This window comes from Rhineura floridana, chromosome 15, assembly GCF_030035675.1.
Source record: "Rhineura floridana isolate rRhiFlo1 chromosome 15, rRhiFlo1.hap2, whole genome shotgun sequence".
NCBI lineage: Eukaryota > Metazoa > Chordata > Lepidosauria > Squamata > Rhineuridae > Rhineura > Rhineura floridana.
This window is the reverse complement of record NC_084494.1, coordinates 10,168,329-10,240,417: the sequence shown is the minus strand read 5'-3', so window position 1 is coordinate 10,240,417 and position 72,089 is coordinate 10,168,329. Positions and strand designations below refer to the sequence as shown.

Sequence of the window (72,089 nt, the reverse complement as noted above, 5' to 3'; positions counted from 1 at the left end):
CTGCAAAAAACACAGCAGCACACGTGGAAAGCCATGGAGTGATGACACTTCCCTGCTGGGAGACCTCAGGTACCTCACCAGTTCCTCCTCAGCAGTGTCCACTGCTGACTTCTTGCCCTGGGGCAGAAAGTTAAAGAAGTCATCTTCTAAGTCATCTCCTTCCTGGTCTTTATCTGAAGACTGATCACTGTCCTCATTAAGTACACCATCTTTATTTCAGCTTTCAACAAGGCTTCCATTGTGTATCTAAGAAAGAGAGAGGATATGTTAACACATATATGTTAGGAAACCATCATCTGCTCTTCATTTCCTGATGCTTGTCATGTCCCCTGGTTCAGGGTCCAGCCTGAGCCTGTGGATGATGACATGGAAGGTGACCAAGTCACCACACTCATGGGGCAGCACAGCAGACCCTTAAGGATTACCTGCAGCAACCCAAGGTTGTGATGAGGAGCCCCAGGAAGAAAAGGTCCAGCCCCTGCCTACCACCTTAAGCCCTCTGATGCCTCCCTTGAGACAACATCTCCCTTGGAGTAATCCACCCAAAGGGCTTCCCTAATGTTCTTACTTGTTGGTATGGGTGGTGGCCTGACCCGATTCCAGCCAATCTAGTTTGAAGCAAGGGTGTAGGCAGGCTGCCAGAAGAAGCCTCTTGTCCTCCCAGATAGCTGCAAACTGCTTTCTTAGGGCTTCGCGCACACCTCTCAGCAGCTGAAAACAGTATGTGTACGTCTCAGGTTTCTTTTCCAGTCCTTCTAACTTGCGGTCCAGATTGCAGAGCGTTGGTAGCAAATACCGCATGAACATGCCGTTCTCCCGTTGCAGGATATCTAGGGACTGGGCTAGTGGCTCCATAATCTCTGTGTATTCCTGTACCACTTCAATCTCAGCAGCTGTGATCCTGGACAAGGAGCAGCGGTCCATTATGGCATGCATTTTTAGTGTCACAGTTGACAGGAGCTCATGTAGTTGCTTCAACGCATCAAAGGTGGAATTCCACCTGGTCTTATTCGGTACCTTCAGATACACACCACATTGCGCATGGATATACTCAGCAATCTGGGCTGACTGGTTCTGCTTGGACCACAACCTGCTGCACTTTCCCATCAAGGAACGAAACTGTTTCTTGAAAGGACCAAGAAGACTACTTTTGGAGGAGTCAGAAAGCATGGCCTCTATGTCTTGTGTTGCCACAAGGTTGAGGGTGTGGCTAGCACATCTCTGGTGTGGTGGTAAAACAAAATCCTCTCCTGAGTCTGCAGCTTCTTCCTCTGCCTCAGGTCCTGTGTCCAGGATCTCACAGATAGGCACAAACTCCACCTCAGCCTCCTCCTCCTCCTGGTTATCACCATCATCGTCACTGGTGCCTGCAGCTTCCACTGGTTCTTTGGCCATGAAAACTCTGAACGCTTTCACAAAGTTGGAGCCATTGTCTGTAGTAGTGCACATAACTTTGTTGTGGATCCTGTACTGCACATGTACATCATGCAGTGCTTTTGAAAGGACATCGTATGTATGGCGCCCCTTCAGATGCTTACAAGCCAAGGCCCCGACCTCACGTTTCAGGGTAGTTGGGTTGATCCAGTGGGCTGTTACCCCAAAGTAACTCTTCTTGCCATTGGTCCAACAATCTGCAGTGGTTGCTATATATGCCACAGCACCCATTCGGTTTGCAAGAGTTTCTCTCATGTGGCATGCTCTCTTCTCAATTCTGTCTCTCAGAGTCTTGGCACGTATGATGGTGAGATCTTTGGGGAGTCCAATACGAACCAGATTAATGAATGATGGTTTGTCCACAGTCTGAAGTGGTAATGTCTCCTCTACAATGAAATCAATGATTCTCCTGTCGAGATTGCTCTGGGTGACAGGCTCCCTGCCAGATCCCCACCTCTCAAGGGTTGTCTGCTGCTGCTTCAGCATTTTGGGAGGAGGGGTGTCATGCATTGGTTCAGGAAGGCCACGTTTCCTTGCCTTTATTGCTTCTTCAATTGCTCTCAGCTTCTCAGGGCGTGCCCTCTGAGGAACAAGAACAAAGCATGAATCCAAGAAAAAATGGAAGAGGAACTTCACAATTTAAACATAAATAGACAATGGACACTCTTTGAGGACCAGCATGACAAAGGCTTACCTCAAAATGTTTCATCATATTGGATGAGGAGGAAACAGCTGATCTCAGATTTTTGATCCTTGGAAGGCAGTAATTGCATCGTACAACAACATTTTTCCCACTCTGGCTCACAAATGTACAAGCTTTCTCAAAGCTAAACCATGGTACTTGCTGTTCTGCAGATGTGGCTGTGGGCAACTGGCACTGCTTCATGCCCTCCTCCTCCTCATGCACAGGGCCTCCTTTCTGAACCTCACTTTCTAGTTTTGCCTCCTCAGGATCAACAAGCTGTGACTCAAGTGGCTGCACTAACTGACTGCTGCTCTCAGCAGCAAAACCTGCAACAGGCGTCTCTGTAATAAACAAGAGATAATGCTCCTATATGGGTGAACTTCAGCTGTGATGTGCCCCCATCTCTTCCCCATGCTGAAAGATCCCCCAGTCAGAGTGGAAGTAAGCAGGTCGATAGTACAATTAAAAGAGATCCTATTTGCATCATTTTTGCTCACTGAATAACCCTGTCTGGGCCAGTCTAACCTACTATCTCACAGGGTTGTTGTGAGAACAAAATGATACTAGGGTTCAAATCCCCACATAGCCATGAAGCTCACTGGGTGACCTTGGGCCAGTCACTGCCTCTCAGCCTCATGAAAACCCTATTCATAGGGTCACCATAAGTTGGAATCAACTTGAAGGCGGTACATATATTTTTTATTTTGAATATGGTGATTATGATAATAAATATGCAGCATTTCAAATTAATTCTGTATGAGAAGCATTCCATGCCAAGCTTGGAAAACCAAGGATGAGGTATAAAATGTAGACAAAAATACTTTTGACAAAATGCCGTTTATCTTTTATATCTATATCTATAATTAGCAATACAGCTGAATGATGTATGTAAAGTATTTTTTCTTTCCCTTTTCTTTTTTATTAATATTTTAGTACTACTGCTAAAGTTCTGATGAAAGAATAAAACATTCATTAGCCAAATTCAAATGATTAGAACACATCACATAAATTCCACTGAAGTTGGAGTTTTTGCCATAGAAAATGAAAAAAACATATAACCTATGATAGCCCAATAGACAATCAGAACTAATATAAAACCCTATTGCTTCTCATTTGCAAATCTTGCAAGATCTAAGGTAACTCTAGATCATGTGAGTTCAGGTGACGCATGTTATGTACATTTGTATAGATATTAGCAGAGATTGTCAACAGTCTATCTCTCTCTGGGACTGGGAATCTCTCTCTTTCTCACAGAACATGAGTTTGAGAGCTGGGGGACTGAGAGGAGGAGCTGCAAGGATTCTACTTCTCACCTCATCTCTGCCAAGAACAAAAAAAATCCCCCTTAAGCCATTTATTATACGCCTAATGATTTATTATTATTATTATTATTATTATTATTATTATTATTACTGAGACAGTTTTTGTCCCACATACAATTCAGTCTTGTGATTAAACAGGACAAAAATACAAATAAAAAGAAAGATGGAGTTCAAATAAATATACAATAAAAAGCTAGCTGGCATTTTAAAAGGCAGGAGTGCTCTGTCTGGATAAATACAGCACACAGGTATGCATAGGAACAAGGGGGAGAGTTCAAAAAGGGGGGGAAGGAAGAGAAGTAGGCCAGAGCTTGGAAAAGTTACTTTTTTGAACTACAGCTCCCATCAGCCTAATCCAGTGGCCATGTTGCCTAGGGCTGATGGGAGTTGTAGTTCAATAAAGTAACTTTTCCAAGCTCTGGCCTACTTCTCTTCCTTCCCCCCCTTTTTGAACTCTCCCCCTTGTTCCTATGCATACCTAGGCAAGGAGAGGCAGTGGGGGGGCAAAACGGGCCATGGGGGGCGGGGGGGCAAAAATGCCACGGGGGGGCAGAAGGGGCCACGGGGACACACACACACACAAAATCATCGTCACTCACCTCCACAGCTCTTCACCATTCTGCTGCTGCCTTCCTTGCCCTGGCTTTTTCCTCCAGCGTCCATTTTGTCCTCTCAGATGCCAGCAGGCCCTGCCTATTCACCTCTTCCCTCATGCCTCCTAACACAGATCACGAGGGAAGAGACAGTCTGCGCAGAGGTCCAATCAGTGTGAGGCACATGTCTTGTGTTAACCAATCACAGCCAGGAGCTGACTTCCCCTTGTTCCCGCCCCCAAGTAACATCCAACCTAACGTGGAAACGTTAAAATTGCAGCTGAAAAGTAGGGAAATTACTAGTCGTTCCGTTACTTGCCAAATGTAATGGAATTACCCACTCGTTATTTAAAATTGTAACTAATTACAAGTAACTCGTTAAAAATAACGAATTACTTCCAAGCTCTGTGTGTAACAAATCTACTTCCCTAAATATTGGACTTTTTGAAATAATGAAAACTGATGGGAAAATGCTTTGGAAAGTGTGGGATAATGCTTGCTTTGATACAACATCATCAAAACTCCCTCCAAACATACCAGGATGAATGATCAATAAACAGGTCATCTGGAAGCACCCTGAGAGGAACTCAGTAATGAAAAGCTGCCCCCACTCCTTTGCAGGAAGAGAAACTCACATTGGAGGAATTTTAAAAGGCGAATGCCCCAGCTTGAATCAGGTTGATGTTGTTATGTGCCTTCAAGTCATTACTACTTATGGCGACCCTATGAATTAGTGACCTCCAGCAGCATCTGTCATGAACCACCCTGTTCAGATCTTGTAAGTTCAGGTCTGTGGCTTCCTTTATGGAATCAATCCATCTCTTGTTTGGCCTTCCTCTTTTTTTTTACTCCCTTCTGTTTTCCCCAGCATTATTGTCTTTTTTAGTGAATCAGGTCTTCTCATTATGTGTCCAAAGTATGATAACCTTAGTTTTAGCATTTTAGCTTCTAGTGATAGTTCTGGTTTAATTTTTTCTAACACCCAATTATTTGTCTTTTTCGCAGTCCATGGTATCTGCAAAGCTCTCCTCCAACACCACATTTCAAATGAGTTGATTTTTCTCCTATCCGCTTCTTTTGCTGTCCAACTTTCACATCCATACATGGAGATTGGGAATACCATGGTCTAACTGATCCTGACTCTAGTGTTCAGTGATACATCTTTGCATTTGAGGACCTTTTCTAGTTCTCTCATAGCTGCCCTCCCCAGTCCTAGCCTTCTTCTGATTTCTTGACTATTGTCTCCATTTTGGTTAATGACTGTGCCAAGGTATTGATGTGCAATGTCCTCGTTGTCAACTTTAAAGTTACATAAATCTTCTGTTGTCATTACTTTGGTCTTCTCAATGTTCAGCTGTAGTCCTGCTTTTGTGCTTTCCTCTTGAACTTTCATCAGCATTCAAATCATTACTGGTTTCTGTTAGTAGTATGGTATCATCTACATATCTTAAATTATTGATATTTTCCCCTCCAATTTTCACACCTCCTTCATCTTGGTCCAACCCAGCTTTCCATATGATATGTTCTGCATATAGATTAAACCGATAGGGTGATAAAATACACCTCTGTCTTACACCCTTTCCAATAGAACCAATTGGTTTCTCCATATTCTATCCTTACAGTAGCTTCTTGTCCAGAGTATAGGTTGTGCATCAGGACAATCAGATGCTGTGGCACCCCCATTTCTTTTAAAGCATTCCATAGTTTTTCATGATCTATTCTACACAATCAAAGGCTTTGCTGTAATCTATAAAGCACAGGGTGATTTCCTTCTGAAATTCCTTGGTCCGTTCCATTATCCAATGTATGTTTGTGATATGATCTCTGGTACCTCTTCCCTTTCTAAATGCAGCTTGGATGTCTGGCATTTCTCACTCCATATATGGTAAAAGCCTTTGTTGTAGAATCTTGAGCATTACTTTACTTGCACTGGACATTAAGGCAATAGTTCAATAATTACTGCATTCCCTGGGATCCCCTTTCTTTGGAATTGGGATGTATATTAAACTCTTCCAGTCTGTGGGCCATTGTTTAGTTTATTGTTTAATAAATAGACTAAGGATGAAATTCTTACCCCACTTTCCTTGGAGTAAGCCCCACTGAATTCAACAGGACTTACCTCTGAATAGACATAGTTAAGATTGTGCTGTGAAGCTGCAACCCTATACACACTTACTTTGGAGTAAATGCCATTGATCTTACTTCATATTGATCTTAATGGCACTTACTTCTAAGTGGGCACATGGCATGTGTCAAGGTGTGATGGAATACAAAGGAGCCAGGCCCTTGTAGTGGAATGTCTTCCCTTCATTGTTTTTTCTGTACAAGTTGCAAGTTGGATCCTTGGGTAAGGTCAGAGCAACTTTTAATTAGCCCTTGTTATGGTGCTTCCAAGTCCTCAAGTACTTTTGATGCAATCCTCACAACAACCCCATAAGACAAATCAGCATTATTACCCACCTACTCCAGGGATGGGGAACCTTTGGCCCTACAGATTTTGCTGGACTTGCTTGGCTTGCCCAAGTCTGCCTAGGGAGTTTGTGACACCAGCCAGATGTAGACTGGGGACTTCTTGATACATAGCTCAGTACTTGAACCTAGCTGCCTCATCAACGCCCAGTTCTGGATTGTTATGAGGTATCAAATATTGGGAATTTTTAATCTTTGATTCATCTCAGTGAACCAGAGTTTGAAAAGGCCTGCAACAGCAAAGATTCCTGGGAAACAGCCCCTCTGTGACCTCTGAGTACATATCTTGCAATGCCTGAAGGTATAGACTTCCTGACTCATGGAAATTTGGGATTTGTCACCCAGTAAGAATAGGTGCTCCTTTCAAACAAAGGAAATGTTTATGATAATCTAGGCCATCACGAGGAAACAGAATAGCTCCTTTCAAACTAGGAGGTGTTGTGCATTTCTAAGCCTCTGGAGAAGACAGGATAAACTCCTGTCAATCAAAGAAACTGTTTTACACAAGGATTATGATAATCTTAACCTTGAGGAATCATCAGGAATCTACAGCAGGAGATCACACCTATCATCCGGGAACTTATCAGGAAATGAGTGGGTTCCCACCTTCCTGATCACATTTACATTGGGTTTACTTTGGGGTCAGTTTTAGTTAGGAAAAGGTATAAAACATGAGGAGTGAGAAGGGGAGTTCAGTTCCTCTTCTGGGGGGCTGCGACAACTGCTTTTCTTATCAACGCACGCTAGCATCTTTGGGACAATTTCAGAGCTATGGATTTGGGTGAGAACTTTCAGATCTGGCGCTGGTTACAAAGGGTGGAGCTTTTGCTGATTGGGCTAGATACGAAAGTCTCTCTCTCTCAGCTTTAGGCTTGCAGCAACTCTCCAGGAAAGGTATATGCAACTATCTGGGCCTTTTTCTTTCCTTTTTTCTTTCTTTCTGTGTGGATGAGCTCAATGTGAAAGTGTTTATAGGGCTAGTCTCTTTGCTTTAGTCTATCCAGTGTTGCTGAATGAATGAATGAATAATAGTTAGAAAACTACTCATTGTTAACTGCAATTGTAAACTGCAATATTTTTCCTTGTTCCTTCTCTTAATAAAACCACTCTTTATTTTACTTGCAGTGTATGTGTTATTGAGTTAAGGGTAAAATTATACATGTTCTGGGGGTGACGTGCGGGTAACTCCAGCAAAAGATCCTGCTGCTCTTTTGGGGAATTTGGACTTCTAGTGAGCTCTGCTCATGAGGAAGTTCAAGGTTCCTTTGTAACAGGATTTACAGAAGGATAGCCTAGGAATCCAAACATAAAAACATAAGAACATAAGAAGAGCCTGCTGGATCAGGCCAGTGGCCCATCTAGTCCAGCATCCTGTTCTCACAGTGGCCAACCAGGTGCCTGGGGGAAGCCTGCAAGCAGGACCCGAGTGCAAGAACACTCTCCCCTCCTGAGGCTTCCGGCAACTGGTTTTCAGAAGCATGCTGCCTCTGACTAGGGTGGCAGAGCACAGCCATCATGGCTAGTAGCCATTGATAGCCCTGTCCTCCATGAATTTGTCTAATCTTCTTTTAAAGCCATCCAAGCTGGTGGCCATTACTGCATCTTGTGGGAGCAAATTCCATAGTTTAACTATGTGCTGAGTAAAGAAGTACTTCCTTTTGTCTGTCCTGAATCTTCCAACATTCAGCTGCTTTGAATGTCCACGAGTTCTAGTATTATGAGAGAGGGAGAAGAACTTTTCTCTATCCACTTTCTCAATGCCATGCATAATTTTATACACTTCTATCATGTCTCCTCTGACCCGCCTTTTCTCTAAACTAAAAAGCCCCAAATGCTGCAACCTTTCCTCGTAAGGGAGTCGCTCTATCCCCTTGATCATTCTGGTTGCCCTCTTCTGAACCTTTTCCAACTCTATAATATCCTTTTTGAGATGAGGCGACCAGAACTGTACACAGTATTCCAAATGCGGCCGCACCATAGATTTATACAACGGCATTATGATATCGGCTGTTTTATTTTCAATACCTTTCCTAATTATCCCTAGCATGGAATTTGCCTTTTTCACAGCTGCCGCACACTGGGTCGACATTTTCATCGTGCTGTCCACTACAACCCCGAGGTCTCTCTCCTGGTCAGTCACCGCCAGTTCAGACCCCATGAGCGTATATGTGAAATTAAGATTTTTTGCTCCAATATGCATAATTTTACACTTGTTTATATTGAATTGCATTTGCCATTTTTCCGCCCATTCACTCAGTTTGGAGAGATCTTTTTGGAGCTCTTCGCAATCCCTTTTTGTTTTAACAACCCTGAACAATTTAGTGTCGTCAGCAAACTTGGTCACTTCACTGCTCACTCCTAATTCTAGGTCATTAATGAAGAAGTTGAAAAGTACAGGTCCCAATACCGATCCTTGAGGGACTCCACTTTCTACAGCCCTCCATTGGGAGAACTGTCCGTTTATTCCTACTCTCTGCTTTCTGCTTCTTAACTAATTCCTTATCCACAAGAGGACCTCTCCTCTTATTCCATGACTGCTAAGCTTCCTCAGAAGTCTTTGGTGAGGTACCTTGTCAAAAGCTTTTTGAAAGTCTAAGTACACTATGTCCACTGGATCACCTCTATCTATATGCTTGTTGACACTCTCAAAGAATTCTAATAGGTTACTGAGACAGGACTTTCCCTTGCAGAAGCCATGCTGGCTCTGCTTCAGCAAGGCTTGTTCTTCTATGTGCTTAGTTAATCTAGCTTTAATAATACTTTCTACCAGTTTTCCAGGGACAGAAGTTAAGCTAAGTGGCCTGTAATTTCCGGGATCCCCTCTGGATCCCTTTTTGAATATTGGCATTACATTTGCCACTTTCCAGTCCTCAGACATGGAGGAGGACCCGAGGGACAAGTTACATATCTTAGTTAGCAGATCAGGAATTTCACATCTGAGTTCTTTGAGAACTCTCGGGTGGATGCCATCCGGGCCCGGTGATTTGTCAGTTTTTATATTGTCCATTAAGCCTAGAACTTCCTCTCTCGTTACCACTATTTGTCTCAGTTCCTCAGAATCCCTTCCTGCAAATGTTAGTTCAGGTTCAGGGATCTGCCCTATATCTGCCCTATGTGAAGACAGATGCAAAGAATTCATTTAGCTTCTCTGCAATCTCCTTATCATTCTTTAGTACACCTTTGACTCCCTTATCATCCAAGGGTCCAATCGCCTCCCTAGATGGTCTCCTGCTTTGAATGTATTTATAGCATTTTTTGTTGTTCGTTTTTATGTTCTTAGCAATGTGCTCCTCAAATTCTTTTTTAGCATCCCTTATTGTCTTCTTGCATTTCTTTTGCCAGAGTTTGTGTTCCTTTTTATTTTCTTCATTCAGACAAGACTTCCATTTTCTGAAGGAAGACTTTTTGCCTCTAAGAGCTTCCTTGACTTTGCTCGTTAACCATTCTGGCATCTTCTTGGCCCTGGTGGTACCTTTTCTGATCTGCGGTATGCACTCCAGTTGAGCTTCTAATATAGTGTTTTTAAACAACTTCCAAGCATTTTCGAGTGATGTGACCCTCTGGACTTTGTTTTTCAGCTTTCTTTTTACCAATCCCCTCATTTTTGTGAAGTTTCCTCTTTTGAAGTCAAATGTGACCGTGTTGGATTTTCTTGGCAATTGGCCATTTACATGTATGTTTAATTTAATAGCACTGAGGTCACTGCTCCCAATCGGTTCAACAACACTTACATCTCGCACCAGGTCCCTGTCCCCACTGAGGATTAAGTCCAGGGTTGCCGTCCCTCTGGTCGGTTCCATGACCAACTGGTCTAGGGAATAGTCATTTATCGCTGCCAACTAGGGTTGGAAAGATCTGTCAGTTTCATTTCTCCCACTTTGTCATTTTTCCAGTCTTAAATTCAGTTTTCCACATTCTGCAGCAATTTGCAATTTTTTTTAAAAAAAATCCTCATAAAATACTCCAGCATTTTAGTACTAATTTCTCCTACTTAACACATTTTTGTCTACGTTTTTGCAAGCAATTTCTCCTAATGTAATGCATTTTTGTATGCTGTTTTCAAGAAGATATTCCTTTTTAATGGTGCTTTTTTTCTAATGTATGCATTTTTAAATAAACAGTTTAGATAACTGCACTGCAAAATTTGGATAAGTTAGAATGGTTCTCATATTGTTTCAAAGTGCGAAATTGACAGATTCAGCTTTAAATGCAAACTGGATCAAATTTCTCTCCCCTCCCAATTCATAGCTCAAGTTCTTCAGCCGGGATGCTCTAATTATTCCCAGTTCTGGATTTCCAGAAGGCCAGTCTAGGAACCCAAACATAAGCATCACTGCCAACATTGGATGTCATATTTTATTTATTTATTATTATTTATTTATTTAATTTGTATCCCACCCTTCCTCCCAGCAGGAGCCCAGGGCAGCAAACAAAGCGCTAAAAACACTTTAAAACATCATAAAAACAGATCTTAAAATACATTAAAACAAAACAGCATTAAAAACATTTTAAAAAAACAATCTTAAAAAAGGGTTAAAAACATTATTAAAAACATATTAAACAATTCTGACACAGATGCAGACTGGGATAGGTCTCAGCTTAAAAGGCTTGTTGGAAGAGGAAAGTCATAACAGCCAAAAGCTACTGGCTTGTGGTGGGGATATGTTTTGGGGTGTGCTTCCTTCAGTACATTTATCAAAATCTAAGCATTGCTTGTTTTCCCCCAGGAATGACAAGCTTTGTTACATACCTGGCCAGAGGTAGCAGAGCACCCCTGCTGTGTTCTGAACAGACTATTAACCTCCAAGGGTATTAACTCCTTAACTTGCAGCTGGCAAGGAAGTGAGGAAGAACTAATGCAAAAGCCCCTCAGCATCCAACCAAGGTATTGGGGGTGAGGTTTGGGAGCAAGTGGGGGCAATAAGAGCTTCCCAGGTGAGGCACATCCAGGGCCTTAAAGATCTCTTTATGAATCAATGAAATGGAAATCCCTTCCCCCCAAAATTTGTGTGTGCGACATGTGTAATAACACACATCTCTTTTTAAAGGCTGGTGAATAATTGATGCTGATCTTGGCTTCCTGGGGCAGGTTGGCGCTTGGTTAGATGGAATAAAAGTTTAACAATGCTTGGCAGCTGCAAAGCAGGACGTGGAGACGAGGTGTGGACTTGAAACTGTGGGGCGGTGAGTGCTGATTGTCCCTGAGCTGGCAGGAACAAGAGGCCTGGATCTCAGCTTGATGGGGCTAGGTCTTATCCTTCTATCATCTATTGATAAAATCACATTCCTGCCTCCCTTCAATCCTTTAATTCCTCTGTAGTGGGATGCAAGGCTTGCGGTTCCAAGCAAGTCTTCTAGTAGTCTGGCTAGAAGCCCTAGTTTGGGATTGCAAGCCTTGGCTACACCTGGAGGACTGCTTAGCTTCAGTGAGGATGTTGTATCACATGCCTTCACTTCAGCTACAAACAGGGCTGTGTCAAATACTGTCCATTTCAGATGTTGGGGTTGGAAATATCTATTTCAGGGGGGGTTGCATGAAATGAAAATCTTTCCTTTCTGGGCACCTCTCTTGATCCCGTTTGACGTCATTATTTCTCTGGCTGGCTGTTGTTTCAGAGATAATTTAGAATCATAGAATCGTAAAGCTGAAAGAGGCCTATATGGACATCAAGTCCAACCCCCTGCTCAAAGCAGGAATCCAAATCAAAGCATAAAGCATAATTTTACCCCTCTTTGCTGCCTCTTTCTTCTTCCGGATCAGTCAAATTGTGAATGCCAGCTAGTCAGGGATCACATGACGATCCCTGACTAGCTTACATCAGCAATGTGACTGTGCTGCTGTCTGTTCTGCATCTTGTTACCCACAGTGTGGGCAAGCTCCTCTCTTTCTTTGTGTCAGAAATGTTGCCCATCTTGCTAGGGATGATTGAGGTAGGGATGGGCTCAAAGACAGAATCCATGTTGGGCCAGCTTACTGTGAGACACTAGAGTCCATTCTGTCCTGTTTTCATGGCAGTTTTTAAGGACAAATCTGGATATATCCTTATAATCTGCACATTTTTAATGTAAACATTAAGAAATAAACAAACACTTATAATGTGGTCCAAGGGTTGTCTTTCTTCCTTTGTTGTTTTTAAAAAGTAATTTCAGTCGCCTAAGGGTGGCCAGCGAGCACATGGGGTTCCTGTTGTTACACTGAAATCAATGTAACAAATCTCACTAGGAGTGAAGGGTCCCGACAATGTGCTCTCAAGGAGAATTTTGCATATTTTACAAAAAGTTTACATATTTAATGTTCAACTCCCCCTTAGAGTCTTAAAGGGAATTGACCATAAAATATGTATAATGAATGTAAATGACATAAAATGCTCATAAAATGCATAAAATCCCCCCTGAGAGTGGTGACGGTGCATCACCAAGTCCCCTCATTCCCAGCAGGACTTGCTACATTGATTTAACTATGAATGGTTGTAGAAGCCCCATGTCTTAATGGCTACTTTTAGGCAGCTGGAATTACTGTTTAAAGAAGACAGGAAGGCAGCCGTTGAACCACCTCATACACAAATCCATAAGAGACTGGGAATCTGGCAATGCATAGATTCCTGAATGAACCACTGTCCCAATCCCTGGGGAGATTGCATCAGTTGTGTCCACTCTGGAATCACGGCTTGCCAGATTCCTCCCTCCTTCCTCCCAGCTAGTCAGGGATCCAGTATGAAACAGGATGACATCACAGTCCTTCTTCCTGGGTCTGCCTCCTGTTGCCCACAATGTGTGTGGAGAGCAGCTTCTGTCCTGCTTTGAGACAAAGTGTTGGGGAAACCGCTACTGAGAAGAGCTTGGAAGCCCAAGAAGGTCTTGGAGATCAATGCTACTCCCACCACCAGAGTGGCAAAGCAAGAGGTGGTAGGTTTAGATGTTGGGGCAGAACACAGCTTGGTTTCTGGGTGTCAGAAATGCAATCTGTCTTGCCAAGAAACCCAGATGTCTTGTGAGAGATGGGGTGTCTCTTGTGAGCATGTGTGTGTTCTTTATTTGACAGAGGAAGGAAGCTGTGGAGGACAGGCATCTGTAGCCTTGCTCCTTGAGACAAAGGCAGACAAATTTCACCCTCCTCCCATCCAGACCAGTAACTCGGGGCCATCAGAGACCAACAGCAGGGAGGGAGGGAAGGTTGGAACACTCTATTTTCAGTCCTTATTTTGGCACTTCATTCAGAAGTCCATTCTGTTTCTGCATCCATCTGATTTTTTAAAAATGCAGGAAAATTTGCATTACTTTTAACCATATTTTCCCACAAAAATGCATTTTTGTATTTTATCCTAAAATGCAAATATTTGTAGGCATTTTAACCTACTATATAAAATATTCATTTCAGCACATTTTTTTGAACTCTGTGTTAGGGATGGACCAGTAGGCCCAGAGCAGGTTATATATATATATAAAATGCCCTTTTGTGCTCCCCCCAAGCTTCTGAGGGCAGTGGAACTACCAAGAGGGCTCCTGCTGCTGATCTTAACATCTGAGAGGGTCTGTAGTGAAGCAGGCAGCCTTTCAGATATTTGGGGCCTAAATTGCGCCTTAATTTGGGCCCAGAAATGAACTGGCAACCAATGCAGCTGTTTTAAAACAGGGGTTATGTGAGTTCTGAAGGGAACCCCAGCCAGTAATCTGGCTGCTGCATTTTGGACCAGCTGAAGTTTGCATGTCTCCTTCAAGGGCAGCCTCACATAGAGCGTGTTGCAGTAATCCAATCTGGAAGTCACCAGAGCGTGGAGTACAGTGGCCAAGTCAGCTCTGTCTGAAAGGGGCCATAGTTAGAGAGCCCGCCGTAGCTGGAAAAAAGCACTCCTAGCCACTGAGGCCACCTGAGTCTGAAGTGACAATGGGGGATCCAGGAGTACCCCCAAATGATAGACCTGCTTGTTCCTGGGGAGGGCATCCCTGCCCAGAACAGGCCATCTTCCTGCTTCCCCATTCCTCATGCTTTCCCATTCCTCCTGTTCTGTCCCTCCCATTGTTTGGAAGTAAAGAACTTGGCATGCGTCTATATAAACAAAGTAACATTTATTTGACCTTTTGCATTACATGGTTTGCTACGCAAATAAAATATTTGTTCAGTGACTAAGGAGCTGATATGCCTTGCTCAGAGCGAAGGAGCCCACAGTCTTGCGAAATACCAGTCAAGTTGGTGGGTCCCGCACGGATACCCTCATTGGACTTTTTCCCAGGGATGGCAGGCAGGGCCCGTTGCCTAAATGTGGTCTGTCCGTGCTGCAGATGCCATGGAACTAGTAACAGCATGATTGACTGATTCCCCTTGTAACAGGACATATGGAGGGGGAGGAAGAAGAGGTGCTTTAACCTGTTTGAGCTTGGCTCCTCCTGCCCGGGAAGAAGCCCCGTAAATTCTAGATGTGCACTTTTGATTAGTCTGCAGCACTTTTATTTTTATTCTTGCTTTCCTTCTTATTTATGTATGAAGCTTGTTTCTTCAAGGTGCCCTGGGTGGACCACAAAAGGAAGTGGACCCATTTTATCCTGATAAGCAACCCCTGAGAGGTCGGCCAGAGTGAGAGAAAAGGAGAGTGCTTGTCCCAGAGCTTGGAAAAGTTACTTTTTTAAAACTACAACTCCCATCAGCCCAATCCACTGGCCGTGCTGGCTGGGGCTGATGGGAGTTGTAGTTTTAAAAAAGTAACTTTTCCAAGCTCTGGCTTGTCCCAAGGGTATACTGCAAGCTTCACGGCCGAGTGGGGGATTTGAACCCAGGTCTCCCTGCACTCTAACCACTGCACCGGTGGTTTTCCAGTTGGGGAGGGTGACCATAAGACTGATAAAGGTGGTTAATCCCCCAAGAAAGACAGCATGCCCATCATTCCCTTGCAATGGAGCGCTTGATAGCTGGGCTCTGCAGGACTCACTACCAATAGTCATTTGGGCACCCTAGAAAACTCCCAGGATCCCTTGTACTGTGCAGGAATGCTGAAGTGGCATGTGCATGGGAATTCCCCAAGATGCAAGCTGATGAGGAAAGGGTCCCTGGCAGAAATAATTTTTGGGGGGGGACCCCACTGACCTAGAGTAGCTGGGCTGTGTCTCTTATGATCACATTCACACCATACATGTAGATCACTATTACAACACTTCAACAGACATGGTGAATCCTGGAAACTATAGTTTGTAAAGGGTGATGGGAATGGTAGGTCTGGGGGGTCAGCACCCTTCACAAACCACAGCTCCCAGGATCCTCCGTGACTCTTGTAGCAGAATAGTAGTGCTTAAAATGTATGGTATGGATGTGACCTGTATCTCTCTGCCATCTTATAAGTCTGCTTGACCTTCCCTTCCCTTTGAACAACTTTATGTTGAGCCTGATGTATGACCTGAATCCCTCTTCTCCTGCCTGCTTCAGCAACACTTAGCTTTGAGCTCCTGGATCCGATTTGGTCCAGCCTTTGCTTTGGATGCTGTTTCTCTCCTACCTCTGATGCTTCAAGGCTTATCTCCCTGGCCCTGATCTTGCAAAGGCTGTCCCAGTTGTCCCTTCTGTGAGCTTTTCTATCCCAGATTATTTTTCGTGTGTGAAGTGTGTTTGCTCAACGTTATTGATTTATGCTTGGTATTTTTACCCTCTTTGTAGAGAAGTCCCAGCCTCTTCTTTGAAGAGCCGGCTCTCATCATTCAATGCTCGCTTTGTTTCCGATTGCTGGTGAACCCGTGCAAAACAGAAAAGAGAAAGAATTTCCTGGACAAAAGAGTGACAGGCGCACCACCCTCTTGACCTTCCTGCCAAGATAGCGAAAAATAGACTCAGGCACCAGATGATTTTACTGCTGAAAAATGGCTTTTCCTGGCCTTCAGGTTTGTGGCTAGATCCTTTTGACAGCCTTCCCCTTCCTGGGGCCCTCCAGATGTCTTGGAGTACAACTCATATCAGTCCTAGAGCCAGCATGACCAGTGGTCAGGGCTGATGGGAGTTGTACTCCAAAAGACCTGGAGGGCAATAAATCGGGGAAGGCTGTCCTTTGATAACTGGAATAGGAACTCCCAATTTTGTTCACAGGTAGGTTGGCCAGCTGCAGAAGAGGACAGGGCTTGTGTGCCTTTAATAGCTGTATGTCAGCAGGAATATCAGCAGGGGTCCCTTGTATGAGACACTACACGTTCTGAAATTCCCTCTTCTGCATAGCAATTCAAGGTGCAGGAGCCCTGTCCTATTACAGAGCTGGCCAACCTATTTTGAGGACACCAGAACATTAGGATCACTCGCTTTTCTTCCTGGCTGTGCTCCTGCTGGGAGGAAGGGCGGGATATAAATCAAATAATAAATAATAAAGTAACAGTAGCCAAATGTGCAAAAATGTGGCAAGTGATGTTTTCTCCCTGTCATGGGAAGTGAGTGGAATGAAAATCTCCCCTATGCATCAGAGCCTAGTAGGATGGCCAGACAGATGCAAAAAAAAAAAAATTAGGGCTCCTGCACCTTTAATAGTTACACGTAAGAGGGAATTTCAGCAGGTGCAGTTTGCATGGGAAGCTACACCTGCTTTAATTCTCTTTTCTACATGGTAATTAAGGATGCAGGAGACCTCTCCTCTTTTTCTATCTGATCAGCCAGGGGCTTAGAGCTGGGTGAAAAAGGACCTCTGCAATACTCTGCCCAATTTCCAGGTGGCAAAACTGGGAGGGAGGGAGGCTCATTTCACTGAATGCTTTTCTCTTGGTGGGAAGAGGAATTATCCAAGAGTTTCTCATCATCATCAATGGAAGGAGCTCAGTTTCTTCTGGGCCGGGGGGGGGGGGAGGACATGGTAGAAAATAGCCTGTAAAATGGTTCTCCTTTTCAGGAAGGGGGCCACAAAGGAAGAATGAAAAAAAATCAGTGCAATCTCTTCTGAGACGTTTCTGCTCAGCTTTGGTTAAAGGTGCAGAAAAAAAGCCTACCAAGAGTAGTATGCTTCAGATCTCTGCTGCATGCTCAGAATTATAGTGGTCGGTCGGCCTCTACAGTTTTTCCTTTAGCTTTCCATTCTACCATGTGTATTCTGGGGAATAATGAAAACAAAATATGCCTGGTATCATTAAAATTTGTTGCATTAAAAAAAAGCAAGCTACACTAAAAAAGGTTTGGGTGCTGATGTGCTTGATTGCCATGGAGGCAATTGTTCAATATTAACATGCCGGTCAGCTTTGTTTCGAACCGATACTGTGGAGTTTGTGTATTTTATATTGGAATAATAAAGTGCAGGACTCCACGAATCCATATTTTCTGCGATGGTAGATTGTAATTTACTGATAGGCAGGCTTGGAAGTGGTCACTGGTATTACCGATATTTGTTCTTAATCTAAGATTTCTAAGATTATTAAAAAATCGTGGTTGTGATCATTAGAGAAAGTGGTATATGAAATTAGATTTGTAATACGTTTTAGAATAATGTACTATTGTATTATAGTTCTGTGTGATTGCAAAGTTGGATCTTTTCCAAGCTAAAAATCAATAAAGATATTAAAAATAATCTTTGATTTCTGACTGTTCAGGGTGGATTGACTTGCCGTCGCAGATGCTTAACATCAGACAGCATCCATAGTGGGCCTATGGATGTTCACAGCTGGGGTTGGGAACATTAGGCACTGGGGCTAAATGTGGCCCTCCAAGTCTCTGTATCTGGCCCTCAGGCCTCTCTAGGCCATGACTGCCTCCTTGGCCACCCCTTTCACCAGTCCTGTTCCATGCCCCATTCAAGTGCTTTTGCCTGGCTGGAATGAGTCCTTGAATTGTGATGGTGCCACTTGCTTGCCTAAGTGGAGGTGTGTGTTTTTTGGGGGGTCCATACTGGACATTACAGGCCAGACCACAGCCCCAGGGCCCTCTCTTTGGGGGGTAGCCTCAGCTTTTGGGGGGAACCACAAGAAGCAGAGTCCATGCTTTGCATGCAAAAGATATCCCAGCATCTCCAGCATAATGACCTTCTTTTAGTAAGCCTGGGGAATATCCCTGCCTGAAACTCTGGAAAACATCTACCAGTTATACAGCATTAGGCTAAATGGAAATAATAGTCTGACTCAGTATGAGGCAGCTCCATATGGAAATTCATTTTGCCAGGCTAGTTCCTGTCTTGCCAGTAAGTTGTTAGACGGGGCAATCCACAGCAGCCTGTTGGACGGCACTCAAGTGATTTGGCATGCCCATCCCTCTTCCTCTTGCTGAGAACAGCAATTTCTCCACGGAGTGACTACTGGGCAAGCACAAGCAAGGTTGCAGGTCCAAACTTGGCAGACCCTGATAAAAATCTGCAGAGGGACCGTCGCTCAGTGGCAGAGCATCTGCTTGGCATGCAGAAGGTCCCACACCCGGCATATCGGGGAAGGTCTATGAGAGATCTTGGTCTGAAAATCATGGCGAGCTGCTGCCAGTCAAGGCAGACAGTGCCAAGTTGGATGCACTAGTGGTATAAGGCAGCTTTTAAATGTGTCTAAACCCTCTGTTAGCAGACCTTGGAAAGACAGTGGCAGCTGGTGGCTCCGTGTCAGTGGGGCGAGAGAATCCGCTCTGGGTTTTAATTTGAACTTCCAAGGAGCTGTCCAAGGTGCACTTTGGACAACTCCTTGAAAGCTCAGACTAAAAGATCAGTCTAAGACCTGGAATGGATTCCACTGCTCCACTGACATGGAATCGCCAGCTGCCACTGAGGAAAGAGATCTCTGCCTGAGACCTGGCACTGGTTAGATTAGAAGGACCAATGGCTTGAACTCCACCTAAGGCCTCTTCGTATGCTGAAGAACATCAGGTTGGTCACCCAGAATGATAGGGTGATGGACACGGAATTCACCTGATGCTGAAGGGCCCTCAGGAGTCAGAATCACTCTTGCTTTGGAGCACCAAACCAAAATGTTCATCTGGTGATGTGGATGAAAATCGGGCATAAAGAACCCTACGCACCCTTCCCTATCATTCTAACACTTTCAAGTGTTCAAGGAACTTTATATTCATTCGCTGAGTAATCTTGTTGGCCCTGAAGTCCTACCTTTATCCCCATTTTGCAGATACAGGCCTGAGGCTGAGAGAGAGAAAGGGAGAGGCTTTGTGGCAGACGTGATATTTTTGAAGTAGGCATTTTCCAGCTCACAGTCCAAGTCTGCAGTCTTAACCCTACCTACTCAGAAGTAAGTTCCACAGAATTTAATGCAGCTTACTCCCACATACCTGGGGTTAGGATTGCAGCCTTAGCCATTATGCTAAGGTTGCAATCCTAAACAAAGTTAATTCCCAGGGAACTTGGTGGGCTTTACTCCAATGCAAACACGCTTAGGATTGTGCTGCATGGCAATTTTTACTGGAGGAGGAAACTGTTCATTGATGAGTTCTTTTATGTAATGATGGGCCCCCCACTTTCTACCTCACAAAACCCCCAGCCCTCCAGAGCACCACATCAAACCTGCATAGCTTGTTGAGTGAGATCAGTTCTGCCTCATATACTGTCCACATGAACAGTTGCTTCAGTGGAACAAATCTTTGGTGTGCTTTAATGTCCATTCCGTGAGAGCCTGCTGAATAAGGGTAGCCATGTGCCCTAGTTTCCAGAGGATAGGCCTCTATTTGAAGTGCTATCTGATTCACATCTGGCTTAAAGATAAAGAACCATATGAAGAGAAGGCAGGAGGGGCCTTGAAATTGCGCATCAACAGTAAGCACCAGGACAGTGTTGGAAGTGAGACAGCAGGGATCATTCAGTTTGTGACTTAAGAGTTAATTCTGTTAGTGTTAAACGTTCACTAGCCGGGGGGGGGCAGGGGAAGGTGTTGCTTCGCAACCAGGCAGAATGGCGTCATCTTCAATGAGGTTGCACATGCTTTGATTAGCTATGTAGTTTTGAGGGAGCTTTTCCTCTGTATGTTAGGCTGTATGTCTCCCTGCTATGTACAAGGCCTGACCTAAGACAGACAAAACCTCTCTGCTCCTTTCTCTTCAAATTATATGCTTTTCCCCCTTCAGTTTGTTCAGTAAAAAGTTATCAGGACTTTTCTCTTTGGACTCCTCCTGTGTTGTTTAAAAGACCCTGCTAACAGGCAATGAGCTGAAAAGGCACATAGGTCACCTGGTCACAGTCTTTCCTGCTGTGGTGAGATGTTTTGCATTTATACTGGAACTGTAGTCATTATTTCAAGTGTGCATCTGTTTATCTATCAATATACATTAGCATGTGCAAATTTTATGCAAATCAGTTACTTCTTTTGTCCTCTTTTTTGGTGGTCCATAAGCGACCACCTTATTGCCAAGCAAAAGTATCTTTTCCTTGTCATGGGACTCTTACCAAGGAGACAAGAAACCCACCTGAGGAATATCTCTAGTTTATCAACACCCTTAGATTTCTTGCCTCTGGGGAAACCACCAATCGTACTGAGAATTTATCTTTCAGCCCACTCTTGTGGCAACCTTAGGCCTTGAGCAATCTGCCCTCCCCACGCAAGGTGGAATTTCACTACTCTTAAGCTTTCGTGCTTCCCTTGAAACTTCTAACAGGCTTCATCCAACGTGGAATCCCACCAAGTCAATTTCAAAGTATGGTCTGGTACAGAAGAAGTGTGTAATCAGCCTTCCCCAACCTTGTGCCCCTCAGATGTCATTGGATCCCAACTCTCATCAGTCCTGGGCAGCATTGTCAATGGTCAAGGTTGATGAGTGCTGTAGTCTACCAACATCTGGAGGCACTGGGTTTGAGGAGGCTGGTGTAAACAGTACATCATGGAAGTATTTGTTCTTAGCTAGCCACTACAGCAGGCTTTCCCAATTTAGTGCCCTGTAGTTGTTGCAGGACTACAGCTCCCATCAACCCTGATCGCTGGCCATGAAGTCCAACAACATCTGGAGGGCACCAGGTTGGGCACATCTGTTTCCCTTTGCTCATGTGAACATACCAATATATTGTGCAGACATGGTGACCCCCCCCGAAAAAAAAACCCATGGGGAACTACCTAAATATATATATAATATATATTATATATATATATATATATTATATATATATATAATAAAAACCTCTGTTTGGTTAATCACAATTACGTTCATATATAAGACAGTTTTGAAAGCAACAAACAGAACTTCACTGAAGCTTGCTCTGGATCCCTATAAGGATTCCATTAATCACCTAAAATATATATGAACGTAATTGTGATTAACCAAACAGAGTTTTTTAATATATTAACAAAACGTTTCAGCTTCCGCCTTCATCAGCTGCTAACATACAAATGCTGTTACCAAGGTGGCAGTTATAGAGCTTATATATATATAAACTCTTGGCTTCCCTTGAAATTCCTAAGGTGCTTTGCCTGACACTGGATCTCCAAATTAACTTTGAATTTCCTTTACGTGAAATGTTGGTGATAAAGTCCAACTAAAACCAACTTTTCTGTTTGATCCTTTGTTTTCAGACAGTGTGGGCTTTCTCATTTCGGCAGGAGAAAGCAAGATTTCAGAGATGAATAAAGTAGGCTTTTCATTGACTTTTCCAAATTGACTAAACAACCTCCCCTTCATTTAATGACTCGCAACACGCTCTATAAACATTTAAATGAGTCAGAGGAAGGAATCAAAGCTACAAGCCATTGGTTGCTAGGAGCCTCCTGAAGACCACAACATATGTTCTACAGATGTGGCTTTCGTAGCCAATTGCCTATATTAATTATAGCCTCTGAGAAAGTGTAAATGCTAGGATTTTAAGGGCTGCAACTTCTTCCAGTGAAGAGCAAGCTGACATCTGATGTGGTGCATGTCTTGAGCCGTGCATCAGCAGCGTAGTCACAACATGTAAACAGGCCACGAGGCCTTGCCTTCAGGCCTCAGCGAAACATGACAGCACTTCCCCTTTGTGGAAAACGTTGCCATCCACACAATGCACAGGGAAAGTCTCCCTTTCAAATTGTCCTTCTGTGTCCCATGCTCCAAAAAGTCACTTACGTGTCCCAATGAAATAATCCAAATGGCAGTTGGCCATTTTGGATATGCCCCCTTTGCGCCCCTTCAGATTAAAGTAAGGTTAGGTGCAGAGGCCCTAAGGGCCTCTAAGGGCATGTGCTTTCCTTTCCCATACTGTGGTTGCTCAAGTCTCGAATGGCACTGGCAGGTGGAGGCCTTGCTGTAGGTCAAGGACCTCTTATTCTTCTTCCACTTCTGTACCAAGCGGAGGACCCGCTTGGAGATGAGGTAGACGATCTCGCAGACGATGAGAACGATGCATAAGGCAGAGGCCCCGACCATGAAGTAGGTGAAAATCTTCTTCTCTGTCGGCCGAGCGATGTAGCAATCTATTGTATTTGGGCAAGGCTTCAGGTCGCACTTGACCAGCTTGGGCATGTCAAAGCTCTCCCATATCCTATGGAGGAGGTAGAGGAAGATGATCTCGATCGCCAGCTTGAAGAAGAGGGTGAGGAGGTAAGTCCACCAGAGGCCGCCATGCTTCTTGCCAGGGTTGCTGTAGAGCTTAGGGCAGTTCTCCCCATTCTTCAGCCGATTCTTCCTCTCCCGGTCCTCGCGGTAGGCCACGTGCATTATCACCAGCAGGGAGGGGCAGGTGGCAAAGATGAGCTGCAGGGCCCACAGGCGGGTGTGGGAGATGGGGAAGAAGTGGTCAAAGCAGACGTTGGTGCATCCGGGCTGCCGGTGGTTGCAATCAAACTCCTTCTGCTCATCCCCCCACACCCGCTCGGCAGCCACCACGTAAACCAGGACCCGGAAGACAAAGACGATGGAGAGCCAAATGCGGCCGAAAGCCGTGGAGTATTTGTTCACCCCGCTCAGCAGGCCCTGTAGGGTCTTCCAGTCCATACTGACAGACGTCTGTTGAGGACTTGCTCACCTGAACCTGGAAGGGAGAAAGAATGGGAGAAAAAGAAACAGTCAGTTTTTAAAAATCCTTCCTATACTTTGATGCAGAACCGCCTCCCAGGGACAAATGAATGACCAGTGATTGGCTGGCTGGCTGGCTGCTTCTCTCCCTGCCTGTGTCAGGATTCAAGCACACGGGGCCTTTGGGCCTGGGGAGCTGCTTTGGTTGGCTCAAGCCAATTAGCTGTGTGAGGAGAAGGCTGAGATGGCCTGTCTCCTGTTACATCAAGGTTAGGATACCAGGCCTCTCTATTGGGCCCTTGAGACTCTTCCCAGAACACACCCTTTACTGGCTCTGCATTGCACCTTCTTTGATCGTGCCTTTTGCTTGCCTGAGTGGAAGACAGAGAGAGGCATGTGTGTAGAAACCTGCCTACGGTGTAGAGGTAACATTTATAGGTGGTGCTCCACCCCCTTTTGCAACTGGCCCTGCCCACCACTGCCATGCGGGCTCCAGAAGGGAATATGGCCCTTAGGCTGAAACAGGGTCCCCACACCTGCCTCAGAGCCACAGAAACTGGCCAAGCTGCCTGCTGGATCTTATTTCAATGCCAGCGATGGGGCAAGCTTCCTCCATCACAATGGGGGGCGGGCAGGGGGGAAGCAAAGGCTATGTGGCGCATACAGATCCATTCTCCAGTTCTTCACTGCCTCTCCCTGCTTCTCAGTATCCCATACCTGAGGTGTCCACCTCACCTGCCTAATGGTAGAGCTCGCACTCGGATCAGACCCGCAAGATGCCTGGTGGAGGCAGAGGATTTAGCCAGTGCACCAGCACTCAGCTTTGGCAATTACAAGGGGACCAGCCAAGGATGTCTTCTTGCATCCGTGGACCAGACAGGAGTTGGCGATAGTCCCAGACCCTTATAGATGCTTCCTGGTCTCAACAATGAAGACACCTCTCTTGCTGACTATACACTGTTCTATGCTCTGTCTTCACCATATCTTCAATTATTTGGGTGTGCATCTATTTGCCTTTCTACCTGTACGACTTCACGCAGCACAAAGTGAAACTAGGATAGGCCTCTCTCATAACACTAGGGGCTATCCGATGAAGCTGGGCATTGGAAGGTTCAGGACAGACAGATGAAAGGTCTTCTTCACATGGTGCATTATGGAATTTGCTCCATCAAGAGGAAGTGATGGCCACCAACCTGAAGGATAAGGCTACCAGTGGTTACTAAAACCTTGATGGCAATGTTCTACTTCCACTATTGGAGGCAATATACATTTGAATACCAGTTGCTAGAAACTGCAGGAATGGCCAGCGCTGTTGTGCTTCCTAGAAGAAGCATCTGGCTGGCCACTGAGGAAACAGGATGCTGGATTAGATGGGATGCTGGCCTGATTCAACAGGCTCTTTTTATGTTCTCATGTCTGTCCAGCCATCCAGTTTTTATACCATCTTTCCATAAAGCAATGCATCAATTCATACAAAATATTTAAACCATAAAGCACAGTACAGAACTGCACAATACTCCCAGACTATTAAATGAGCATATCTTCTGTACTGTATTAGATTACTGCAGTACATTGTATGGGGCTGCCTTTGGAGGTCTTCTGGGTGGTTATGATCACCCAATGCTAGGGGTGGGCATTAATTGGATGGCACAGAATTCCCCACAGTTACACTCCCAGAGTTACACTGCCTCAGGGATTTTGAAGTCCTCCTTTGCTAAAAGTTTTGGAATGGTTTTCTATTATTGAGGGATGCCAAATTCTGACCCAAATTCTGTTTTAGGTAAAGTTTGTCAGCAATTCTCAGGGTAACATCCAAACATGAATATAGCATAATCTGGATTTGTCTTGACATTTAGCTACCCGGGCAACTCTTGTTTTTATTTAGGGCACCCAGTTTGCTCTTGCCAAAAGTGTTGGTGTCACAAGATTTATTAACCTGGGCTGGAAGACAAGAGACAACTAATGATTAGTTCATTAACTCTAGCTTACTCACAAGCTTAAGTGGCTTCCTGGCATTTCCTTAGCATAATTAACTCACAGGTCAAGATGATGAGAAAATAGGTGAGGAGTGAGGGCTTTTACTTGACACACCCTGTTTTGAACTCAGCATCTGGTGCTCAGCTTGGGATCTGCAAGCCAGCCTGACGAAATGCAAGCCACCATGATGCAATCCCCATGTAGCAGCATGAAACAGAACTAGAGGCTCCCAGTCCAAGAATGGCTCATTAAATTCAGACCCACCACTTCTTCGATGTTTGGGAGGGGCCATGGCTGTGTGGCAGAGCACACACTTTGCATGCGGAAGGTTCTGAGTTTGATGCTCGACATCTCCAGCTGGGACTGTGAATGTCCCTTGCCTTAAAGTCCGAAGAGTCTGGAGAGCTCTTGCCAGTGAGTCTTGGCGGTATTGAGCTAGATGCATTAATATTCTGACACAGTATAAAGGAGCTTAATTGTTTGAGAAAGGGTTGCAGCCAGTGAAGACTGGTGGCTGCAATGTCAGTGGGGCAGTGAATCTGTTCCAGGATTTAGTGCAAACTTTCAAGGAGCTGTCCAAGGTGCTGAAACATAAATTTTCTTAAACAAGTAAGTTCAGCACCTTGGATAGCTCCTTGAAAGTTCATACTAAATGCAGAGCGGATTCATTGCCCCACTGACATTGGAGCCACCAGTCTCCACTGGTTGTGGCTCAGTGCATGCTGTGCATGCAAAAGGTCCCAGATTCATCCCCTGCTATCACCAGGTAGGGCTGAGAATGACCCTTGTTTGAAACTCTGGACAGCTGCTGCCAGTCAGGGTGGGCAATATTGAGCTAGATGGACCAATACACTGACTTGGTACAAGGCAGCTTATGTGTTTTGCTCCCTCTGAGTTGTCAGGATCACAATTGTCATGGGCCCGGCAGAACATGGAGGAGCGGTCAGATGGCAGAGGAAGAGGACTTTGAATGGACAGGTGCTTCCCCTGTTGAGCCGCTGGGCATGCAGGACTCTGAGAACTCTCTTGCTCTGGACAGTGGCAGTTACACCCCTGAAGCTCCCGTTACCCACAAGGAGGCTCAGCCCAGTCAGGCTGTTGCCACCCCACCTGACCCGCCTCCTCTACCCACACTCACTCTGCTGCCTCCCCAGCACGTCACCCCTCCCTCTGTTGAGGAGGGTCCTGCTGAGGTAGAGCGGCTGCCCTCGCCTCACTCACAGAGGTGCCAACACCAGCAAGAACGACCCCCAACAGCTCAACTGAGGCAGAGCTATTGGGTGCACACGCGTTCCCAACACTCACACTCACACTCAGTTCACACAAGTAGGGTGCCCGTCCAACCTTACTTAAGCCGGGTGAGGGGGCATGTTTAGTTGCTGCGACAATGTCTTAGTGCATTGTAGTCATATCTAGTCTAGCCTAGTAATAACGTTGAACCATGTGTAACCTGTAAGTTGATTCATGAAGTGCTCGGAACCAAAATCTTTCAATAAACTTATTAATGAAATGTGCAGCTCCTCGTTTGTGTCCGATTTCAGGGTGTTCAGGCAGGACAACAATGTTGCTGGGTGAGTGGAAGCCACATGTGGTTGAATTTGCCTGCCACAGGCTCTAGGGCTCACAGCTCTGTGGCAGGTGGCTCTCTCCGTTGCCTGCCTATCATGCATCCTCTTCCTGCCATCAGTGCACTTGGAATGCTGTCAAGATTATCTTCATATGAATCCCTCCCTAGATTTTGGAGTTTTGGATGCCTTGACTTTGCTTTTGGAATGGACAACACATCAAAAGGATTGCCCATTGTTCCATTTTTGTTGTGAATTTAGCACATCACACTGGGCGTGTACAATTTTGCTCCCGCCTTCAGCTCCTTCCATCATTTGTACTTTTCCCACTAGTGAGGTCTACAGTCTATAGCAACCTTCCTCAAACTTGGGTTTTCAGAGGTGGCTGGGAACATCCCCCATCATTCCCACCCAGCCTGGCCAATGGTCAAGGATGATCAGGGGTGTAGTCCAACGGGGACCCAAGGTCGGGGAAAGCTGGTCTAGAGTCTACCATTCCAACAAACATGGGAACATTGGCGACACACTATAAAATAATGTTAATGAATATTTGGCTCTACGAAGGTTCTTTTTGTGTTGCATCATCATCATTTAATTTACATACTAAGCAGCTTACAAGTATAAAAACCAATTACGCAAGCCTTTCACTAATGTGCGAGAGCCCAAGTGTGCCCCTGCAAAGGTGCTGAACGTGGGGATCGGCGAATCCATCCTTTATGGGTTCTCTCTGTTTCTCTTTTTCCCCAATCTTATGTTCAGCTCTCTTAAGTTCATTTCAGCGTCAGTTTGCGTTTCTCTAAAAAGTCCTCATGAAAATTCATCAGCATTTTAATCTACATTTCTCCTACTATACAGGTTTTTGCATGCCAGTTTGCTTAGTGCATGCATTATTGAAAAGCACTTCACACTCACATAATGCATATTTGTATGTTGTTGTCACCATGCTTTTTTTAATGCACACTTTATTCTAGTGTATGGCTTGTTGGACACATGACTTGGCTGGAGAACGGCATTGCAAAATTTGGAGAAGCGCCCATTTCAAAGGGTGGCTGTGGTTTGGTTCACGTATTGTTTCAGAAAGTGCAAATCCAGTAGGTCCGCCTATAAATGCAAACTGAATTGAATTTCTCCTCCATCCCTAACTGATGAAACCATCAAGATGGCTTTTTCTTTTTCATGTGTAGCATTATTACTGGCTATGTTAATTCTCCTAGTTCAACCAGAACTCAGAGAGAGTGGAATGCAGGCCAGAGGGGACCCATGGAACAATGGAGGAATCCAATGTGTTCTTTTCCAAAGGGCACGGCCTCAGCCTTGCCTTCCAGTTTGGTCCCAGTCTTGTTTCCTCCTTCGCCCATGGAGACTGGTGGCCCTGAAGTCAGTGGGACAGTGAATCTGCTCCAGGTTTTAGTCCGAACTTTCAAGGCGATGTCCAAGGTGCTGAAAGTGGAGAAAGCGGATAGGCTTCTCTCATCATACTAGAACCTGGGGCCATGCAACGACGCTGAACTTTGGAAGATTCAGGACCGGCAAAAGATAATACTTCTTCACCCAGCACATCACTGAAGTATGGAGTTTGCTCCCACACGAGGCGGTGATGGCCACCAACTTGGATGGCTTTAAAAGAGGATTAGACAACTTAATGGATGATAAAGCGATCAGTGGCTACTGGGCACAGCGGCTATGTTCTCCCTCTATTGTCAGAGAGAGCAGGCCTCTGAATACTGGGGGCTGGAAACTGCAGGAGGGGAGAGCGCTGTTGCACTCAGGTCCTGCTTCCCATGGGCATCTGGTTGGCCACTTTGAGGACAGGATGCAGGACTAGTTGGGCCTCTGGCCTGATGCAGCAGCCAGGCTTTTCTGATGTTCTTACTATTGGGCAAAGGGAGCTGACCACCTCAGACAGCAGATTCCGGTGGGGGGAAGGCAATAGTGGGGGGCTCCTGGCTGTTCCTCCCAGGCCTCCCATCTATTCCCTTCTCTTCTGCTGCCTCAGTGGAGGATACTGTCCTGTCAACAGGGCTGAAGTAAAACTGCACTGCCAGTCTAACAGGCTTCTGTATCTGAAATGCAAGAGGTCGCCATCTTGACCGTCACCTCAGGCAGCTCTATGAACTTACCTCAGAGCTTCCTCTCTGATCTGCCCCCACATGCTGCAGCTTCTCATCTCTCTCGCCCTTTCCTGAAGTTGTGTTCTCTTCCTACTCCTCATTCAAATTGCTCTTCCTTGATCCGTTGTTTATTTGGTAACATTTGTGCCTTCGGGTTTTTTGTATTTTGACTTCCTGCATTCCAGTACATGTTTCTAGTCCTCATCCTGATCACATGGGCGGTTTAAATGACAGCTAAGCCAAATGTTTTTGAATGGACATTTTGGGTGCAAAAGCAAAAATAAAATAAAATGGAGGGGATCGACCTGAAAATATACCCCCCCCAAAAAAACCCTCTTGCCTTTTTTTTCATAGCTGGTCACTGGTGTTTGCAGCCCTGACTGCTTTGGCACCATTTCCACATTTTAAAATTGTCCTTCCTCCATGCTGGCCAATCAGATTTTGGTATATGAAGATGTCACTGAGGAAAAAAATGAAGCTTATTCTGAGTGAGACCCGTGTCTATTCAGGAAACACTGCCTTCACTCTGAATGAGCTTTATTTGCATTCTCAGATGTAATTGCTTAGCTCTATCTGATTAACTCCATGACATTACTATGGCTAGGATGAAGAAGGTCAATTTGAAAAGGGGGGAAATAATGCAGTTTGGGGTTGCCTAGATGCTCAAAATAGATGCCAATTTTGGAGAGGAATGACTGCCTAAATCTATGTTTGTGTGTGTGTGTGTGGGAGGGACTTTAGCAGCACCCCTGTGAAAAAAATTGCCACATCCCCCCTGATAATTGAAAAAGGGGGTCTTCTGTGGGTGCAGAAGAAAATAAGGGTGGCATTCAACACTAGTGCTATTCAGAGTAGACCTGTGAAGTTGTTGTACACGACTAATTTAGGTTTATTAATTTCAATAGGTACACTCTGTGTAGAACTTAGTTGAATACAATCCTAAGTGTCCCATGGCCCATTTTGGCTCAACTTTAGTTTTAATCGCAGTCAAACTGACATGCTTCTCTTCCCTCACAGAAAGTAGATTGCATCCAGTTGAGTTCCCCCAGCAGCTGAACATCCCATGCAAAAACACTAGCTCAGCTACTTAGAGTCAGAGGCTTCCCTTTTCATTCATTCTACAGAGACCCCCCTCTGAGATAAATGGCCCTTGCTCACCCATCATTTGAAACTCCAGCTTCCAAGTCTTAGTCTGATACTCTAACTCAGAGCTTCCCCGAATGTGGTCAGTGGACCACCAGCATCCCGTGAGCTTCATTTAGGTGCTCCACATTATTACCAATTAATTTTTAATGGTATTTTATTCTTCTTTTATTTTATTGTATTTTATTGCCTTACAATTTGAATTTGATGGAATGCAAATTGTAATACAACAGAATACAATGTAAAGAATAAAATAAGCAACTAAAAATCGCCCAGCATCCAGCACAGTGCATTACAGTTGCTACAACAGGCTGAAAAATCATGAAGTGCCTGGTCAAGACCATCAGCAATTTCCAAGTTTGCGAGCCACTGCTCAAACCACTATACCACACTGCCTTTAATGCCAATGCGATGTTAAAAGGCTAGCACAGTGGTAGGCTACATTCACACCGGTCAGCACAATCAGCAGTCTGCTGCCACTCAGCAGTTGCATGGGCAGCCAGGTGCTCAATTCCACTACCATCCCTGCTTTCTTGCAGCTCCCAGCAGGTGTTTACCAACCTGGGTTGCTGTACATGTATAATGGGCTGTGTTCACCTTAATAAGCTACAAGGTGTCCGGGCCTACCTTAGGAGACACTTCCCACAATATAAGTAATAGTATGTTTTTGGGGGGACTTTCTGCAAAGTCACCTCTCTTACCCGTGTGAGAAGCCGCACCTATGCACATTCCTTAGCCTACTCACATGTTAAAGCAACAGCAGCCTAGACTCCCTCTGCGGCTGATCACCCTCTGGGTCCACCTATGGTTGCCAAGTTCTCAATCAGCCCCTATAGCTGTGTTTTTAACAGCAGCAAACAAGTTGGCAACAAGGATGTTCAGGGGACTGGAAACAAAGCCCTATGAGGAGAGACTGAAAGAATTGGGCATGTTTAGCCCGGAGAAGAGAAGACTGAGGGGAGATATGATAGCACTCTTCAAGTACATGAAAGGTTGTCATACAGAGGAGGGCTGGGATCTCTTCTTGATGGTCCCAGAGTGCAGGACATGGAATAATGGGCTCAAGTTGCAGGAAGCCCGATTTAGGCTGAACATCAGAAAAAACTTCCTAGCTGTTAAGAGTGGTATGACAATGGAACCAATGGCCTAGGGAGGTGGTGGGCTCTCCAACACTGGAGGCAATCAAGAGGCAGCTGGAGAGCTTTAAATTGGGTTCCTGCTTTGAGTAGGGGGTTGGACTCGATGGCCTTAGAGGCTCTTTCCCACTCTACTATTCTATGATTCTAAGTGATTGCTTTTGTCTCTTGGTGTCGTGAACAGTTTCAGCTGCTGATTTGAAGAGGTCAGGATGCTATTAAGGGCACAGGAGCAAGGCAGGGCAATCAGTGCCCACCCCAAATCCATCCCTCATTCAATCCAGCTCTGGTTTTGCCAGGACAGCAACCACATTTCAGTCCGCGGCCCAACACATTTAGCCCTTTCTCCCCCAGTGGTGCTTTGTAAGCTATTCCCTTAGCATTTTGCCCTCTGGAGGAAAGACACAAAACTGGTCAAGTAGCTTTCCTTTTAACTCTTCATTTCCCGCTTTCTTTTTTCAATGATTCCATGGAGGGTTATACAGAAGAAAGGGCAGCTGTGTCAATTTGATGGTTTTCTACTTTTCCAGTGTTAAATTTGGTTCTGTGTATCAGTTTGCAATTTCCCCCCATTAAAAACTCCCCATGAAAATCCACTTGCATTTTAATGAAAATTCACCTGTACATACATTTTTGCAAAGCAATTTCCCCTAATATGATTCATTTTAATTTTGACTACATTTTATGCACGCTTTACTCCAGTATATGCATTTCTGTACACATTATTTTGCTGGAGAACTGCTTTGCAAAATTCAGAGAGGTGTGAATTTTGAAGGAATGGATAGTGCAGATGGGGCCGATGGGGCCAAGGATTAGTCCATCCCTACTGAAAAAGTATAGCCCAGCTATATATAGCATGCATAGCAGGTGTGGGGAACTATAATTCCCATCAGCCCCAGCAAGCATTGTCAATGGCCAGGGATGATGGGAGTTGCAGTTCAGCAACATCTGGAGGGCCAGAGGTTCCCCACACAGAGGGAAGCATATTGGATGTGGTTCAGGGCTGCACAGTTTGCTCTGCTCTCAAAGTCACACTGTTCCTCGAATCGGAAGGAAGGGCAGGATATAAATTTAATAAACAAACAAATAAATAAATTTTGCCATCATCACCACGTACTGGCTAATGCAGCCTTTCCCAACTAGTGGGCCACCAGATGTTGTTGGACCACAATTTCCATCTTTCCTGACCATTGGCAATGCTGGCTGAGGCTGATGGGAGTTGTGGTCCAACAACACCTGGTGGCCCACTAGGTTGGGAAAGGCTGGGTTAATGTCTTCAGTGTGTGTGCGTCTTCTCTCCACGTGGCGCTCTCAGTGCGATTTATAAACCTAATCAGCCAGTGATCTAAATTGCATGGGGAGCCTCTGTCTATAGGGAAGGCTCTCTTCTGCACACAGTATCCAGAAGACAAGGATGGCAAACGTGTAAAAGCTGAGTGGCTTTCAAATGTAGGGCTAAATATGCACCCCCAAAGCCCTGTTCAAATCAACATGCTTACCCTTCACACCAGGGATGAGGAGCCTTTTATCTCCCGAGGGCCACATTCCCTTTTGGGCAACCTTCTGGGGGCCACATGCCAGATGGTCAGGGCCAGAATCAAAAAGTGAGTGGAGGAACAGATGTCACCTTTGTCCAGTAAGCTACATTATAGCGGCACAAAAGTTAGAGGTTTCTACACACACACACACACCTCCATCTTGGCAAGCCACAGACATTATACCAAAGTGGAATCAAGCCAATCTAAGGGATGTGTCATTTTCAATTCTGCCCTGCATTTGTTGCATGCAGCACTGTTTCCCTTCTGCTGTAGTTCATCTTCTGCCAACAAACATTATTTGTCTCGCTGTCCATTGTGGCGTAATTACGTAACGTACACAATTTACAATGTTAATTATGTACATTATGTAAGTGATGGAGTCATGATGTTATGCCACCCTGTTCATTTCAGTGCAAAGGAAACACAATACAAATGTGGGGGATGTAATCAATTGCATGTTGTTTGCTGGCTGAAAGCAAGAACAACAGTTAATTTCGATTGTATTCGCTGGATTGATTTCTGTTCCAGACACGGGACAAATATGCGAAGATTGACAATTTCCATTCCCATATCTGTTTCCGCTGGAATTGGTTGACATCCCTAGGCCAGGCCTACCCACCACTTTCCCAGGGTGGGCCATCATTTATATGAGTGCCCCTCCCAGGGGGAAATGAAAAGGTGCATCTACTGACTGATATAAGAAAGTCAACGTTTCTCTCCTATTCACCTCCCTCTCTGTTTTCTCTCTTCTTCTTCTTGTGACATTCTTCCTGGCTGGGGCTGATGGGAGTTGTAGTCCAAAATATCTGGAGAGCACCAGGTTGCAAAACCTGCCTTAAGGCGTTCTGGAGCTTACTCTGGTAGGAGCAATTTTGGGTCATCAAGATGGAGATTTGGCACCTTTCTGTGTTCACTGTGTTTGTCTGCGTGTGTGTTTATGCAACATTTATTCCAGGAAGTTACGAACAATTCAGAAATAACACTGGTTTACTCGTCTTTTTTTAGGAACACTTTTTGTTTTTGGTCAATCACAACTTTCCTGTCCTTTTTCAAAACTTTGTGCTATTGCATTGTAATTGTATATATTTTTTCATTATGTAACACTAAGGCCCACTGCCATGGCAAACAATGTGCCAATTATTTGTTAAAGTAAACATCTGGGAGGTATGCCCTTGTGAACATATGTTTTCAATAAGGATAAAAAGAGAGATGTGCCTTTACCTTCCAGTCTGGAAACTACAGCTGTTCCTCCCTCTGAGCTGCAAAATCAGATCCAGCTTTGCCAAGCTTTCCACAGCGGGATTTTGCCTCCACCCTGCCCCCAAGAAACCTACCGCTGTCAAGAGCCTACCCAAGAAGTCAAAGCAAATATAACTATTGGCTTCAATGCACTGACATATGCATCAAATAAATATTGTTGAAAGAAAATAGTTGTTTCTATACCTGTTTTGAGAACTGGGAAGAATAGCCCCATTGGTGCCAAATTTGGGTGCTTTTCTCCCAGTTGGGTTGGGCAGGTGTCCTGCTTTACAGAGGACAGCCCTCTATTTCCCCAAGATGGTGTTGGACAATGGGAGCTCTAGTCCAGCAACATCTGTGGACCCAAGGTTAGGAAAGGCTGCTCTTTCTGAAGGAGTTATTTGTTTGCAAAGCTGCATGGTCCAAGTCCAGTTTAAATATAAAGAAACATAAGAAGGGGGAGAAGAAAGGGCCTTGATGTTGTCAGTCTCCAGTTATCACCTGGGCAGCAGGCTGAGCAGGCAAGTGCAGAGATCCCCCTAGACACAGCCCTCCCCACTGTGGCAAGATGCATTGCATTTCTATTTAAATTGTAATAATTATTTTAAATGTGATAGATTAGCATATGCAAATTTTATACAAATATATACATCATTATACACTATGGCGAGATGCATTGCACTTCTATTTAAATTGTGAATGTTGTTTCTAAACTGGATGGATTAGCATATACAAATTTCTTTTCCACCTACACTTTACTCTCAGTGCAATAGCCAACCAAGGCTTCTTCAGGAGGAAGGGCAGGATAATAATAATAATAATAATAATAATAATAATAATAATAATAATAATAATAATAATAATAATAGTGGCAGCTAGTAGGTCTATGTCAGTGGGGCAGTGGAATCCACTTCAGGCTTTCAGCATCTTGGACAGCTCCTTGAAAGTTCAAACTAAAAGTTGAAGTGGATTGCACTGACATGGGGCCACCAGCTGCCACTGCTGCTGCTGCTAACAATAACAACAACAACAATAAAAAGCACCTTCAGAGGAAGGACCTTTGTCAGGGCTTCAGCAAAGAAGGAAAAGGTTAACCCCTCACTGATGGAACCCTGATAATTCTCTCTCTCTCTCACACACACACACACATTGTCCTTTGCATCTGAAATATCATGCAGGTGCATTTGAAAGACACGTGGAAGGTCCTGTCTAGTTTGGACCTTAGGGGATTGCACTGTGAGAGACAAGGAGAAGCGTGCCTCCAGGCACTTCCTCAAGGCATGTGTGTCTCAGAGTTCCTTAGTTCTTGCAGACACTTCCTATGCAAAGGCAAGAGGTGCCAAGAGGATGTGGCAGTTGACTGGCAGCAGGAGAAATGGACCGCCTTGTGTAAAATAGCACACAGGGTCAACATCAGCATGACACACAGGAATTATCAGCATGAACTGAGGGAAATGTTATCGTTTGCTATTGTCTGCAGATCCAGCCACCTTTGAAGGCACAGTGCTAGGATGTGAGAGGAAGGATGAAAAGTTGGCAACTCTTGGCTGACTACTGGAACAATGCTGCCAAAGCTTCATGACAGCCACAGCCACAGTAATCGTGACCCAGTTTCCTTGTTCTGGTTTGCCAACGTATCTGTGGATTGAGTAGATCTGGGTTTTTTTTTCCTTTTAATCATTTCCTCTGCAACTGAATTTGCATTAATGACAGTGGAAAGAGCTGTCCCCGGGTTTAGGTGCAACTGCGATTTGCCAACCCCAGTTAAGAGGGAGGCCAGTATTATGTTGGCTCTGGGCCAAGGAGACCTTATGTGGCTCTGCTGCAGCTGAAATTACTACAGGAATATGGGAAGTTGCCTTATGCTGAGTCAAGACATCAGTAGTGTAGTGGCAAATTCAGAAGTGCAGGGTCCCTTCATGTTAGTCATAGCCATGCCCCCCTCTTTTATATATTTACTTATTTATTTATTATTTAATTTGTATCCTGCCCTTCCACCCAGCAGGAGCCTAGGGCAGCAAACAAAGCGCTAAAAACACTTCATCATAAAAACAGATCTTAAAATACATTAAAACAAAACAGCGTTAAAAACATTTTTAAAAAAACTTTGCTGTCGGGTTGAGAAGGAGATTCTTGTTAATGCCTTCTCCCACAACAACAGACATTCCCTAGGAGCCAATCAACATGAAAGGGGAGGCTGTGTGTTAGCTACTGAGAAGAGTCTTCTCAATGGCTGACTTGCCTCCTTTCTCTCTGATGGGCTCTAATCAGCAGGAAAGATCAAGGACTTTTCGCAGTGGCTGACATTCTACCCTTTCATGCTGATTGGCTTGTAGGATGCTGGAGACATAGACACCCTGCTGGGACTCTGCTCCCAAAAATGTAATGGGTCTAAGACCTCCTGAGATCCTAGATGACTACACCCCTTAAGGCCATTGGCCTATCTAGCTCAGTATTGCTCAAGAAAGCCTCAACTTCCTGTCCAGGAGGGGTCAATGGTCCCTTTGAAATATAGAAAGCTGCCTACTACCTAGTCAGACTCATAGGACCATCTAGTTCAATGCTGTTCACACTGACTGGCAGCGGCACTGTGGGATTTCATGCAGAGGATATTCCCAGCTGTACCTGGATATGCTGGGGATTGAACTTGGGACCTTCTGGATGAAGAGCACCTGTTTTACCACTGAGCTATAACCCTTCCCGAAATATTTAAGCTGCCTGATGCTGAGTCTGACCTTTGGTGCATGCATCTGGTTCAGTTTTGTCTACAATGACTGACAGAAGCTCCCCAGGGTTCAGGCAGCCCTACCTGGAGATTCGCTCATTTAAAAAGGGGGAAAGGGTGTGACGATGTATCGAGAACAAGTAATTTCCACCTTATTTGGAATATTCTTTTCTATCTTACTTGGATTTTTTAAAATTAATTTTCTGGAATGCTTATTGTAATCAAAATGTACCTATGAAAATTCAGCCAGGAGAATATTACATAAGGACATAAGAAGAGCCTGCTGGATCAGGCCAGTGGCTTATCTAGTCTGGCATCCTGCTCAATCAGTGGCCAACCAGAAGCCCGTGGGAAGCCCACAAGCAGGACCTGAACACAAGAGCACTCTCCCTTCCTGCAGTTTCCAGCAACTGGTATTCAGAAGCATACTGCCTTCAACTATGGAGGAAGAACATAGCCATAGTGGCTAGTAGCCATTGATAGCCTGATCCTCCATGAATTGGTCTAATCCTCTTTTAAAGCCATCCAAGTTGGTGGCCATCACTGCCTCTTGTGGGAATGAATTCCATAGTTTAACTATGCACTGTGTGAAGAAGTGATTTGTTTTGCCTGTCCTGAATCTTCCAACATTCAGCTTTCTGTTCTCTGCTTTCTGTTTCCTAGCCAGTTCCTGATCCACAAGAGGACCTCTCATCTTATTCCATGACTGCTAACTTACTCAGGACTCTTTGGTGAGGTACCTTGTTAAATGCTTTTTGGAAGTCCAAGTATACTATGTCCACTGGATCACGTCTATCTATATGCTTGTTGCCACTCTCAAAGAACTCTAACTAATAGGTTAATGAGACAGGGACTTACCCTTGCAAAAGCCATGCTGGTTCAGCAAGGCTTGTTCTTCTATAGGCTTGGTTATTTCATCTTTAACAACACTTTCCACCAGCTTTCTCAGGACATGTGTTAAGCTAACTGGCCTATAATTTCCAGGATCCCCCGTCAATCCCTTTTTAAAGATTGGTGTTACATTGGCCACTTTCCAGTCCTCAGGTATGGAGGCAGATCTGAGGGACAAGTTACATATTTTTGTTAGAAGATACACAATCTTATATTTGGGTTCTTTGAGAACTCTTGGGTGGATGCCATCCAGACCCGACAATTTGTCAGTTTTTATGTTGTCTATTAAGCCCAGGACTTCATCTCTTATCACTACTATTTGCCTCAGTTCCTCAGACTCCCTTCCTGAAAAAGTTAGTTCAGGCACAGGGATCTGCACTATATCCTCCACTTTGAAGACAGATGCAAAGAATTCATTTAGCTTCTCTGCAGTCTCCTTATCGTGCTTCAGCACACCTTTGACTCCCTTGTCATCCAAAGGTCCAATCACCTCCCTAGACATCTGCTTTGAATGTATTTAAAGAATTTGCCGCTGTTGGTTTTTATGTTTTTAGCAATATGCTCCTCAAATTCTTTTTTAGCATCCCTTATTGTCTGTTTGCATTTCTTTTGCCAAAGTTTATGTTCTTTTTTATCCTCCTCATTCAGACAAGGCTTCCATTTTTTGGAGAAAGCCTTCTCGCCTCTAATAGCTTCTATGACTCTGCTTGTTAACCAAGCTGGCATCCTCTTGGGCCTGGTGGTACCTTTCTTGATCTGTGGGATATACGCCAGTTGAGCTTCTAATATTGTGTTTTTAAATAACTCCAGCATTTTGGCTTGACTTCTCCTTTCAGCTTCCTTTAACCAATCCCCTCATTTTGGGGAAGTTTCCTCTTTTGAAGTCAAATGTGACCATATTGGATTTTCTTGGCAATTGCCCATTTACATGTATGTTTAATTTTACTGCACTATGGTCACTGCACAAGATCCTCCGTGGCGCAGAGTGGTAAGCGGCGGTAATGCAGCCAAAGCTCTGCTCACGGCCGGAGTTCGATTCCAACGGAAGGAGGAAGTCAAATCTCCGGTAAAAGGGGTCGAGGTCCACTCAGCCTTCCATCCATCCATGGTCGGTAAAATGAGTACCCGGCATACGCTGGGGGGGGGGTAAAGAAAGACCAGGGAAGGAACTGGCAATCCCACCCCATATATACGGTCTGCCTAGTAAATGTCGCAAGACAGCACCCTAAGAGCCGGAAATGACTCGCACTACAAGTATGGGGACACCTTTAACTTTTTATGGTCACTGCTCCCAATCACTTCAACAACACATCTCACACCAAGTCCTGGGTGCCACTTAAGTTGAGGACCACCACCTCTCTGTTCTGTTCCATGACCAACTGTCTAGGGCACAGTCATTTAGGGTATCTAAGAATTTTAGCCTTTTGTTGTGACACACATGTAGCCAGTCTCCGTCAGGGTTGTTGACTTCACCCATCATTACCGACAGTAGTAGTAGTCTTTATTACGGTCACAAGACCAACCTTAGATAAACACATTTTAATTACATAAAAGAGGATATAAATAAGTAAATTTAAAATTACAGACATCATAATATGAATCCTATGATCAAACAGCATAAATCTTAAATGTTAAAAACTATATAGGTGTCAATTATATGAGTCGGTTAGAAACAAATTAATCTGATAATTAAAATTAATAGTGAAGTTTTACTTCACTTCAAAAGTCAGATAGAGTTTAAAAGAAATCAGTTCAGTTATTTTTCTTAAAATTTATAACTATCAGACTAAACTTAGCGACTGCTAAAGTTATCTCTGGGTAGTGGTCTGATAATAAATAGTCCATCCAAAAGGATTCCGTTTGATGGATATATGGGTCCAAAATTGTGAGAATTAAATGAGATCTATAAGAATGATAATATCGGCATCGTAATAAGACGTGAGCATTGGTCTCTATTTCCCCCAATCCACATTGACATATACGATCTTTATATGGAACTTTATTGTATCTTCCTTCAAGTACCGCTGAGGGTAGAACATTTAGCCTCATCTTAGTGAATGCCTTGCGATATTTAGGAATGATTAGATTAGATATGTACGGCAATGGTCTTAAAAAGCTTAAGTTACAGCGATGATTTTTTATAAGCATTTGTTGGTGTTGCACATCAATATCTCTTAGACGTTGATTAATATTGCACCGGGCAGCATCAAAACCCATGGCTAAAAGTGACCCATCACTACAACATTTCTGAGTTCAGATGCTTTCTTAATTTCATTTTTCATTTCAAGATCTCCCTCAGCATTTTGATCAGACGGTTGACACAACAGTACTAAATTACTTTTGGTGCCTGGTGTCACCAAACAGCAAAAGAGCACTTTTGACCAAAACACCAGAGGGGCACTTTTAAAAATATGTATTTGTCTTATTAACTGGTGATATAACTGCCTTTGAAATAAATATTTAAAGTTGGCTTTTATTGTTTGATACATTAACATTCTCATATTCATGTATTATCTATCCTTAACTCTTTTTTTCTGAGCCTGGTATCACCACCCACAATACTTCTGTGGAGGCATCCGCTTCTTCTGTGATTTCTAGCTTGCTGGATTTAACACCCTCTTTCACATATAGAGTGACACCACCTCCAATATGTCCTTCTCTGTCATATGCCTTGTTTTGAATGCATGCAATATATTTTGGCATATCTTCTGGAAAATCTATTTTACCATGACACATATAGCTTTCAATATATATGATATGTTTACATTCATAGTCCAGTAAAAACAAACATTTGATAGTTTTAAAAGGTGCTTCATTGCCTGAATGTTTTGATATGATGGCAGGTGTCCAGTATGTATCCTCAAGAGCTATTAGCTATTATAGGTTATACTATACTGTACTAAATAACTATACTACATAACCATTGCTCATCAGGTTTAAAATATTAGAATACCAAAAAAATCCAACCATTCACCCCATAATAAACAAACCGCTCTAAAGAAAGTCACTGAAGCCTTCGTTTGCTTGCTGACTCATTCAACACGCTCAGTCTTGCTTAGAGTGAACTCCAGATAAGCACTGATATATATTTGGTAGGGTTGCCAACTGACCAGAAAAAATAGTTCTAAGCCTGTAACAGGAGCTTGATCTGTAATATTCTATAGCAGCCTTCCCTAACATTGCACCCTCCTGATTTTTTTTTAATTGTAACTCCCATCAGCCCCAGCCAGCATGACCAATAGTCAGGGATGATGAAAGTTGTAGTCCAAAAGATTTGGAGGGCACTGAGTTGGTTGTTTTATGACATGGGCATAAGCATGATCACCTCCTATTGTCTGCCAATCCAGCTGTTGACAAAGGCAGAGGAGTAGGAGGTGGTGCAAAAGTTGGCAACCCTACCATCTATGGACACTCCAGAGTTCCAATTTGATTTGATCTCCACCATTCCTCCACCTGGTTCAATGCTTGTATCTTAAAACATTTATATTTGGAATGCCTCATACTTAGGGAGTGCCAGCTTTTAAAACTGGCCCTGCCCTTTGCTTTTAACAGCAGATACAGAAATTTAGGAGGTTAAGCTTTTCCTGGCATGGAAATAAATGGTGTTGGGGAACTTCAACCTGTTATTTTCTGTATCTCATGCTTTTGTTAAAGACATAGGAGCAGAGCCAGTAAAACACTGGCAACCTTCCTTATAGCTTGATCTTAAGTGCACAATTGCAGCCTAACAGCCAGGGTTAACAGGTCCAGCGTCCCCTAGGGTAGCCCAACACAAAAGAGGACAGGGCTCCTGCACCTTTAATAGTCACGTGGAAGCAGGAACTGGGCTCCTGCACCTTTAATAGTTGCATACCTGAAGGCATTTCAGTAGGTGTGACTTGCATGAGAAGCTAGACCTGCTGAAATCCCCTCTTCTGCTCAGCTACGAAAGGTGCACCAGCCCTTCCTTCTTTTGCATTAGGCCACCCATCATTACCTTGCTTCCCAAATCTCACCAGGGTGGCGGTGGTGGTGGTCAGAAAGAGTTGCTTCTTCAATTGGATACATGCATCACATTTTCTACTCTCACAAAAACCTGCCCAAAGCAGACAGGCTTGTTTATAACTGTGTTTTCTCTTCTGCATTCCAGGCAGTATTTAAATGGGAGTTAACGGGTGAAAGAATGCATTGCAGGTGAGTCTAATCTGCAGGACTGAAACGTCTTAGTTGCTGGGGCACTGGAGACTCGTCTGTGTTGAAAACCATGTCAGTGTGACTACTACTCACATTCCAGGGTTAGTGAATCATAAAGGCGCACTGGACAACCAGTATTAATGAGAGACACGGGTGGGCCAAGGGACGTGGCTTAGTGGCAGAGGGTCAACATTGCATGCAGAGGGTCTCAGCCCAGGTTCAACCCTTGGCATCCCCAGGTACAGCTAGGAAAGCTTCCCTGCTTGGAACCCTGGAAAGCTTCGGCCAGTCAGTGTGGACAATACTGAACTAGATGGACCAATGGTCTGACGTAGTATAAGACACTTCCTGTGTCTTCCCAGCACATCATGCTTTTATTTCATGCACAGGTCAGAAAGATATGCAGTATCCACAATCTTCAGTACCCCTGAAAATATAGCGATGATGAATAAAATTATTATTTGTGATGATGATGATGATAATGGTTATGCACTGTTTTGAAAAAAGCTATTGATTTATCTCTGTAATTTCATCATCAATTACGATTTTTAGATGGTTTTTACTACAGGGCAGCAGGTTACAAAAAGGTATACACAAGATTTAGTTATTAATTGTGCAAATAAGATTAATTAATTTAAAGATTATATATTATTGTACCAAGACCAAGAACGACAAAATAAGTGATTGGTTATTATATTTGTATTTGTATCTCTTTTCCCCACAGGTTTTTGTTGTTGTTGTTGAGCACATGAATAAAAACTTAAAAAAAACCAAAACCAAAGTGAGCCAAGGGTAGCCTGTCTGGTGCCCTTCAGACTCCCAGCTCTCGTCATCTCTGGCCATTGGCTGTACTGGCTAATGGGAGTTGGAATCCAGCAACATCTGGGGGGGCACCGTGTTGGCTACCCCTAAAGTGAGCTGTGAACAGAGAAAATCCTGATTCAAAATCTCACCTAAGCAATGCATTCGCCAGCTGCCTTTAAGCTAGCCACCTTCTCTCAGCCTCAGTTGCCCATCTATAAGATGGGGATAATGAAACAAAAGGTAAAGGTAAAGGTGTCCCCGCACTTATAGTGCGAGTCGTTTCTGACTCTTAGGGTGACGTCTTGTGACATTTACTAGGCAGACCGTATATATGGGGTGGTTTTGCCAGTTCCTTCCCCAGCCTTTCTTTACCCCCCAGCATATGCCGGGTACTCATTTTACCGACCACGGATGGATGGAAGGCTGAGTGGACCTCGACCCCTTTTTACCGGAGATTCGACTTCCTCCTTCCATTGGAATCGGACTCCGGCCGTGAGCAGAGCTTTCGGCTGCGTTACTGCCGCTTACCACTCTGCACCACGGAGGGCAAGGTGATCTTTAAAACAAGGGTGAGGGAACCTGCTGCTCTCCAAATGTTGCTGGAGTCCAGCTCCCATCAGCCCCAGCCAATATGACCAATGGTCAGAGATGATGGGTACTGGAATCTAACATCGTCTGGAGGGTCATAGGTCCCCCACCCGCTTTAAAAAGTAGTTGCAAGTGACTGGCAATATGATTGTAAACCTGCAAAATGAGATTGTAAACCAGGCTGGAGTCTCCGGGTTTCTTTTGTTTGTTTGTTTTTAATTTTTGTGCAACACCTAGATATTTGGGGTGACTTCTAAATAAAATGATTATTTTTATTGTCTGCATATATGTGTGTGTGTAAGGATTACACTTACAAAAGGGGGATCTTCAGCGACTTGCAGGGGGGAGCTCTGGTGACCTGCAGGGGGTTGGAAGGGGGTAAATTTGGTGACCCATGGTGGGAAGTCATATGAGGGGAGCTGGAGCTTTGGTGGCCCATGTGGGGGAAGGGGGACCTTTGGTGACAGTGGGTGGGGTTGGTGAGCAAGGCAAGCAGGGGGGCAGCCCTTAGTCATCAAATATCTTTTGAAGAATACTCAGAAAGTGACAAATCCGCACAAAGCATTGTGCTTAGTCATTTGGGGCAGAGTGAGGGTGATTTGATTTGCCTGTGGGCTCACGGGGTTAAATTGAGTGCTGTTGGTGTAGCAAATTTGTCTACTTATACAAGATTCTGACTGCAAGATACTTTTCAGCTCCATGAGGCAGACTGCCATAATTTCTGTTTCTGTCTCATGGAGAACAGGTATGAGAGAGAAATGACTTGCCTGAGGCCCAGGAATAAGTTTATGTAGAAAGTGGGGTGTGCAGCCCGATCTCCCAAATTAAATTCTGTCTCTCTCTGTCCTGACCAGCTTTACTGCTCAATGGTAGAGCATCAGCTTTGCATGAAGAAGGTCCCAGGTCCAATTCTTGACAACTCCAGGGAATGTCCCGTGTCTGAAAACCTGGACAGCCACTGCCAGTCAGTGCAGACCAGTAGTGTAGTGGCAAACTGAGAAGTGCAGGGTCCCTTCATGGTAGTCACAGCCACATGCCCCCTTTGCTGCTGGGTTGAGAATGAGATCCTTGTTAATGCCTCCTCCCACAACAGACTCCCTAGGAGACAATCAGCTACTGGCTACTGAGAAGAGTCTTCTCAGTGGTTAACTCACCTCTTTTCACTCTGATTGGCTCCAATCAACAAGAAAAGACAAGGAAGCATGTTAGAAGATTCTTCTTAGTGACTAACACACTCCCCTTTCATGCTGATTGGCTCGTGGGATGCTGGAAATATAGGGAGCCAGCTGGGACCATGCTCCCAAAAAAGTAAGGGCTCTAAGACCTTCTGAGACCCTGGATGACTACACACCTGGTGCAGACTGATGGAGCAATAGTCTGACTCAGTGTAAGGCACCTTCTTATTTTCCTAAGCTCATAACAACTACCAGCCTTCTAGGAAACTAATAGCCTACACTTCAAACTTTCCTTTCTGTGCAGCTAGCATGGAAACCAAACAGCCTGGTGAAGGAGGGACAAAGCACTCTGTCCCTCCACCATCAGCCTGCTCATTCACCAATGTGGAATTCCTGATCACCTGTGGTAACCAGGGATGTTGTTAAATACAAAGCTGCACTTGATCTCCCTTCTGATGTCATGTGTCACTTTATTTACAGCGGTGAGAGTTATCTGGACTTGGCCCAATGACCTACTTGCTTTCAGCTAAAAGCTTGTTTCCCTTAGTTAAGGCCCTAAGCAAGCTAGGCAAGGGGTGCCTATAGTAGGCGAGCAGGTGAATTCAAATAGGAAATCTCTTCAGATGACTCTGAGCAAGCAAACTGAGCCATGGATGAGAGGACAAGACAGGGCAAATGGATGACTGGGTCACAATGAGCCAAGCACCAGCATCCTTTGCACAATCCTCTGCCACCCAGTGAGGCCGGTTGCCTGGTTGTAGGACGTTCTTCATGCAACACATAATTAACTTGTGGAACTCACTGTCACAAGATGCGATTATAGTAATTAGTTTTGATTAGTACTGTGCCAAAACACATCTGCCAATTTCTTGAAATTTTTCCTCCACTATGAAAGAGGCTTCCATTTTTCTGCCTCTTTTCTAGGGCAGTTTAGAATTTCATCATAAAAAGATGACTTTTCTATATAACAAATACAACAGTGATGAACAGTAGTCAGGCAACAGAAGTGTGACAGCAAAAGCGTGTGAGGGGGGCTTCTTCAACCCAAGGGTCACATTCTCTCATGGGCAACCCTCAGCGTGGCCACATGCCCGGAGTGGGTGGGGCTAAAGGTAAAAGTGTACGGAGCAACGGATGCAACTCTTACCTTTGTACACTCAGCTAAATTTATTTTATTTTATTGATTTATTCTGACAATTTATATACCACTTAAGTACAATAGTCTTTAAGCAGGGTTCAAAAAATTCAGTGCAATGAAAATAAAAATCAGTCAAAATGTTAAAATCAGAATTCGGCACACACAAAAAAGTCTTCAGGAGGTGGCAGAAGTTTAACAAGGAAGGGTCTTGCCTCACCTCAACAGAAAGGGAGTTCCACAAAATTGGGCCCACAATATTGAACATGCAGCTCCTGTTGGATATGAACTGGGCATCCAAGCTAAGGATGTGCAAGAATTCCCAATTTGGATTTGGTACAGAATTTTCCACTAATTCACTTATTCTCTATAGCTGCAGATCAGGTTTTTATGTAGCAATTTTCTGCTATATTGATAACAATAATTTTATCTCAATATTTCCTTCCATTTATCAATATTTCCTTTCAAATTATCAATATTAACGTCAATATTTTTGGGAGAGGAAAAACAGAGAGGCCAAAGCAGCAGCTAGTGGACAAAGAAGCAACTCGAATGGATACCAGCCTGTTAGGTCGATGGGATGTTTTCAAGCCAGCACTGGCCAATGGATCCCAACCCTAATCCAGGCCATGGGGCACCACAAACAATGACTTCCCCGAAGACCTCAGTGATTGGGCAGGGATGTAAGGAAGCCATGCATTTAATCTTAAATCTGTTGTAACTGATTTTAGATTGTTCTATTTTTATATGTCCTTGTTGTGTCATATTGTGTGATTTTATTGTATAGCCCAGAGAGCTATTGCTAGTCGGGCGGTATAAAAGTCTAATAAATAATAATAATAATAAAAAAATAATATGGCTCGTAAATCCCACCTATGTAAAACACACAATAAAAGAGTGGTTTCAGGGCTGGCGCCAGGCATGACCGGAGCCTTGGGCACCAGCCTGCCCCAGGTGCATGGCTACTGAGTGTTCCACCTACCTCGCTCCTCTCTTCTGCTGCTGCATGCGCTGCACCATCAACCAAGATGGCGGCGGAGGCTTCTTTAAGGGGCTGATGCTCGCGCTGCCATCTTGCTTGATGGCACGCATGCGTGGTATGCTGCGAGCGCACATGCCTGCCATCAACCAAGATGGCATTAGGGGCATCAGTCCCTTAAAGAAGCCTCCGCCACCACCTTGGATTATGGGAGCCCTGCACATGCAGCGCATGCAGCTGCACAAGGCAGGAAAGAGGTAGGTGGAGCAAGTGAATGGGCGGGCAGCCTGGAAGCGCCCTCCCTGCAATCTGCGGCAGGGGAGTGCTACTCTCCCACCCTAATGAGGGGCCCTTGGCCAGGGCCTGACCTGGCTGCCCTTTGGCACTAGCCCTGAGTGGTTTGTACATACACAGACACCTTCATCCAGGCAGGCAAGAGGCATTATCACAGCCGACAGCCACATTCCAGCCAGGAGAAAGCACTCGTTATGCTAGGGCAAAGACAGCTGCCTGGGGAAGAGGGCAGCCTGGAGAGAGTCCTGAGGGCCAGACAGACAGACCTGAAGGGCCATATTTGGTCCCTCTGCCTCAGATTCCCCACTCTTGGCTTACAAGGAATCTCACCTGAGGATGTCATGGGTTTTTTCCTCACTGGTGAGCTGATTTGTAGAATGAAAGAAGAGTCCCTCACAAATACCCCTCTACCACCTTCAAAGCAAGGGAACTGCAACAAAAAACTTGCACCCACCCCTGAGAATTTTGCTGGAATTTTCTCTCTCCTTTGATTATTTTTGAATGCAGTTGCTGGAGAAGGTTCTCTCTCTCTCTCTCTCTCTCTCTCTCTCTCACACACACACACACACACACACACACACACAGAGGAGATATTTTGGCAGAGCACTTGTTCTGAGGGGTTAACATAAGAATTAGATAAATTTACAGAGGATAGGTCTCTTAAAAGCTGTTATCAGTGATCAATAAATGGAGCCTCCCTATGCAGAGGAAGACTACCTTTAAATACAAGATGGTACTTTCAAAGCATCTAACAAGCCACTCTTGGGAACAGGATACTGGAGGCAGGGATAATTGGCGGACCTTTGGTCTACTCCACTCGGTCTCTTTTTCTCCTTGTATATTTTCAAAGGATAGTGGGGCATTCCTCTGGAGCTCAATATTATTCCAGTGATGCCCAATACAGGTGTGGGGATCCTTTGGCCCTCTGGATGTCATTGGACGCCAACTCCCATCATCCATTCCCATCCCATTGGTCATGTTTGCTGGGGCTGATGGGAGCTGTAGTTCAGCAACATCCAGAGGGCCAAAGGTTCCCTGCATCTGTTCTAATATACTGCTGGCCAGTATAACTGATGTGGAGTCAGGCCAGTTCTACTACCTTCTAGAGCGTAGCCCCCTGCATGTGTGAGATAATAAAGGAGAGAATGCCCCTGAACATGTGCTGAGTGCCCTTCTCTCTTTGTTAATGGCGAACAAGTCTTCCTAAACCTAGGATTAAGGGTATGAGACTCAAAGCCAGGGGATATAACTGACACCAACTGCAAAAATAAATTACAGCTGTAATACAAGACATATTTGTATGATATTATCACTGATATATGCATTTTTATGCACACTTTAATCTAGCATAACTTGGCTGGAGAACTGGAATGCAAAATTTGAAAAAGTGCAAATTTCGATGGATGGATGTATCTCAGTTTGCATGTTGTCTCCAAAAAGTGTGAATTAAGTAAATTCACCCCACCCCCTGCAAGTAGAAAACTTGGGGTGAGTAGGCCCTTTCTCTGCTAGTTTTTGCATTTGCAGTGTGTGTTTTTTTAATGTAGGGAAACATTCAGATATTATGACCCCGCTACCAAGATGCGGTCTGAAGTGGTGCGCTCCACTCTGCCACCTAAGGATTCTACCACCTCTTTTTCCTGCATGGGTATGCCAGGCCCGAGCATAAGTGGGACGAAGGATGGGGAAGAAACTCTATTTGGTTTGATTTACAGCTGAATCAAACACACCCATACTTTCTGAACCAAGGTAACAATGGAAACACAGCCATCTGTCAAAATCTGCACTAAACTGAATTTTGTGATGCAATTCTCCAAACAAAGAAGGTTCACACAAATGCATCTGTTAGGGGAAAGTGTGTATAAAAATGAATACGTGAAAATAACATACAAAAATACATTATGTCAGGGGACATTGCTTGCAAAAATGTGTATATTAGTCAAAACTGCGTACAAAAATGTGTTTCATTAGGAGGAATTTGCACTAAAATGTTGAATAATTTTCATAAGGATTTTTTAAAAAATAACCTAGCTATACTTAGAAGCATCTGCTAAGCACCTTCCCAGTGCTGGTGATCAAAGACCTTTTGCTAAGGGATGGGATCCATGGCTGAGCAGCTGCTTTGCACACAGAAAGGCCCGGGTTCAATTCCTGGCATCGGCAGGGAGGGCTGGGAGAGACCCTGTCTGAAATCCTGGAGAGTAGCTGTCAGTCAGTGTCAGCAACAGTGAGCTAGATGGACCAACACAGCCTGCTTCGTATAAAGCACCTTCCTATGTTCCAATGCAACCTGCAGAGTCACTGCCAGTCAGTGTAGGCAATACTGAGCCAGGTGGACCAATGCTCTGACTTGGTATATGGTAGCCTCCTACGTTTCAATGCTGCCTGCAGCAGGACCCAAACAGCGCACCCCTTCCTAGGGCCAGCACTTTGAAACATCTCGCTGCACCATTCAAACACCAGTTCCTGCAATCACCTGTCCCACCTGCCCCACAGTACTACCTGAAGTGAGACACTTCACTTTGCTCCAGGGCTAGGCTGGCCCACTCTCTCTCTCTTGCTCTCTTTTCTAGAATTATGCATAATGATAGACTTCCTTATAATCTCACACTCTCTCCCTCCCTCTGGACTCAGAACCCCCCACGGTTAACATGTGCCTTTTGTTTCAAGCCCTCGGTCTGCTGGAACTTTGATCAATGCCCTTTTATTCCTAAGGCCTGGTCCTTCTAGAGAACATCAAAAGGCCAAGATTCTATGGCTCCGTATTCCTTTTCTTTTCTTCCCCTGCATCCCCTAAACCAGGGGATTCCAAGCCTTTTGGGCCCTTTTCGGGAGCACATTTGGAAATGGAAGAAACTATCATGGGCACCACAAAATGCCCATTTCACAGAAGAAAAAATGATCATGCTCAGAACCCTCCTCCATCCCTAAACAACCGATACCAACCCCAGAGAATGAAACACAGACAAAAAAGCAGGCCACCCCCCAAAATGCAAGGCAATTACCAAAGAAGCCCCCCCCCAAGCAGAGCCTAATAATGATGATAATAAAGAGGGAGCCTTGCCTGGCACTAAGAAGGATGTCTGAGAGTGCCATAGTGTCCACAAATGCCACTGTTGGGATCTCAGTCCTCAATGGTTCATGCCACCAGCTTCCTTTATAAGCAAAGGCAGGCCAGAGATTCTACCTGCGGCCTGCTCTTAGCCGGCAGTCCTCGGGACTCATTTAAAAAAATGCAGTAAATGGCACCTTCAAGAGCAAATAGCAGCTAGAGGTGGGTGGGTGGTTGAGCTGGCTGCAAACTGGCGCAGGGAGGAAAAGACTAAGTCCCACCTGCATGCTATTCTCTTGACCCAGATTGGGGCCCCACATGGCTGTGTTTTCCTGAAAAAGTGTCCAACATTAAGCATATTGGGACAAAAAGAAAAGAAAAAGGAGATGTGCTTAATGTAATGCCAAGTTTCATCCTTACATGGGAGTAAATGCTGTTGAATGCGGTGAGACTTATTTCCAACCATGAAGTCCTCTCTCTCTCTCTTAATGGAAGAACTGAACACATCCTTAACATTCTCCTACTGAAACCAAAGATGGCATTATTATTATTATTATTGTTGTTGTTGTTGTTGTTGTTATTTATATCCCACCTTTCCTCCAAGGAGCTCAAGGTGGCGTACATGGCTCATTTAATCCCCACAACAATCCTGTTAGGTAGGTTAGGCCGAGTGTTTGTGAGTAGCCCAAGGTCACCCAGTGAGCTCCATGGCTGAGTGGGGATTCGAACCCTCGTCTCCCAGGTCCTAAACACTCTAACCCAGCCTTTCCCAACCAGTGTGCCTCCAGATGTTGTTGGACCACAACTCCCATCAGCCTCAGCCAGCATAGCCAATGGTCAGGAAAGATGGGAGTTGTGGTCCAACAACATATGGAGGCACACTGGTTGGGAAAGACTGCTCTAACCACTACACCACAAGATAATTTCAAACCCTGTCCCCAAAGCCCTATTCTCTCTCTTTAGATTTCGCGTTACAAGCTCCCACAGCCACTAAGGTGTGTCAAGGCACTGACAGGAAAGGGCAAGAGAGTGAAGTAGGCTCTTATAACCAACGTTAAAAAAAAAGTTTTTTCTTCCTTGCTAAATCAAGCCAACATTGCCAACCAGGTTTGATTTCTTCTTTGGCCAAGCTGATCAGAAGTTTCCTTCCTGGCAGATCCAAAGATCACTTGAAATGGGCTCCGGATCTACAAAAATGCCTCATTCAAACGCTGTTCACTTGCTAATCAGATTACGCACACAGACATATATAGTGCCTTTTTCACAAGAAAAGTTTCCCCCTGCAACCTCTGCACAGCCTTGCACAACTTGATCGCTCTTAGTCTCAAACAACTTGTACTTCCATTTAAAAATAAATAAATAAAGGCATTTGTCTACTTATCTTCAAAATCCCTCCTTGAGCCACCAGTGAAAAGTTAAACTCTACTTACCAACTCAGAATCTTCCTTGATCTTGCTAACCTCACCAAGAGAAAAGGCAGTGAATTCTCCCACGAGGCAGGACCCCGTACCTTTAGGGTTTATGCCATGAACTTTCTCCCCGTCTTGCAAACAGAAGCACCCAAAAAGCCTGATTCGTTGCACTGTAATGAGCTGCCTTATTTCTGTGTGAGCAGTCAGGGTGTGGTGTCTCTTGGGTTGTGCAAGGAGAAAGGAATCCTTTTTGAGTAGTGAAGGGGGGGAGTGGAGGCTTTGGCTCAGCCGGTTTTGCAGCGGATCTGAGGCTCAGAGGAGATGTGAGCCAGGAGAGTAAACACGGCAGCTTCCCTTTTTCCTTCTTTTTCTAAGGATAAGAGATGCCACACTTCTGAAGTTTGTGTTTGCCACACTAGCCTCTTATGGCAAGTCACAGGCTAGGTGTGAAGGCAGCTGCTCTTTGGGGATTGTGATGGAATGTGGGAGGGAACAGCTTAGCATAGCTGTCAGTTTTCCCCCCTTAATACTGATATTGTGCCATCAGCACATCCGTGATATTTTTCTCACAAGCACAACCAAGAAGGACCCTGCCCCAAGATATTACAAGGTAATGTCAGCAGTGTCGGAGACCATAAAGGAGAAGGGATGATCAAAGAATGGTGGAAGGGTTCTAGGAGGAGACCATCTAGCCCCACCCTGTGCTCAAGGCAGGATCTGAATTTGTTCATACACACACACACACACACACATTCCCATCACAATACTTTTGAGGGCAGAGGAATGTGCTCAAAGGGGTCATAATGGTGTGCTTAACCTGGGTTTGTGTCTGGGATTGCCATGTGATTTAATGATCAGGGTGTTGGGCTATGATCAGGGTTTGAATTCCAACTCAGCCATGAAGCTCACTGGGTGACTTTGGGCCAGTCACTGCCTCTCAGCCTGACTACCTCATAAGGTTGTTGTGAAGATCAAATCGGTAGGGGAGAACCATGTATGCCACCTTGAGCTCCCTGGAGGAAAGATGGGATATCCCTCTCTCTTGGATTGCCTTCAAGTCGATTCCGACTTATGGTGACCCTATGACTAGGGTTTTCATGGTAAGCGGTATTCAGAGGTGGTTTTACCATTGCCTTCCTCTGAGGCTGAGAGGCAGTGACTGGCCCAAGGTCACCCAGTGAGCTTCATGGCTGTGTGGGGATTCGAACCCTGGTCTCCCGGGTCGTAGTCCAACACCTTAACCACTATACCACACTGGCTGTCAGGTGGGATATAAATGTGTTAAATAAATTAATGAATGTGTCCTACTTTACAGAGGACAGTCGTCTAATTTGAAAGGCTGCTCAAGGTTGCTCCTCCATTTGGACTGTCTGATCTGAGTCCGGTTGAATTAAAACTCACCTGAAGACAGGAAAACAGGGGCCTTGAAGTAGCTGCCCCTTCACAGTGAGCACCTGGACTTAGCTCACCTGTTCAGAATCTTCCCCCAGGAAATCCTTGCTGCCATAGCAACCCAGTTATGGAACACATTCCCTACCTTAGAAATCTGGCTAGTCAAGTCTGCTCAGTTTCAGACAAAAACCAGAAAATGTGTATTTTTCAACAGGTGTTTTCATGCATGATATGCCTGGAACACAAGATCTGTATAACTGATGGTTTTATTGTCACTGATTTTAATATGTGATCGTTTTGCATTTCATTCCAGTAACTTGCCCTGAGGTTGATGGACAAAATGTGGGTTATAAGTTATAAAACTATGTGGATTATCTTTCATTTATTATCACTGTTTTCAAATGTGCAACTATACATACACTTTAGCATATGTCATCCATTCATTCACTGGCGATCACTCGTGGCCGAGTAAGATTGTCTTCCAGGGTAAGGTCTTTAACAGTGGGTCCGTACGTGACTGTGGAGGCCAATTCTGGATCCACACAGCCTCCCACAGTGAGGACATAGGTTGCCAGATGGAAGGTGGTCGCAATGAGGATTTGTTTGACGTGCCTTCCCGTTAGCATATGTACTTTTTATGCAAATATGCCCCTTTTTTGTCCTTTGTTCTTTTTGGGTGATGCACATTCCAGCCAGACAAAAGCTGTCAAGGAGGGTGACAAACAGGGTCAGCGAGAGGTGTGGTCTGGGGGAGATGGGTGTGGCCTGGAAAGCGTCCTGAGGGCCAGAGAGATCTGCAAGGCTGTATTTGGCCCCCGTGTATGATTTTCTCCACTTTTGCTGTAGGGAAAAAGCAGAAGATAGATCAGGAGCAGGGGTGGAGTGGTTCAGGGTCTTAGGGGGTCTTAGACCCTTTACCTTTTTGGGAGCAGGGTCCCAGCAGGGTCCCTATGTCTCCAGTGTCCTATGAGCCAATCAATATGAAAGAGAAGTGTGTTGCCCACTGAGAAGAGTCTTCTAACATGCTTCCTTGTCCTTTCCTGCTGATTGGAGCCAAATCAGGGTAAAAGGAGGTGAGTCAGCTACTGAGAAGACTCTTCTCAGCAGCTAACACACTCCCCCTTCATCCTGATTGGCTCCTAGGGACATCTGTTGTTGTAGGAGAAGTTGCACATGGGAAGAACTGAGGTGTGTGCAGATGATAACAGAGAGCAAGTGAGTGAGTGAGGGGTTGTGGCTGTGAGGGGACCTGGCATGATTATCAAGAACGGACCCTGCACTTCTGAATTTGTCACTGCACTACTGATCAGGAGGCCCCCAGTTCTAGTCTTGATTTTGCCTGCCATATGCAGAGAGAGTGTTGGAGTGGTTTGGAGAGGTATGCTAAGGCTGCAGTCCTAACCTCACTTATGTTGGAGTAAGTGCAATTGAATTCAATAAGATTTACTTTTGAGTAGAGATAGTTAGGGCTGCAGTGTCTGAAACAACTAGGGTGGCCACTTATGCATTGCCAAAAAAAGAGCGCAAAAGAAGACATAGATTTGTGTGTAATTTGCATGTGCTAATTTATCTAATTTAGATGTTTTAAAAAACTACGCATCCATCATTTTGTATTACTTTATGTATTTCTTGTATCATGTGTTATTATGCATGTGTTCTTGTTCCCAACTTAGTGCTTTTTTAAAAAAAAATAAGTAGTATTTAAATTTGTTTATAAATAGAATAAAATAATTACTATACTGCTATATAAATAATTACTAAAATTTAAACAGAAATAGATAGATAGAAAGTATATTTTGTAGTGGATAACTCAATAAAGATGTTGACCCAGTTTGTGGCAGCTGTGAAAAAGGCAAATTCCATGCTAGGGATCATTAGGAAAGGAACTGAAAATGAAAACTGCCAATATCAAAACACCATTATACAAATCTATGGTGCGGCCGCATTTGAAATACCGCGTATAATTCTGGTTGCTGCACCTCAAAAAGGATATTGTAGAGCTGGAAAAGCTTCAGAAAAGGGCAACCAGAATGATAAAGAGAATGGAGGTTGCAGCATCTGGAGCTTTTTAGAGAAAAGATGAGTAAGAGGAGACATGATAGAGGTGTATAAAATCATGCATGATGTGGAGAAAGTTGAGAAAGAAAAGGTTTTCTCCCTCCCTCATAACACTAGAACTCGTGGACATCCAACGAAGCTGAACGTTGGAAGATTCAGGACAGACAAAAGGAAGTACTTCTTTACTCAGCGCATAGTTAAACTACAGAAGTCTCTCCCACAAGAGGTTTTGATGGCCATGAACTTGGATGGCTTTAAAAGATGATTCGACAGTGACATGGAGGACAAGGCTATCAATGGCTACTAGCCATCTCTCTCTCTCTCTCTCTCTCTCTCTCTCTCTCTCTCTCACACACACACACACACACACACACAATGTGGACACATTAACACCACATGGCCTCAGCATAACACCAGCACTGCTTAGCTTCAGCAAATTAATCTTTAATGTTTTTATAATTGTACTATATTTTTCACACTTGCTCATATTTTAATTGTGATTTTATTTGTTGTACACCGCCCTGAGAGCTTTCTGCTATAGGGCGGTCTAGAAATGTAATTAAATAAATAAATAAAAATAAATAAATAAATAAAAAATTAAGCCCTTCTGAACATTCCAGCTACTAAACTCTGTCACTGCCACCTTGGAAACAGCATCCCTTCATTTTTATCAGAGCAGCTGATGAAGGTAGAAGCCAAACATTTTGCCACATAAATAAAATCTCTGTTTTGTTAATCACAGTAACATATATAACATTTTAATGATGCAGAACAAGCACATGTGAAGTGCTGTCCGATGCTTATCTATCTATCTATCTATCTATCTATCTATCTATCTATCTATCTATCTATCTATCTATCTATCTATCTATCTATCTATCTATCATACTTTAGAAGGCTATTGGAGTAGAGCCCAGAGTGGGTCAGGGGTGGAGCCTAGGAGTTTTAGGTGAGTCACTGGATGGAGTCCAGTGCAAAAGCTAAGAAATCTTGCTTTTTAAAAAAAGAAAGAAAATAAAGGAGAGCTGAGGAGGAAAATATTGATGTTGACCCTTGCTTTTGTTGCATCTGGATTGAAAGAAAAAAGAAACAGGCCTATGCCTATTAAAGCCATTGAAACTTGTGTGACCATCACTAGAACTTATGATCGCAAAACCCAGAGTGTAACAATGTCCTGTGTGAAAATGTTTTTCTCTTTGTGTGTCCTCCTGATTCTCCCAACATTCAACTTCATTAGATGACCCCAAGTTCTAGTAATATGAGAGAGAGAGAGAGAGAGAGAGAGAGAGAGAGAGAGAGAGAACTTCTCTCTAACCATTTTCTCCACATGGTGTGCTATTTGTAGTGTACTAGATCTGTCTGAATCAGGAGTGTAGTCGTCTGGGGTCTTGAAGGGTCTTAGACTCCTTACATTTTGGGGAACAGGGTCCCAGATGGGTCCCTATGACTCCAGGATCCTGTGAGGCAATCAGCATGAAAAGGGAGCATGTTAGTCACTGAGAAGAGTCTTCTCACATGCCTCCTTGTCCTTTCTTGGTGACTGGAGCCAATCAGAGTGAAAAGAGGTGATTCAGCCACTGAGACTCTTCTTAGCAGCTAACACTCTCTCCTTTGATGCTTGCTGGCTGCTAGGGATGCCTGTTGTTTTGGGAAAAGGCATGAACAAGGATCTCACTCTCAACTTGTAATGCCAAATGCCTATCCCCTTGCCAAGCACAAGACAAAATTAAGTTTGGAATTTCAAAAGGCAATGAACACTGGTGGTGGTGAAGAAATTAAAGGTTTATTAGAGCAGCATTTGCAAACAGTTAAAATGAACCTAGATAGCTAGTAGTCTCTGCCCCCCCCATCTTACACTCTTCACTGGTTGGAAACCTCCCAACAGCACACTGAAGATTCTTGCCTGGGAGGGGTCGAGTCTTCAGTCTTCTTCTTGATGTTGTTTCTTGATGATATTTGAGGCTGTGTCAGCCCCTTGGAGGCTCGGCCTTTCCTGATGTTATTTTGGGGCTTCTTCAGCTCCAGCTCCCTGATCTAGGAGTCCTGTATTTATCCCTCAAAGACCCCCTAGGAGGGGTTTAATTACAGTTGAACATTCTTCATGGTGATGTTATAGTTTATATTTTTATTGTAAGCTCAGAATGCTCCCAGATACCTTTAGAAATTATTGAAATCTAGTCCAAAAATATTTATTGCTTGTAGCCATAAGCCATTGCAAAATTACTGAAATCAATCAATCAATCAATCAATCAATTAAAGATGATGGCTCAAATATTATTTTAGTACTGGGCAACTAATCAAATATAGGAGGAAGGGGTGTTCTGGAGATGGAAGGGTGGAGATCACCCACTGTCATGGTCAGACCACTTCCTGGTGAAAGTTAGACTTACAACTTACTTACAGGGGGTGGTGGACAGATTAAGATGGTCCACCCCAGAGACTAATGGAATCCACTGGATTCCTGAATGCCCTGGGGGAGTTCCCAGTAGATAGAGCAGGTGACCCTGTTGAAGTCCTTGTCACGCTGTGGATCAGCGAGGCACATCAGGCTGTTGACACGGCTGCCCCCGAGCGCTCTCTCCAGCTTTGTGGAGCCTGGTTTATACCTTGGTACACCAGTGAGCTAAGGGCAATGAAACAGGCTGGACAACAGCTAGAGTGTATATATATATGTGTGTGTGTATATATATATATATATATATATATAATTTTTGATTTTATTTTTGTAAGCCACCCTGAGTGCCCTATTATAGGGTAGAAGGGCAGGATAAAAATATTTTAAATAAATAATAGAGTGCAGGTGGCAAAAGACGTGCTGTGAGGCTGAACGGGCACGAGTAAACATCATAACCAGGCCTACTTCTCTGCCATCATCACATCATCAAGTAGCTGTCCAGTGGAACTTTTCCTTGAGGGGTCTGTTGACATCAACTCCAGGAAATGGAGTTTTAGACCCTTCAGAATACTGTGAATTGTTTGCAAGGCACTTTGAGGGTAAACTTGCTTGCCTCCGTAGCAGTCTTGATGCCCCGACCACATCTACTGTAGTCCCCAATGAGGTGTCCAGTGCAACATCTGTTGCAACTTCTTGTGATCGGTTTCAGTTGATGCTGCCTAATGACGTGGACAAGGTGCTTGTGACTATGTGGCTAGCAATGTATCGTCTCGACCCTTGCCCTTCTTGGATTATTAAAGCTTGCTGAGGGGGTCTGACCGAGTGGACCAAGGGTGTGGTCATTGTTGCATTGTTGCATGAGGGAGTGGTTCCAGCCACCCTGAAAGAGGCGGTGAGCTGACTGCTCCTGAAAAAGCCCACCCTGGACTCATTGGTTTGTGACGACAACTGCCCGGTTGCAAATACCCCCCTTTTAGGGAAGGTGATTGAGAGGGTTGGGGTGCAGCAATTGCAAGTACTCTTGGATGAAACAGATTATCTTGACCCATTCCAGTCTGGGTTCAGGTCTGGTTATGGGACAGAATTGGCCTTGGTCGCCCTGATGGATGACCTTTATCAGGAGGATGGGGGAATGTGACCCTGTTATTCTTCCTTGATCTCTTGGTGGCTTTTGATACCATTGACCATGGTATCCTTCTGGGCCGACTTGATGAGATAGGTTTTGGAGGCATTGTTCTACAATGGTTCCAATCCTATCTCCAGGGTCATTTTCAGAGAATAGCATTGGGTGATTGTCTTTCGATCCCCTGGTATTTGTGCTCTGCGGTGACACAGGCTACCATCTTGTCCCCCGTGCTGTTTAACATCTATATGAAGCCCTTGGGAGCGGTCATCAGAAGATTTGGGGTGAGGTGTCAGCAGTATGCTGATGGTATCCAGCTCTATTTCTCTGTAACATCTGAATCAGGAGAGGCCGTGCAAGCCCTGGACTGCTGCCTGGACTTGGTGATGGGCTGGATGAGAGCCAATAAACTGAGTCTGAATCTAGCAAGACAGATGTGGGTTGGTGGTTCTCGAGTTTGGATAATTGGTCAGTTGCCTGCTTTGGATGGGGTCATACTCTCTCTGAAAGAGCAGGTCCATAGTCTGGGGGTGTTACTGGATCCATCTTTGTAGCTAGAGGCCCAGGTGACCTCAGTGGTTAGGAGTGCCTTTTTCCAGCTTTGGCTGGTAAGAGAGCTGTGTCCTTGCACTGGTAATCTCCAGGCTGGATTACTGTAATGCACTCTATGTGGGGCTGCCCTTGAGATTGGTCCAGAAGCTGCAGCTGGTAAAAAATACAACAAAGTAACTGCTCACTGGGGCAGGGTATTGCCAACATGTCACCCTGCTGCTGAAAGAATTGCACTGGCTGCCCATTTGCTACCAGGCCAAGTTCAAGGTTCTGGTTCTGGTTTACAAAGCCCTGAACAGCTTGGGACCAGGATACCTGAAAGCTCATTTTACCTCTTACATACCCAGTTCATCACTGCTCTCTGCAGGTGAGGGCCTGTCATGAGAAGATCCATTCCTCACAACATAGGAAGCAGACCTTTAGACAGAGGAAGTGGGCCTTTAGTGTAATAGCACCTACCCTTTGGAATCCCCTTCCCTTAAATATTAGACAAGTGCCATCTCTGTTATCTTTTTGGCACCTACTGAAGACCTTCCTCGTTCAACAAGCTTTTTAAGTAGAGATCTTATCCCAGTCTGTGTCTGTGTTGGAATTCCTTTTTGTTTTTAAAGTTTTTTTTAAAGATGTTTTAATATATTTTTAAGTCTGTTTTTATGGTGTTTTAGAGTGTTCTTAGTGTTTTTGTTTGCCATCCTGGGCTGCTACTGGGAGGAAGGGCGGGATATAAATTTAATAAATAAATAAATCTATTCATACACACAACAACTGGTGGCCCCAAATCTTTTATATTTAATTTGTTGTTATTATTCCTATGGCTTTTTTGTTTGTTTTGAAGGCTACATTCCCTTTAACTACTAGGAAATGCTACCCAATTTGGTTTGCCTTTCCTTTTGTTAAAGAAGCCTAGTAAACCACCAAAAATTAATCTTATTATCTTAATTTTATTCCACAACATTTATATACTGCTTGGTTGTATTAAAATCTCTAGGAGGTTTACAAAAGGAATTAATATTATAAATAAAAGACAATATTTTAAAACACTCAAAGGATAATTAAAATCAACAGTAAGCAAAAAGAGATTAAAATGTACGTTAGTATCTACATGTCTGGATGTGCTTGCCAAAACAAAAAAATATTTTAAATGGGCACTTAAAAGAGTATAGTGAAGATGACTGCCTACTGTCAATAGGCAGAGAGTTCCAAAGGGTAAGTGCTGCCACAATAAAACAGTGCCAGTTAAGAAGATTGCGGTAGTTAAGTAGGCATGTAAGGTGATCCCATCTCTCTGGCTTTCTCAATATAAAAACTGCCAAGTTTCTCTTTACTTCTGTTTTCCCCTTGCCAAGGAATCTGTGTGTTTGGCCTAAGGATGGAGACAGATCCAGTAACATCTGGATTTTATATATTAAAAAATATAACCATTGTATGTTTCTTGGTCTGAGCAACCTTTGGGCAGCCAGGCAGTTAGATAAGAAAGATGCACAGCTTGTATCTGCATCTGCAATGTGTGAAAGGCTTATCCTGCTTCCAGGTCTCTCTTGCTGCATTAATGGTGAGTCTTCTTTTAAAAGCACCTTTTTAAAAAAAAGAATTTGAAAATTTCAGATTGCAGAATAGAATTTTGAAAATGCACCTTTAAAAAAAAAAATCCAGGGATGGGCGAACCTGTCAATTTTGGTTTCTCTTAGTTTCTCATTTTCCCAGTCTTGAGTTCTCTACATTTTCACATCAGCTTGCTTTTTTTAAAAAAAGTCCTGAAAATTCATCAGCATTTTAGGGCAAATTTCTCCCAATATCCATCTGTTTGTAAGCAATTTTGCCTAATCTGCAATTTTTGCAAAACAATTTTTCCTAATAAAATGCCTTTCAGAAAGCTATCTTCCCTAAGAAATGCATTTCTAGGCACACATTACCCTAGCATATGCCTTTTTGTACAGATGACTTGGCTGAAAAGCTGGACTGGAAAATTTGGATAAATTTTGAAGGATGCTGTGTTTTGGTTCACCCTATTGTTCAGGAAGTGCAGATTAGGCAGGTTCACCTTTAAACGTGAACTGAATCAAATTGCTCGCCCATCTTTACTTGTCACTGAGTTTTCCTTCTTTTTTAAAAATCGTTTTGGCAAAAGTTTGTTCTGCCTCCAATTTCCCGGTGAGTCACCGTCTTGCTTCCCTGTATCCTGGTGCAGGGCAGCTCAACGGACAGTCCCTACAGTCAGCTCATGGTAGAATTCCTTCCTTAATTAAAGAGACCTTGACTAAGGATGTCTGTTCCCTTTGTGGCTGAGGCTAGCCTGTTTCCTCTGCAACTAAGCGTGGGATGAGGACCGTATACTTTCCCCCCCTTCTCATCCTCTGTCCTCTGAGGCAAAAAGGGTGTGTGTTCACTTTGCCTGCACTGAGAGTTATTGGCTTCGCCAACTGAGCCAAAGTTGATCACACCCTTTGTTTTCATGCCCACGTGTCGCTCCCACAACGTGCGCTAGGCAGGATCTTTAACAACATTGGGTTTTTTTCTGGGGTGAACTCTGATTCTTCGAGGATGGGGAAGGGCTGTGGCTCAGTGGCAGTGCACATAGACTGCAAGCAAAAGGTCCCAGGCTCAGTCCCCGGCATCTCCAGGAATGTTCCCTGTCTGAAACCCTGGAGACCCACTGCCAGCCAGTGTCGACAATACTGAGCTACATGGGGCAATGGTCTGGTTTAGTCAGTAGTGCAGTGGCAGATTCCAAAGTGTAGGGTCCCTTCATGGTAATCACAGCCATGCCCCCTCCCCCCTTTTCCGGCCGAGTTGAAAATGAGAACCTTGTTAATGCCTTCTCCAACAACAACAGACATCCCTAGGAGATAATAAGCACGAAAAGGGAAGGTGGTAGCTACTGAGAAGAGTCTTCTCAGTGGCTGACTTGCCTCATTTCACTCTTATTAGCTCCAATCAGCAGGAAAAACACAAGGAAATGTTAGAAGACTCTTCTCAGTGGCTAACACACTCCTTTTTCATGGTGATTGGCTCATAGGATGCTAGGAACCCTGCTGGGACCATGCTCCCAAAGATGTAAGGGGTCTAAGATCCCCTGAGACCCTGGACGACTACACCCCTGGGTTCAGTATAAGGGAGCGTATTATGCTCCTATCTGCTTCCTGTCACCCACCGATCCTCTGTTTTACGAGCAGCTTGATCAGTAAACATTGACAGGTTTCTCATGCATAACTCCAAACTAACAAGAGCTTCATCTGCTGGTTTCTGCTGATCAAGGTAGTCTTAAAGACACAGGAGCATACAGGCCAGTTTTCTTTTGGTTGGTTGACAATCCTGTGCTAGAGGGGAAAAGTTCTAGTAGCAATGATGCGTAGCACGCATGGGTGCCATCAACCAAAATGGCGGTGGAGGCTTCAGCCCCTTAGGAAAACCTCAGCCACCATCTTGTTTAAGGGCAACGCTGCGTGCACAGCCACAAAACACAGGACAGAAGGATAGGCGGAGCAAGGGAACGGGCGGGTGGTGTGATCCGCGGCAGTGTGTGCCGGGGCCTGGGGCAGGCTGGAGCCCAAGCATGCCTGGAGCCAGCCCTGTATTGAGCATTTGTTTTGTTTTGTTCATTATTTATTATTATTATTACTTACTAAATTTGTTAGTTGCTTTTCTACACACATATGTGCTCTCAAAGCGACTTACAGTTAATAAACAAAAATAATAATAAAGTAAAAGATTAAAAATATATTAAAAAGTTAAAAACAGAAACAGTACATAAAGCAGTGGAGCAACCCTTCTCAGGAAGGCTGCACAACAGAAGCCCTCCAAAGGCCTTTCAAGTGCCTGGGGGAAGAGAAATGTTTTCCCCTGGTGCCTAAAGATGGATAATGATGGCGCCAGGCACACCTCCCTGAGGAGAGCGTTCCACAAACAGGGGGCCGCCACTGAGAAGGCCCGTTCTCGTGCTGCCACTCTCTGCACATGGAGAAGGGCCTCCAATGCCGAGCACAAGGTCCGGGTTGGTACATATAGGGAGAGGTGCTCCTTGAGGTATTGGGGTCCTGAGCCATATAAGGCTTTATAGGTCAAAACCAGTGATAAGGATAAATAACCCCCTTAGTATGTTGTACCTTCCAAATGTTACTTTCATTGCAGTCACGTAAATATTACCGCCATCTTGACACGTATGCACTTGTTGTTTTGCTGTATTCTTGGCCTTATAAGGCAATGTTCCTTTGTAACAGTTTGTGACTGAAATTATGGGATGCAGAGACAGAGCCCAGGCAAAGTGTATAAGTATTCTCTGTTTTTTGCATTTTGGCGTGCTGTTGGCTGAGCTTGACTCCCTAGCGCCTTGCTGCAGCAATAAAACTTTGTTATACCTACCTTGATCTAATAATGCTTATTCTCAAGGACATCCCTTATCACCAGCACTTTGAATTGAGCCCGGAAACTAATAGTTAGCCAGTGCAGTTGCTTACTAGGCAGTTATATGACAGAGAGCATTCATCTTGCATTCATCCTGATTTCCTTGCAGGAAGTTCATACATCTTCCTGTTAGTCATTTCTTCATCTCACTTTTTCAATGCATTTCCCTGTCACTTCCCTAACTGCAAAAAGTCCAATTTCTTCCTCGAAGTAGATTCGTTGCACCAAGGCGACAGAGCACTTTAATAACAATCCACCTTCATTATGCAAATCTAAGTTTCCCGGCATGTGCTTGAATCTCTCCTGCAAAATCTTGACAGTTTGGAGGCAGCCTATAAGTAGTTCCTGCAGGCATGAAGTCTGACCACCCTGCTGTAAACTGGCTGCCTTGGATGTTCCTACTTCTCTGGAAAGTGCAGGATGCAGATCTTTCTCTCTTTAACCTTGGATTTGACCCACGGTTCTCCCAGTCATCTTCCATTGTGAATTGAGAAACTCTCTTTTGCCCCAAAGCAACTCCTACATCTCTGCTGTCCTAATTCCATTGCTCTGTGATTTTTATTGGCTTTTATATGCCAGCAAGCTCTCTGTGGGTCAGCTGGCTGGACTGACAAAACCTTCAGCCTTAACAGCCCACATTATCCCTGCCTGCATTGCTTGACCATATTGAGAGTCAATAAAGTGTTTAGGGCACAGAAATTCACATTAATGGAGAGAAAATACACCAGCACACTGATTAACCCCAGACTAGATGGTCCTCTGGAAGACAGAGTTGCGTGAACTGCATTATCCAAACCACAATTACATAAAATGATGATGAAAACATCACTGTTTATTTCACCATGTAACCTAAAACTGTGGCTGTGCACATGCAACATTTATTTATGTATTTATGTATTTATTTATTTATTTATGTTACCTCTATACATTATGAAAATCAAGCAGCTTTGCCTAGTTTCTCTTCCTGTGATTTATTCAGCAAGTTGTGTAATGTATTGCAAAGACAGCAAATTTGCATCATGTCTTTTATTGTGCCTAATGGGTTCTGCAAAGGTTTACTATGTTGCAAATATTAATTCTGAATTTGCCTCCCCAATAAATAAATAAATAAATAAATATTTTCACCGTTTGGTATGAATGATTTTTCTTCATCCATGGGGAGGAGGAGAAGGCATGACACTATGTTGGGCACGGAACCTTAACCACCCCCTTCTCCCCGATGTATAATTCAGTCACCCTTTTGATATTTTATCAATTTTATTATTATTTATTATGATATTTTATTTTATCACACACTTGCAAAACATATATGGGCAACCGAGAGAACTAGAAACTTGTGTTGTCTTTTTAAAAAGGATAGTTGAGTATGTGTACCCAATACAACATTCTGTGTCTTTTCTGCAGCTGTGTGGACTCACAGCATATACAATGAGACTTGTCCATATGCTCTTTATAAGGAAAAAAGGTTTGTCCTGTATGTATGAAGCAGGGTTATGCTGCAGACTTGGCTGAGGCCTGAATGAAATTGGGATGATTCAGGGGCATCTGGGTGTTGCTCAAGTTGGGTTGGGATAGCCTTGGATTGCTGCGGGTCTGGTAGCAGGGCCCAGAGTGATCAGGGGCTGGCAGGGGGCAGGGCATCAGACAGGAAGGAGGGGCAGGCATTGAACGGGGAATAGGAGAAAAGACATGAAAAGACCTACCTGAGTGGCTCTGGCTTCCTGGGAGGAGTTCCCACCTGGCCTGCTTCCTGCCCAACCTCTTCTCCTTCCTGACTGTCACCCTGACCAGTGTTTCCCAACTAGTGGGCCACCAGATGTTGTTGGACCACAATTCCCATCTTTCCTGACCATTGGCAATGCTGGCTGAGGTTGATGGGAGTTGTGGTCCAACAACATCTGGTGGCCCACTAGTTGGGAAAGGCCGCCCCAGACCCTGAAGCAGGACCGTGTCGGGTGGATCCCATCCTGCATGGTGCAGGCTGCTTGAGGGGCTTCCTTTCAGGGAAGGCACTCAGGAATAGGGATGGGCGAGAAATTTGATTTAGTTTGTATTTAAAGCCAAGCTGATCAAATCCGCACTTTCTTTTTTTTTTTTTATTTACAATAATTTTTATTCAAATTTTCATAAAACATAGAAAACAAAATCATAAAACATTCAAAGACAAAAAACAAAACAAAACAAAAATGATTAAACAAAAAAAATAAAATGTTGACTTCCCATTTGTCACATATCAAATCAGTTATAGGTCTACAATATATAACAATCCTGTCTCTTAAATCATATTATAAAATCACTTTCCTCCAGTAGTTATCTTAATTAATCATCAAATCTCATAAACATTACTTTATTCTTTCCACAAAAAGTCAAAGAGAGGTTTCAATTCTTTAAGAAATATATCTATCAATTTTTCTCCAAATAAACATGTCAGTTAATCCATCTCGTTAATAATTATAATAATCTTATTGTCATAACCATAGTCCAAATAAACATTTCGATTAATCCATCTCATCAGAATCTGTTAGGTCCAATAATTTCAATAGCCATTATTCCATTATCCCTATTAGTTCCATCTTCCTTCTTCAATAGTCCTGTTAAGTCCAGTAATTTCAGTGTCCAATCTTCCATTATCAGTATTCCATAATAATCTTGCTGTTGTAGCCATAGTCATATAATAAGAGTCTGATGGGAATTTCCTCTATCCCAAATATTTTCTTGCCATCCATTCTGAATAAGTTGCTGAAATACTGTTGTAAAGTCATATCTGTGTTCTTCTTTTTTACAAAATGCACTGGCTCATCTCTTAAGAGTTTTTCCATTGTCACATGGCTGCAGTTAATTCCATAGATTTTCTCTATATCAAGCTCCATCACATCATTCCAGTCCAGAAGATTATCCAAGCCATTGATAACTTTATCTCTAATATCTTCATTAATTTCTTCAGAGATAACGTTAAATTCCAAACAGTAGATTTTATTTCTAAAATCCATAAACTCCAGATCTTTTTCCAATTCCACATTTGTTCCAATCTCCAGGACTTGTATCTTCCCTTTATTTTTTCTTTTCTCATCTCTGATCTCATTCTCCTCTCTCACAGGATCCCCTATTTCTTTAAATCCGCACTTTCTGAAACAACATGAGAACCGAAACACAGCCATCCTGTGAAATTTGCATTTCTCATTCTTTTCACATTCACCCATTCTCCTGCAAGGGTGTACCTGGCCCAAGCATAGGAGGGACTAAGGGTGGGGAAGACAATCAATTTGGTTTGATTTAAAGCTGAATCTAACAAATTCATACTTTCCAAAACAATATAACAGCTGAAACAGTTTGCAAAAATGCCTGTATTAGGGGAAACATGAATATATTCATGAAAATAACGTACAAACATGCATTGCATTAGTCAAAACTGCATACAAAAATGTGTTTAGCAGAAGAAATTCTTACTAAAATGCAGGAGAACTTTCAAGAGGATTAAAAAAAATTCACAGATTGCTGCAGAAATGTGGAGAAGTGAATTTAAGACTGGAAAAATGAAAAACGGAGAGAACTGAAATGGACCGGTCCTTCCATCCCTATTCATGAATGAGCAGCACTGCATAGGATGGAATCTTCTGCTTGCCGACTGGGAAACAGAGGATTCCATCCTGCCTGGTACAAGTTGCTGCTTCTTCATGAGGGGCTTCCCTGCAGGGAAGATGCTTGCAAACGAGTCGTATCCCCACAGGACTGATCCCTCCTGCTCTTGGTTGGAAGAGACAGGGAAGGAGATACAGCATCTTCTCCTTGCCCACACACCATTGGTTTAATTAGGGTTTTTAAAACCGTAATGAAACATTAGCCCCACTTCCAAATTGATCCAGGACTGGATCTGGGGTGGGATGAGGGTCCCCAGATGAGGGCTCTGGTGGCAGATTGGGGGTGTGTGTCTGTGCACAGCCCTACACTTTTGAAGTACACTCTTCCTGCACATTTCTGGGCAGGAGGACAGAAGGAGTTACTCAGACACATGGTCTTGCTCAGTCCTCTGCTGGCACGGTGAACCTTTCAGAATGAAATCAGGAAGCATTTTATTTATTATTTATTCATACCATTTGCAGATCACCCTTCATCCAGTCAGGATCCCAGGGCAGTTGGCACAATACTGTTGAATAACAAAACAATTTCAACATACCAACAATAATACCCAATTCAAACCAAAAACAAAACAATACAACACCCGCCAAATTTTGAAAAAAAACAAAACAAAATCATTACACAGCATACATAGTGAAGAACATTAGCCAGGGATCGCTAGCCTTTCTGGGCCAGTAGGCACGTTTGTAATTTTGAGAAAGTGCCACGAGCACCAGTCACAAAATGGCTGCCATGGGATGTGTGGCATAACACAAAATGGCTGACCTGGGGGTGGCATAACAAAATGGCATCTGTCAGGGTGTGCCATAAAATGGCTTCCACATCTAAAGGAGCAGAAAAAAAAATAGGAACAAAAAAACCTCATGCTTGGTGGATTTTTGAGGAGATCTTCAGAGAAACTTTGTAGGCACCATATGAGGTACTGCCAGGTACACTGCTTCCAGAGGGCGCCAGTTTGGTGACCCCTGAAAAAGAACCTTGTTACATCAAAGAAAAGGTCCAATAATGGCTAACCAGACCTTTCTGGGAAGTAACAAGCATTTCACAAAGGTGGAAGCCTTCCCTTGCCATTGCCCCCTTAGCAACCACTGTTCACTGGTATCAAGTCTGGGCCCTGCCATGCGGCAAGATAGAGCAACCTTCATCAGGCAATACCGGGGGGGGGGGGCTGGAGGGCAGAGGGTGACAGGGAAGAAATTTGATTCATTTCACATGTAAAGGTGAACCTACCAAATTTGCACATTCAGAAAAAATGTGCAAACCAAAACACAGCCCTCCGTCGAAATGTGCACTTCTCTGAATTTTGCAATGCAGTTCTCCAGCCAAGTGATGTGTACAAAAATGCACATGCTAGGGTCAAATGGGTGTAAAAATCGATACCTTAGGGGGAATTGCATTGCATAATTATGTACATTAGGCAAAATTGCATTCACAAAATGTGTGTATTCAGGGCCAGTGCCAAACATGACTGGGCGATTGGGCACCAACTTGCCCTGGGCCTGTGCTGCCCACCCGCATGCCCCACCTATCTCTCCGTCACTTCATGAGAATGCCCTGTGTACCATGAGCACTTGCTGCCATCAACCAAGATGGCGGTGGGGGCTTCCCTAAGGTGCTTATGACCCTACCACCACCTTGGTTGCTGGCATGCATGTGCGCAATGCTACGCACATGCACATGCCTGCCATCAACCAAGATGGTGGTAGGGGTGTCAGCCCCATAGAGAAATCTCTGTCGCCATCTATGTTGATGGGAAGTATGTGCATGCAGCATGTACAGGATTCATGGCAATGGGAGAGATAGGTGGAGCATGCAGAGGGGCGTTGAGGGCCTGCATGGTCTATATGGGGCGGGCTGGGAGCTCCCTCTCTGCGATCTGCAGCAGGGTTGGGAGTTGATGTTGCTGTGGATCATGGAACAGGAGCTCTACCCTCCCACCCTAAGGAGGGGCACTCTGGCGCTGGCCCTGTGTGCATTAGGAGAAAATTGCACTAAAGCTGATGTACAAATGTGGAGAACTGAATTTAAGAGTAGAAAAAAGGAAAACGATATGGACATATTCACCCATCCCTAGGGACAGATGGAAAGTGTTGCCTGAATGGGGCACTGAGGCTTCTGTGGGGTGGCGAGATTAAGATCCAGCCCGCCTGGCCAAAAAGGTTCCCCATCCCTGGTGCAGACAATCCTGAGCTAAGAGTCTGACTCGGTGTAAAGCACCAGCCTGCATTCCTTAAAGGGTTGCTGTTGGCTCTAGATTTGCATAAAAACATCACAGAACTGGCGTCCTGAATTTCTTGCGTCTTGCCTAATCCACTGCAATGTGAAGGCTGCCAGAGGGGTTTTCTTTGCCATGCCAAACATCATCTTATGTAACGATTCCCCAGGGCTGTTCAAGCATCAGTCTTGCCTGCACAGATGAGAGCCGAATGCATGTTCAAACAGATGCAGGTAAGGGGAGGGTGGAGAACCTTGGAGATTTCCAGGTTGCCTTGTCACACAGTTAAAAGACAAAGCATCCTTGCAGATCAGCACAAGCAAAGACCCGCTTTTTGAGCATGGTGTTCCTTCTCAGGGCAGGCAACTCTGTATCCTTAGAAACACCCTTGTGTTCTTCCCCAGCACTCCACTCCTTCTTAGTCATCATAGGAGGAGATTGCTCAGCGCTTTTGGCTGAGCATTTTTTGGCAGGAAGCATTACATGTGGTTTTCTTTCTTGTCCTTGAAGGGGGGGGAGAGTTAAATAATGATTGGTTATTTTCTGAGGGCAAACACTCCTGCCCCTGTTCCTTTGCTGCACTGTGCAATTTATGGCATGCATTAACCACAAGATGTAGAGGTGACCACTCAAAAAAAGGATCAGACTCAGTACCAAACCTTTTCTTTGAATATTAGTGTGCAGCAGCTGCAGAAAAGGATACAGCAGCAAATCCCATGCTAGGGATCAGCAGCAAAGAGACTGACAATAAAAATGCCAGCACTATGATGCTGTTACTAACATATGACATAGCCACATCTGGAATACTGTGTACAGTTCTGGGCGCCCACCTCCAAACAGGATATCGTAGAGCAGGAAAAGGTTCAGAAAAGGGCAATCAAAATGACGGAGGTGAGGAAAGGTTGCAGCAGGATATGGGGCTTTTTAGTTTAGGAAGAGGATGGGTAAGGAGGAATATGACAGAGGTATATAAAATTATGCAAGAAAGAGGACAGAGAAAAGTTTTTCTCCCTCTTCTATGATAGTAGAACACGGGACCATCCTGTGAAGCTAAATGTTGGAAGATTCAGGTCAGACAAAAGGAAGTCCTTCCTCACACAGCACATAGTTAAACTGTGGAATTCACTGTATAGGCAAATTTATGGAGGATAAGGCTATCAATGGCTTTTAAAGCCTAAGCCTTTAAAATATTTTTAAAAAATACCTCCGCACTGAACAACTTCTAGCCACCATATTGGAGATAACCTCAAATGTCCCAGAAATTAAGTCATTTTGAAAAAGAGGGGAAAGATGGCCTGCAACAACAAAAACATAATAGCCACTCTTGTTTTGCGTTTTTTTTGTGTGTTTTTTGGATGGTGATCAGAAGTAGGGGCATGTGAGAATTTTGATTCAGTGTGCATTTCAGTCTGAATCTATCAAATCTGCACTTTCTGAAACAATATGAGAACTGAAACACAGCCATCCTTTGAAATGCGCACTGACCTGAATTTTGTGATTCAGTTAGCCAACCGAACAATGGTTACAAAAATGCGTATGTTTGGGGAAAGCATGAGTAAAAATGAATATATGTGTGAAAATAAGATACAAAAATGCATTAGATTATGAGAAATTGCTTGAAAAATGTCTACATGTCAAGACTGCTTATGGAAAGGTTGTTTTTAGAAGAAATTTTCACTAAAATGCTGGAGAATTTTCATGAGGATTTTTTAAAATGCAAATTGCTGCAGAACTAAATTTAAGATTGGAAAAATGAGAAACGAGAGGACTGAAACTGACTGATCTTTCCATCCCTAGTCAGAAGTCACTTGGTGCTGGCCCATCAGGGGAAAAAAGTTTTTTAAAAGTAAAATGTAATAAAAAAATAAAAAATGGGGCTGAGGGCAGGTGCCAGAGATGGGCCCTCCCATGGTGCTTGGGGCACAGCAGCTGCATGTGTAGGCATCATGGTGGTGCCAGCCCTGGCTACGTGCATAGCAGACAGTAACCTTTGCTACTTTTTGCAAATGCCCTGATGCAAATTTGCTGACACATTCTGGTAGTCAATTTCACGTACACTTTCCTGTTCTTCACGGAAACTGAGCCAAATCTGTGTGGGAAGAGATTGCTGAGGGAGGAGACAGGAATTAATTTCTCCCTCAAAGGAATGTGGGTTTTATTTCATGCCTTTTTCGTTTGAATCAAAGCCAGGAGGGATGCTGGCAATTTGCAGGGAGTTGGTACAGAGTGTTTTGCGCAAAGCGGAGGAATTAAGGGCAGAGATCAGATTAGATAAAATGGCAGGCTTTGGCCTTAGAATTCAGGAGGAGGAGAGGGAGGATGGTGAGATGAAAGGAGGCACAGAAAGAAAAAAAGGAAAGGAAGAGAAAATAGGGGAGAAGGCAGAGTTGGAAGAGAATGTGGGATCACTGAAGAAAGGCAATGGCATAGGGTTGGATTCTGCTTAAGTCCTACTCAGAGTAGACCCATTGAAATTAATAAACCTAAGTTAGTCATGTCTATTAACTTCAGTAGGTCTACTCTGAGTAGGACTAGCATTCAATACCACCCGTATTTATTTATTTTTTGCAGAATTTCCATAATGGTACTCTGAGACCTGGTTCAGACATATATGCTTTTCATGCAATTAATTGTATTTAAAGCCATTGACAATGGTGGCTATCTTGACATCTCATGTTAGTGAAATCCAGCAGTTAATTATGTGCTGCTTTGGCACTTTTATCTGTCAAGGACCACATTCCCTCAGGGGTAATTCGCTGGGGGCCAGATACCAGCAGTCAATGGGGCCAGTGGGCACAGCCAGAAACAAAACTTGTTCTCAATTAACTCATTGCGAATCAAGACTGTCCTGCTATATTTTTCATTATGGAGACCTCATATTAGAATTCCCAATCCTATGCAGATCTACTCAGAAGCAGGCCCCACGAGGTTTGATGGCATATTTTTAAATGAGTATCTGGCGGATTTTTTTTTTAGTACAACAGACCAATACAGCTATTATTCTGAAAAGCAAGTGAAAGTAATTCCTTCC

At 44.0% G+C, this 72,089-nt stretch overlaps 1 protein-coding gene and 1 long non-coding RNA gene across 3 annotated transcripts; one reads left to right on the top strand and one right to left on the bottom strand.

Annotated features, from left to right (window-relative positions):
• Positions 1-21,697: 21,697 nt before the first annotated feature.
• GJB3 (gap junction protein beta 3) lies at positions 21,698-51,666 on the bottom strand. Of its 2 annotated transcripts, XM_061596360.1 has the most exons (3): positions 51,305-51,666; positions 50,295-50,397; positions 21,698-23,365 (listed from the first exon to the last, which is right to left on the bottom strand). In XM_061596360.1, exon 3 carries the CDS (start codon positions 23,326-23,328, stop codon positions 22,525-22,527), a length of 804 nt encoding a protein of 267 aa, XP_061452344.1. In that variant the 5' UTR covers positions 23,329-23,365; positions 50,295-50,397; positions 51,305-51,666; the 3' UTR covers positions 21,698-22,524. The 2 variants fall into 2 exon arrangements, with proteins under 2 accessions (XP_061452344.1, XP_061452343.1); XM_061596359.1 differs by lacking the exon at positions 50,295-50,397 and having other exon boundaries at positions 21,699-23,365; positions 51,305-51,665.
• On the top strand, positions 41,558-43,431 carry LOC133370757 (uncharacterized). The gene is made up of 3 exons (XR_009759197.1): positions 41,558-41,605; positions 41,804-41,847; positions 42,572-43,431. It is a non-coding gene; the product is annotated as an uncharacterized LOC133370757 (long non-coding RNA).
• Positions 51,667-72,089: the final 20,423 nt, after the last annotated feature.

Bases quoted from the DNA above. Each gene is read 5' to 3' on its own strand.
- GJB3 (XM_061596360.1), bottom strand. From the start codon at position 23,328: ATGGACTGGAAGACCCTACAGGGCCTGCTGAGCGGGGTGAACAAATAC.